Here is a 72,089-nt window from a genome sequence, read left to right on the forward strand (position 1 = left end):
TGGAAGTATATGTCTATAGACGACATTATAATCATGAGACGATAGTGATCATGATACTATTTTGAACGTTGAGAAAATATTGGAAAAGTAAAAATAAAATTTTTGATGCAAAAGACGAGGGTCTAGACGATGTAATCTTACAGATTAAAATCACTAAGTAAAAATAAAATTTTTGATGCAAAAGACGAGGGTCTAGACGATGTAATCTTACAGATTAAAATCACTAAGTCAAAGATAGTCTTATTGAAAGTCTCATGTTGAGACACTACTAGAAAATTGATCTAGTTATCTAAAGACCAAGGGTTTACCTTGCCAAAAATAATGATGAACAATGGTTCAATTACAAATATTTTTGGATAGTTTGTCAGCATAATGAATTGCAAACTAGTAAATATATGTAATTCCAAAATAAATAATCATTCAATGATATTATAAGGATTCTTAGGTAATCTAAGTATCGCCTTTAAATGAATTACATTAAAGAAAATATCTTATTGTATTAGGAAAGTACATTGGATATATGAGTCCACTAAGATTATGTATCTTGGAAATCCTCAAACAAAATTGAATAGCTCGATTCATGGTCGAATTCGAATGTATAACTTGAGATAAGGTTAGAAAAGAAGTTGAATAAACTTCATAAAATTATTGGAGGATGTTCCGTGTTGGACTAAGTCGGTGTCTACAATTATGATAACCAATCGGTTACGTTAAGGGCACAAACGACATGTATAATGGCAAGTATCGATATACTCGTACACATAAGACCATTAGGCAATTGATCTCAAAAGAAATAATATAACATTGATTATAAAAATTAATGGTTAATAGCGGATCCGCGACTAAAAGTCAACTAAAGAGATCAAACATATTGCCTGTCTAGGGGAGTGAGATTAAAACCCATAAATTAAGGACAATCTTGGTGGTAACCCAACCATGCTGACTGGAGATCCCAAGAACTGGTTCAAAAGGGACAACTAAGCTAAGAAAGTTCAGTGATGCACTAAGGAGTATATATTCCTATGGAATAATATATTTCCAACTCATTCCCGTGATAGACATTAGTGCTGCCTGCAGAGAGGGTAAAGGATAAGCGAAAGCTTTTAATGATTCCAAAACCTTATAACAAAAGGTGAGGTATTGGCAGGATACCTTTAATAGGATATCACCTATGTAAGTGTATGAAGTGAGGGCCGCTTCAAAAACTTGACAAACACTTATGAATCCAAGATGTGTGTCCATGGCCAAAACGGACACAATCATGAGAACTAAGGAAATGTGAGAATAGTATTGTGTGGGTTGCATTGTCTTGGTTTACACGAACGGCTGACAGTTCAAGACATCGCGTTCACTACTCAGCCTAGTAAATCCGATGTAACTCCACTACGGAAGGTTCAAAGCTATATGCTACCTATCCCGATGCAGTACTATTCGCGGGAACTCTAGAGAGAATCGACGCCCTCGTTTTCATTCATGTGGGGGATTGTTGGGAAAATTGGTTAAAAATTGAGTCATGAACAATTTTTTATCAATGTTATTGTACGGTCTAATTGAGTATATAAATGAATTTTGGATTAGAACCAATTTTGTGGTGAATGAAAAAATTACTAGTCCAAAATATAAGGAAAGTGGGATTTGAGTTATCCCACATTGGAAAAGTAGAGAAGTACTGAGCTGTATATATATCAAAATATTGGGACGGGCCAAAAACATTAGGTCATGGGCTTTTAACCCATTGGGCCCTTATTACTCGAAGCCCATCTCGATTGGTCTGACTGGTCTGAATTGGTGCGGCCGAACCAATGCAAACCATTCGGCTCAACTCGAAATGGTGCAACCACTCCCAATTGGCTCAACTCGAAATGGTGCAACCATTCAAACAAAAGGTACCTTTTTGCTCCAAAGGACACTACTTTTCGAACCTTATAAATAGACCATAACTTTCCCAAAATTCCTCACTTCAATCCAAAAACAAGCCTACTACATATTAAGCCTACCCTTCACAGATTCTCTCGAAAAGTTCTACACAAAGTACAGTTCGTCGTACTTGGGATTTGGAGTGCTCCTATTCCATGTTTAGCCGTTGTATCTTGGGAGACGCTTTCCATTTAATCCGTTAGCACCGTTGCGGGGAAATTTCGTCTTAAGGACAGAGTCAACTCGCCTCGGCTAATCTTTCCGTATTTTCACTAATTAATTTGTTCAACCAATTTACTAAATTCACTACCCGTTTTATGTATCGGGAACAACATTATTGAATATTGGTGTTGTAAAAAAAAAAAAAAAAAACCTCGAACCCGACCCGAGATAACCGGACACCTGGTTATTTCGGGATGGGTTCAGGTAATGATTTCTATGTCAAAATCCCGAATAACCCGATCTGAATGCCCACCTCTACTTGTCTGATTGTTGCTTGTTTTTATATTTTTTCTCTGTTTCTTTAATTATAAAAATTGAAAAATAATTTAATTTGTAGTGTTAGGTCTATTTCGGGATGGGTTCAGGTAATCATTTCTATGTCAAAATCCCGAATAACCCGATCCGAATGCCCACCTCTACTTGTCTGATTGTTGCTTGTTTTTATATTTTTTCTCTGTTTCTTTAATTATAAAAACTGAAAAATAATTTAATTTGTAGTGTTAGGTCTGTTTGCACTTTATATTAATCTTATTGTCAAATCCAATGAATTTAATTGATTAGTCAAGGTAATATGATATAAATTGTATTTATTTATAACACTTTTAAGTTATTTATATTTCCGTACGGCATATCACTGACTGCATATGAACAATAAGAAGATTTAGAGGACCCCTACAACAACAACCACATATGACCAGTCCTCTGCCTAATAAAGGAAGAATGGGTGATGATGACCATATTGGAACCAGTGCTTCAGATTTTGCAAAGAAACAGAACAGTTCTCTGGCAACCAAAGATCCAGAAACAGACAAGGCAGTGCACATACCAACTCAAAACTACATTGAGAAGCTAGTCGAGGAAGATGATGACATAATACCTCCCTTTCCACATCCTCCAAATCCAGCAGAGACAGAGGAAGAACAGTCACTGATGGCACATAACAGGCAAGAAAGGCCTGTCAGAGATGGCAAGAATCATGCAGAATCAGACAGGGAGGAGGATCAAGAACCAAGTAGAGGAACCAGAGCCAAATCAAAAGAGGACACAGAAGAGGGATTCACACAAGTCACTCACATGAAGAAGGGACCTAGTCAACCACCTTGACCACACTTAAAGGATATATATATTGGTACATATTCTCCCCAAAAAAAACAGGCAGAAATGAAGAAGAAATGAAGGAAGACAAGAAGGTAGGAATGATGGAAGAACCTTGAAGAAACTGGAAGCCAGAAGGCTGCTCTACCCTTCATCTTCCAAATGATTATCAGCCATTGGAATGTCTGGGACTTCAATAGGCCTCTCAAACAGAATGTGGTAAGAAGATACATTCTGAAGCACAAAATAGATGTTATGGGAATTTTGAAAGTTAAAGTGAAGACACGGGATCATATCAACAACCTAATCAAGAATAGGTTTAATGGGATGGCAGCAACACACAACCTGGAAATGCATCTAGGATGAAGGATTCTTATCCTATGGAATACATAAATAGTGGATTTGGATGTTAAGAGTACTCATGCACAAGAAATGCATTGCCTGATTCAATGCATTGCTTGGTTGTTCTTCGTCGTGGTAAGAGCTCGAGACTTGAGAGCTTTTGAGTGCTTGATGTACGCCTTGCTTGATGCTTGTGTCCCTTGTATATGTGTGCATGTGGTGTTTGATAACTCCTTATATAGGCTCGATTTAGGGTTTCTTGACTTGAAACTTGGGCCTGTGAACTTGGACACTTGCAACTTATTTAATGTGGGTTATATTTTGTGAGCCCAAATAGCTAACCCAAGAATAAAAATTTAGTACTCATTATGGGTTAACCCAGGTGATATATTTGCGAAGCCCAAATTTAGTGTGTACTTCAATATAAAGCCTGTAGCACCCCCCTTCTAGACGGGCGATAAATCGAACCGGTTTATCGGAATATTTGTTAAACTAGCGGAAGCAGAGGATCTCTTTGTAATTTTTGAAACATTGGAATGGGGTGAAAATGCAATTATCAAACTTTGTTCTTTTGGGTATTGAAGGCTTTGCATTTTCGAAAACTTGGTTGAATACAAAGCTTGATTTGGAAATAAGTTTCGAAAGGAGGTTTCTCATTCGAGTGCTACATTCTCACTAAACATTTTTTCGGTTCGAGAATAAATCAGAGTTCGGAAAGGTTATTTTGGTGAATAATTCGAAGTTTTCCAACGAAGGCGTGAGAATAGCAAATTACGAAACTTACTATATTAAAGTAGGAATTAAGTACGATTCATAACGAAAAGGAGTTCAAAAGTACGAAAAGAGAAATGTTACGGTTTAGGGTTACACCACCAAAAGAAAATAACCAAAAGTCTAGCAGCGTTCATAGGTCCTCGTACGTCTTCCAAAATCCCGGGCAAGATCTCGATCCACTACCCGATCCATCCCGGTTGAGGATTACTACTACCTGTAATTAAAAGACATCTATATGAGCTATAAAGCTCAGTAAGAAATCCGAGTATTATCAAACTTTGGAAATACGTTATATATAATATATAATATTGTATACCCGTTCTTACCCACGTTTCGTACAACAACACAAGGCAATCGGTCAAAGCACATACCTCACGAAAATACATCATTCAACAAAATCACGTAATCATACAAAATGACTAAAATGCCCTTTTTGTGAAAATCATGAAAAAAAAAACATTTTTCGGTTTATCGGATCCGTGAAAGATTAATTTATGTACCGAATAATAAACCTGTTACGAGCCTGTTTTCACTAAGTGGAATCAAACCACTACACACATCATCCTAGTTGGATACCGGCCCACTATATCCGAGTTGTTTATTACCCGATATTCCATTAATCTTTCAAATAAAATCATTTAATGCAACTTTTCGAAATTATGCTTATGACCCACACATAACGTCACAAATGTCAATCAAGTGTCACAAACCACACAAATACCATAATTTACCACATTTTCACAATTTGGGCGAAAATCCCCAAATTCTCTCATACAAACACACCACCACACACGGCACACACCACATGCACATTCAGCACACACACTCACACATATTCAGCACACACACATGTACAATCAACACATTAAACATCATAATTACTCATCAAATAAACTTAGGAACGAATTCCCTTTTTCAATTCTCATTAAATGAACTTATTACCACTTCTAGGTAATAATCCATTTCAATCAGTTCCTCACAGCCATTAAACACATCCAGCAGCAAATCCAAGTATAAAAATACCAAAACTCATCATTCATAACCATTAAATCAAAACATGAACACTTAAGGCACAAAACATATGTAAATGACATGCATTTATCCTAATTTCGAAATATTAGCAAAACTAATTCCAAAAATTCTCAAATTAAATCCTAGAACTCCTAACTGACTCAAATTCCAGATTCTGAAATTATTTTAAAGTTTTACAAAGTTTCGAATTTTCTTGAAATTAAAACTAGGAAAATCCCTTTTTCACTTTAAAAAAATCCAAAACTCTAATATAACTCTAATTGATTTAAAAACTTGTTAAATAAAACTTTTTCCTATCTAATACTTGCTAAAAAAAAACAGATCCAAACTTTTAAAAAAAAAAAACATGAAAGATTTTTCGGAAATTGCAGTTTTGACCCAAAAGTTTCGAAATTTACACATGCAACCACACTAGAAGTTCAAAATTTACTTTTCCATGAAAACCCCTAACAAATCTGAAATTCCACTTTACTAGATGCAGAAAATGAAGTTGAAAAGTTACTTTATGCAGAAATTTCGGAAATTACATACTTTACAAAAATTACAGATTTGGCCCAAACTTTCGAAGATCTACACATGCAACCACAAAAAGTAAAAAAAAAAATTCTTTTTTTTTTTTTTTTTTGAAAATCCCTTTTTGAAATCTGAAATTTTTAAGGCTTTTGGCCAATAAATGCTGTATCTAACCACTATCAACATAGATGATGCATGCAAGAACAAGAATTTAACAAGAACACTCATTTTTTTCCATTTTTCTTCAAAAAGCCCTAAATTTTCGAAATCTTCCCCAATCTTTTAAAATTTCATGAAAATCCTTTCAATACTATTGATGTCCCTTAATTGCAGCAAGAAATCGAATTTCTTACCTTAAAATCGAAGAAAAAAAATAGCCGAAAGGGAGGGGGCTTTCAAGCACCGAAGTCCAACCAAGCCACCTTGATTGTGAAGGAAATGGTGTGAGCTTCAAGGAGGGAGGAGTTGTGATCTCCCGTAAGGAGGCAAGTGGTTTTGATGGTATTTTTGGAGTAGTCTATGGCAAGAGTTAAATAAGGAACTCTCATTTTTATGTTGGAAATTCTTTGAAATTATTAGATGAGGTGGAGAGAGGAGAGGCCGATGGTGGTGGTGATGGCTTCGGTGGAAGGAGGAGAGGAAGACAAGTGATGGTTGAGGTGTTGGAAGAAGAGAGATGAAGGTGTCTCTTCATCTTACGAATGAAGGTAGAGTGTAGGCTTAGCTAAAATGATTAGCATTTGCCAAGTGTAAGTGCATGCCTAATTACACATAATTTATTTATTTAATTTAAATCACAACTTGCATCTTAACACACACACACATCCGAACACACACACACAATTTCGGACATATATATATATATATATATATATATATATATATATATATATATATATATATATATTTATATATATATATTCAAATGTATAATGCAAGTATATATGTATGTATACGTATGCATGCATGTATGTACGTGTATATATATGTATACAATTCAAATAATTTACCAAGTAATTTATCAAACAAATAAAATACGTAATTATTCACAAAATTCACATAATTCACGAAATTCTTAGGATTTCAATTTACGAAAATTTAAATCATATAAATCACACATGTAATAACACATGTAATTATTCACGTAAGTAGTATAGTTAAATTCACGTAATGCATATAATCACATAATAATATTTCCTAAGGGTTCTCGAGTTAGGAATATTAATCTCGGGTTTTAGAATTTTCGGGTTTTGGAAAGGTGGGGTGTTACAATCTCCCCCCCCCTTAAAGAAATTTTGTCCCCAAAATTGTTACCTGAACAACTCGGGGTAATGTTCGCGCATTTCTTCTTCTCGTTCCCACGTGGCTTCTTCGGGTGTATGGTTTTGCCAAAGGATCTTAACAAATTTAAGGTCTCGGTTTCGAAGGGTTTTGGTTTTGAAATCAAGTATTTGGGAAGGTTTCTCTTCGTAGGATAGGTTGGGGTTTAGTTCGACCGGTTCGGTTTTCAATATGTGGTCGGGGCTGCGAATGTATTTTCGAAGCATCGAAACGTGAAAGACATTGTGAAAGTTGGATAAGTTGGGCGGTAAGGCGAGTCGGTAGGCGCGAGTACCAACTCTGTCGAGAATTTCGAATGGGCCAATAAATCGTGGTGCTAATTTTCCCTTTTTCCCAAAACGCATAATCCCTTTGAAAGGCGCCACTTTTAAGAATACGGAGTCTCCGACTTCGAATTCGAGATTTCTCCTTCGAGTGTTGGCATAGCTTTGATGCCGATCTTGGGTAATTCGCATTTTCTCTCGGATGCTTTTGATGATATCGACGGTTTGTTGGACCAGGTCGGGACCAAGGAATTTTCTTTCGCCTATTTCGTCCCAATGGAGCGGGGACCTACACTTGCGGCCGTAAAGGGCTTCGTAAGGTGCCATTCCAATTGACGAGTGAAAGCTATTGTTGTACGCAAATTCGATTAGTGGGAGGCGGGATTCCCAATTTCCTCCAAAGTCGAGAATACAAGCGCGGAGAAGGTCTTCTAGGGTTTTGATAGTTCGTTCGGATTGACCGTCGGTTTGGGGGTGATAGGCGGTGCTGAATTTTAATCGCGTTCCAAGGGTTTCGTGTAAGCTTTTCCAGAATTTTGACGTATATCGAGGGTCTCGGTCGGAGATAATGGAGACGGGAACACCGTGGAGTCGGACTATCTCGCGGACGTATAGTTCGATTAGCTTTTCTAAAGGGTTTTTTGCAAAAACCACCCCTGTGTAATCTTGAATAGCTGAAAAACCCCTCGTGTTAAAAATATTAGCAAAAACCCCCCTGTGAAAAATAGTCAAAGCCAAAAAAGACCCTACGAGCTTGATGTGTTATACACTCGCGTCTCTTGCGACTGGCCGTCTGATTTTGGAACTTGAAATTAATTTTTTTGAAGTTTTTCAAAATGAAGTTTTCAGAATTTTCAATTCAATCCCTAATAATTTCAGAAAAGCCCTCTCTCCAAATTGCATAGGACCAAATTGCAATTTTCATAATTTCTCAAACCTCATCTTCTTTCTCCGTCTCTTTCTCAGATCTGTTCCTCGCCACGAAAAAATAAAAAGAAGCAAAACAATATCAAGCAATTCATCTTCATAAACAACCCATTTGCAAAAGAAAAAAAACCAACAATCATCCAGCCCGGATGATGCCGCCTCCAAACCCACCGCCGACGAAGAGATGAGAAGAATAGGGTCGCGACCAAAAATCTTGATTCAAAAGAAATCTGGAAAAACCCATCAAACATAAAGCATAATTTCTTTTTGGGGTGGGAAGGCAGGTGGTGCGGTCGTGGTGGTGAGGTGGTGGTGATGCGGATGGAAGAATTTTGGGTTGGGGGAGGAGATGATGGCCGTGGGTTTTCTTCCTTTTCATTCTGGTTTTTTTTTTCTTTTTTTTTTTTTCTAATTATATTCATTTTGCATTTTTATTTATTTATAATTGAAACATAAATTATTATAATATGAGGGTTAATTTAGTCATTTCCTATAGGTCAACTGCTAATTTCGAAATAAGGGGCAGTGTGCTTTGTCAAAAATAATATAGGGGGGTCTATGCTAATATTTTTAACATGAGGGGTTTTTTACCCATTCCAGATTACACAGGGGGGTCTATGCAATTAGCTCCTTTTCTAAACTAAACGTCATTCAGATCGGAAGAAAGTGAGCTGTTTTGGTCAGTCGGTCAACGATCACCCAAATGGCGTCGGATCCTCTTTGGGTCTTCGGAAATCCTTGCACGAAGTCCATTGTGATAGCTTCCCATTTCCATTCCGGAATTAGGTTCGATTGAAGTAGACCTCCGGGCCTTTGATGTTCCGCTTTGACTTGTTGGCACACTAAGCACTCCGCTACGAATCGGGCCACGTCTTTCTTCATTCCAGGCCACCAGTAGAGCTTTTTGAGGTCTTGGTACATTTTGGTTTCTCCGGGATGGCAAGTGTACGTGGTTTGGTGAGCTTCGGTTAAGATGAGTCGGCGAACATTTGGATCATCGGGGATGTAAATGCGATTTTGGAATCGGACGAGACCATCTTGGTGATTTGAAAGTTGGGATTGGATTCGAGGTTGTCGCGAATTTTGAGAATTTGCGGATCGTTTTGTTGGGCTGATTTGATCGATTCTCCCAAGTTAGGTTGGACTATGAGCGCGTTGATCGATTTGCGGCTAAGTGCGTCTGCGACCACATTTGCTTTGCCGGGGTGGTAGAGTATCTCGCAGTCGTAATCTTTGACTAGTTCGAGCCATCTTCGTTGCCTCATGTTCAAGTATTTTTGGGTGAAGAAATATTTCAGACTCTTGTGATCGGTGTAGATGGTACACTTTTCACCATAGAGGTAGTGTCGCCAGATTTTGAGTGCAAAAACGACGGCGGCTAATTCGAGATCGTGCGTTGGATAATTGCGTTCGTACTCTTTGAGTTGACGTGAGGCGTAGGCAATGACCTTGCCATTTTGCATGAGTACGGCGCCTAGACCTAATTTCGAAGCGTCGCTGTAGACTACGAATTCTCCGACTTTCTCCGGTAGTGCGAGAATTGGTGCCGAGGTGAGTCGAGCCTTTAATTCGGTGAAGCTGGCGTCGCATTCGGGAGTCCACTGATACTTGACGTCCTTTCGAGTCAATCGGGTGAGTGGAGAGGCAAGCTTCGAGAAATCCTTCACGAATTTGCGGTAGTAGCCGGCTAGTCCAAGGAAACTTCGGATTTCCTTTGCGTTCTTCGGAATTGACCAATTTGACACGGCTTCTATTTTGCTGGGATCGACGGAGATTCCTTGTTCTGAAACAATGTGACCAAGGAAAGCCACACTCGAAAGCCAGAACTCGCATTTGCTGAACTTGGCGTAAAGTTGATGTGATCGGAGGGTTTGGAGTACGGTACGAAGGTGAGACATATGATCTTCTTGGGTTTTGGAGTAGATGAGAATGTCGTCGATGAAGACAATCACGAACTGGTCCAAGTATCGATGAAAGACTCGGTTCATAAGGTCCATGAAAGCTGCGGGGGCGTTGGTTAGACCGAAGGGCATGACAACGAATTCATAGTGGCCATATCGGGTTTTGAAAGCGGTTTTGGGGATATCGGATTCTTTGATTTTGAGTTGGTGATAACCGGATCGGAGATCGATTTTTGAGAAGACCGATGAGCCTTGAAGTTGGTCGAAGAGATCATCGATTCGAGGAAGAGGGTATTTATTCTTGATTGTGACTTTGTTGAGTTCACGGTAATCGATGCAAAGGCGGAGGGATCCGTCTTTCTTTTTGACAAAGAGAACCGGTGCACCCCACGGGGAATGGCTGGGTCGAACATAGCCTTTGTCGAGCAATTCTTGCACTTGATCTTTCAGTTCCTTCAATTCCATTGGGGCCATACGGTACGGTGCTTTGGAAATTGGCGTAGCGCCGGGAATCAGATTGATTTCGAACTCGATTTCTCGATCGGGCGGAAGTCCGGGAATGTCATCGGGAAATACGTCGGGGAATTCTTGGATAGCTCGAATGTCGGAAATTTGGGCTTTGGGATCGGACTCGGATTTTAGAATATCCACTAAGTAACCGGAATGACCCTTGTGAATGAGTTTGACTGCTTTGATCGCGGATATGATTGGAATCGAGGGTTTGGGTTGACTTTGGAATTTTAGGGTTTCACCGTTCGGAAGAGGAAAAATGACCGTTTTCGAGGCACAGTCGATTTGGGCTTTGAATTTGGTTAACCAATCCATGCCTAGTATAACTTTGAAGTTTTGGATCGGTAGGAGGATTAGGTCGAAATTCATGGTTTGAGTATGAACTCGGATTGGGCAATTGATTATGACTAGGTTAGAGCACATTTCTTCGCCAGAGGGAATGAGGATTCGGTATTCGTAATTTAATCGGTTCGGTTCGAGATTTAAGTGCGCAATGATGTCTTTCGATATAAAGGAATGAGTAGAGCCGGAATCGATAAGAGCGTAAATGGGTTCTTCGAGGATAAATATAGTACCTGCGATCATAGAAGGATCTTGCTCGATTTGTTCTTGAGTCATGGCGAACACTCGACCGGGGACGTTCGGTGGAGGTTTTGGGCAATCTTTCACCATGTATCCGGGCTGATGGCATCGAAAGCAACTCCTTGTTCCGTGTATGCATTCTCCGGAGTGACTCTTTCCACATTTTGGGCAGGTTGGCCTTGGCGGCGGTGGCGGTGGTCCGGTTGTTTGGCGAATGGGTTGCGTTCCTTTTCCTCGGAATGGGCGGTTGCCAAAATTGTTCTTTTTCCACGGTCGTTGAGTAATTCCTTGTGGTCGGCGGCTGTTTTGAATGTCTCGTTCGTCTTGGGCAGCCATGAGTGCTTTGTCTACGAGTTGGCGGAAAGTTGAGGCGTCGGACATACGAATGTCTCTACGGATTTCTGGTTGGAGGCCACGAATGAAATGGTTCTTCTTCTCTTCGGCGTCTCGAGCGATAAATGGGGCGTAGAGGCAGCCATGTTCGAAACGACGGATGTACTCGATCATTGGTAAGTCGCCTTGTCGGAGTTCGAGAAATTCTTTAAGTTTGTGGGCTCGCACGTCTTTCGAGAAATATTTTTCGAAGAATTGAACTTTGAATTCGGTCCATGGCAAAGTTTCGAGGTTCGTTCCTTCTTTGATTCCTTCCCACCAGTGAAGAGCTTCGTTTCGGAGTAGGAATATGGCGCAGTGCACGCGGTCGCGGTCGGTCATTTGCATGTAGTCGTAGATGACTTCGAGAGATTTGATCCATTCTTCGGCTATGGTGGGGTCGGTTCCACCGTGAAATTCGGATGGGTTCATTCGGAGGAATCGTTCGTATATGGCTTGATGCGCATTATTTTGAGGCGGGGTTTGGTTACGTTGGAGAAGTTGTTCGATTTGACGTTGGTGGTTTTGGGCTTGTTCTCGGATTAAGTTGGAGAGATTATTAATGGTTTGATTGGGGTCTTGTGGTTCATCGGCGGGATTGCTCGGGTTTGCTCGGGTTATACGCCTCGCCATTACTTCTATATTAATTATCATTAATAAGTAAAGCAAATAAAACACATAAAGAAAATAATACACATACTTTACCGGATGGTCCGAGCTTTGTGTCTCGAGTAGTCTTTAAGCCCGTGAAGTTCGTACGAGTATCTATGAACAATGCTCTGATACCACTCTCTGTAGCACCCCCCTTCTAGACGGGCGATAAATCGAACCGGTTTACCGGAATATTTGTTAAACTAGCGGAAGCAAAGGATCTCTTTGTAATTTTTGAAACATTGGAATGGGGTGAAAATGCAATTATCAAACTTTGTTCTTTTGGGTATTGAAGGCTTTGCATTTTCGAAAACTTGGTTGAATACAAAGCTTGATTTGGAAATAAGTTTCGAAAGGAGGTTTCTCATTCGAGTGCTACATTCTCACTAAACATTTTTTCGGTTCGAGAATAAATCAGAGTTCGGAAAGGTTATTTTGGTGAATAATTCGAAGTTTTCCAACGAAGGCATGAGAATAGCAAATTACGAAACTTACTATATTAAAGTAGGAATTAAGTACGATTCATAACGAAAAGGAGTTCAAAAGTACGAAAAGAGAAATGTTACGGTTTAGGGTTACACCACCAAAAGAAAATAACCAAAAGTCTAGCAGCGTTCATAGGTCCTCGTACGTCTTCCAAAATCCCGGGCAAGATCTCGATCCACTACCCGATCCATCCCGGTTGAGGATTACTACTACCTGCAATTAAAAGACATCTATATGAGCTATAAAGCTCAATAAGAAATCCGAGTATTATCAAACTTTGAAAATACGTTATATATAATATATAATATTGTATACCCGTTCTTACCCACGTTTCGTACAACAACACAAGGCAATCGGTCAAAGCACATACCTCACGAAAATACATCATTCAACAAAATCACGTAATCATACAAAATGACTAAAATGCCCTTTTTGTGAAAATCATGAAAAAAAAAACATTTTTCGGTTTATCGGATCCGTGAAAGATTAATTTCTGTACCGAATAATAAACCTGTTACGAGCCCGTTTTCACTAAGTGGAATCAAACCACTACACACATCATCCTAGTTGGATACCGGCCCACTATATCCGAGTTGTTTATTACCCGATATTCCATTAATCTTTCAAATAAAATCATTTAATGCAACTTTTCGAAATTATGCTTATGACCCACACATAACGTCACAAATGTCAATCAAGTGTCACAAACCACACAAATACCATAATTTACCACATTTTCACAATTTGGGCGAAAATCCCCAAATTTTCTCATACAAACACACCACCACACACGGCACACACCACATGCACATTCAGCACACACACTCACACATATTCAGCACACACACATGTACAATCAACACATTAAACATCACTAATTACTCATCAAATAAACTTAGGAACGAATTCCCTTTTTCAATTCTCATTAAATGAACTTATTACCACTTCTAGGTAATAATCCATTTCAATCAGTTCCTCACAGCCATTAAACACATCCAGCAGCAAATCCAAGTATAAAAATACCAAAACTCATCATTCATAACCATTAAATCAAAACATGAACACTTAAGGCACAAAACATATGTAAATGACATGCATTTATCCTAATTTCGAAATATTAGCAAAACTAATTCCAAAAATTCTCAAATTAAATCCTAGAACTCCTAACTGACTCAATTTCCAGATTCTGAAATTATTTTAAAGTTTTACAAAGTTTCGAATTTTCTTGAAATTAAAACTAGGAAAATCCCTTTTTCACTTTAAAAAAATCCAAAACTCTAATATAACTCTAATTGATTTAAAAACTTGTTAAATAAAACTTTTTCCTATCTAATACTTGCTAAAAAAAAACAGATCCAAACTTTTAAAAAAAAAAACATGAAAGATTTTTCAGAAATTGCAGTTTTGACCCAAAAGTTTCGAAATTTACACATGCAACCACACTAGAAGTTCAAAATTTACTTTTCCATGAAAACCCCTAACAAATCTGAAATTCCACTTTACTAGATGCAGAAAATGAAGTTGAAAAGTTACTTTATGCAGAAATTTCGGAAATTACATATTTTACCCCAAAATCTCTAGATCTACACATGCAAGCCTACTAGAATTTCCAAATCAACTTTTTCTTACAAAAATTCTTTAAATCCCAAATTTTAGTTCAATAAATGCTGGAAAACAGTTTTGAAAACATTTTTCGGACAGACTTTACAAAAATTACAGATTTGGCCCAAACTTTCGAAGATCTACACATGCAACCACAAAAAAGTAAAAAAAAAAATTCATTTTTTTTTTTTTTTTTAAAATCCCTTTTTGAAATCTGAAAATTTTAAGGCTTATGGCCAATAAATGCGGTATCTAACCACTATCAACATAGATGATGCATGCAAGAACAAGAATTTAACAAGAACACTCATTTTTTTCCATTTTTCTTCAAAAAGCCCTAAATTTTCGAAATCTTCCCCAATCTTTTAAAATTTCATGAAAATCCTTTCAATACTATTGATGTCCCTTAATTGCAGCAAGAAATCGAATTTCTTACCTTAAAATCGAAGAAAGAAAATAGCCGAAAGGGAGGGGGCTTTCAAGCACCGAAGTCCAACCAAGCCACCTTGATTGTTTAGGAAATGGTGTGAGCTTCAAGGAGGGAGGAGTTGTGATCTCCCGTAAGGAGGCAAGTGGTTTTGATGGTATTTTTGGAGTAGTCTATGGCAAGAGTTAAATAAGGAACTCTCATTTTTATGTTGGAAATTCTTTGAAATTATTAGATGAGGTGGAGAGAGGAGAGGCCGATGGTGGTGGTGATGGCTTCGGTGGAAGGAGGAGAGGAAGACAAGTGATGGTTGAGGTGTTGGAAGAAGAGAGATGAAGGTGTCTCTTCATCTTACTAATGAAGGTAGAGTGTAGGCTTAGCTAAAATGATTAGCATTTGCCGAGTGTAAGTGCATGCCTAATTACACATAATTTATTTATTTAATTTAAATCACAACTTGCATCTTAACACACACACACATCCGAACACACACACACACACAATTTCGGACATATATATATATATATATATATATATATATATATATATATATATATATATATATATATATATATATATATATATATTTATATATATTCAAATGTATAATGCAAGTATATATGTATGTATACGTATGCATGCATGTATGTACGTGTATATATATATGTATACAATTCAAATAATTTACCAAGTAATTTATCAAACAAATAAAATACGTAATTATTCACAAAATTCACATAATTCACGAAATTCTTAGGATTTCAATTTACGAAAATTTAAATCATATAAATCACACATGTAATAACACATGTAATTATTCACGTAAGTAGTATAGTTAAATTCACGTAATGCATATAATCACATAATAATATTTCCTAAGGGTTCTCGAGTTAGGAATATTAATCTCGGGTTTTAGGATTTTCGGGTTTTGGAAAGGTGGGGTGTTACAAAGCCCAAATTTATTATGGACTGTTAATCGAGATCCAAATTAATTACCAAATTATTTAGGCAGTTAATTTTTAATTTAATCCCAATTTTGGCTTCAACAAATGCTCCCACTTCTAGACTCGGTGGAGAACATGTCGATTGCTTGTAGAAGACGAGACTTGAAGTATTTGATTTTTTTTTTGAACTCGGTACTCTGTTTATGCCATCATTGGAGAATCGAAAATCGAGCAGTGCCAAAGAAATGGAAGCCCGTAAAATTTGCATGGATCATTCCACTTATAGGTTTGGGCATAGGTCCCCACATGTTTTTTAACCACTAAATTATTAAATAGGCCTTTGCGAATTTGCAGCAGCCACCTACGCATCAAATTCTTTTTTTTTTTTAAATTGTTGTGGGCCCCACAAATTATGGTCTTTGTAGACCGAGATCTCTCACAAATCTTTTCTCTTTTACTTCTTGATTGACAAATAAGAAAATTCTTTGTGAAGGCAATATCTTCCTATGTAGTAAACTTAGTGGATTCTTTAATCTTTAATGCGCACCAAAAAAACAAAAACAAATATTTTCTTTAATAATAATTGCAGGAGATTTCGGTAATCCACAGCCTTCTATAGCAAAGTTTCCTTCTCAACATATTCTGTCCTTCTCAAAAAATTAAAACATGAAAAATTTTAATCTCTCACGGGCCATCAATTATTATAAGAGTAGGGATTTTATGGTTCTGCCAACATGTGAATTTTCACTTTTCTGGTAGTGTTTCCACTCGATGATAGGTCGACACTTGAAATCATATCTCACGCCATTAACCACGAAGCTATACCCTCAACATGTTCGACGAGTCAACCAAATCAGATTTCTTTTTTTTTTCTTTTTTTTTTTGCTTTTATTGATCACCACATATTTTTTTCAGGCAAGAGTCGCCAAAAGGATGTCACATATCCGCAACCACACAATCGGCGGTGGCAATGAAAAATGCGATTTGGCTTTGCCACGGCGTCTTTGAACTTGCCGGAAAGTGCAGCATGACGCCTAGACGACGCCAAGCATGGATTGCATCTTTTGCTCCCTTTACACAAACCTATACGATGGCACAAACAACGCCGCAATAGAGACGCAAAGGCTCGACCTCGAGTTTGTGTACGATTAAGATGTAAAGACATTTTGCAAAGTTGGAGCAGTACTTCTGATGTCGCCGTCTTTGTAGCCCTCATGCTTGACTGTAATAGACGACCCTAAGAAGGGGTGAAAATGGAGTGAAGCATGGCTTGAAGGCAACACTTTGGGATCTCCGTGACAATAGGCTGCTCTAGACAACATAGGAGCTTGGGGCGTTAAATCCATATTCTCAGACACTGGTAGTGGTGATTAGAGACGTGCAACCTCAATAGGAAGAGAAGTCTCAACGATGGCAGAGTGTGTGTGTTTTTTTTTCTCGCCTATCAAGTGGCAGCTGACGGTGACATTTGGAAGTGGGACAATCTTGAAGACGAAGGTGCACGAAGACTTGGAGAAGGGCTTATGTGGAACAACCTCGAAGACGGTAGCACACGAGGACGCGGAGAAGGGCATATGTGGAACAATCTCGAAGACGGTAGCACACGAGGACGCGGAGAAAGGCATATGTGGAACAATCTTGAAGACGATAGCACACGAGGATGCGGAGAAGGACATATGTGGAACAATTCCCTGATCTTGAGTCTCTGGTAGATTCACAAAGGACTCAACGTTGTCGTCGTTAGGAATTGCTTCAGCTTGGTGCGGGCTAAATTGGGATCTCTTGAAAAGATTTACTTCTATTAAATCGCGTAAAGTTGTCAAATTACCTCGGAATTCATTGCATAGATCTTTTCTGGTTTTGCTGCAGAAATCCATAGTCTGGCATAAAATATCAGATCTGTACTTTTTTTTTGGTTTGACTGAACTTAGAATATGGGTCTAAGCTGGCTACATACCCTCCTCAAAGGGATCAAGTCATAACGTAGTTCAAGCGAACAACTTAGAACAATATTTTTTTTGTGGTTTGACTGAACTTAGAATATGGGTCTAAGCTGCCTACGTACTCTCCTGAAAGGGATCAAGTCATAACATAGTTCGAGTGAACAACTTAGAACAATTTTTTTATTTTTTTGGTTTGACTGAACTTAGAATATGGGTCTAAGCTGCTACGTACCCTCCTGAAAGGGATCAAGTCATAACGTAGTTCGAACGAACAACTTATAATTATTTTTTTACTGAACTTAAAATATGGGTCTAAGCTGCCTATGTACCATCCTCAACGGGATCAAGTCATAACCTAGTTCGAACGAACATTTCACTTTAATTTATCATGTTCTGTTCTCCAACATGCGATGTTTCTTCAAGGATAATTTGAACTTTGGATTCAGATCATCAACAACGCTTGCATACCGTGTGTTAGAGTAGGTGACCAACAAGCCAACATGTGGCTGTGGTCTTTCGTATTTATTATTGTAATAAACGAACCTTTATTCGTATTAATGATAAAACACCTTGGCATTCTATATCTTTGTCCCTTTGTCACAAGCATAGATATAGTCCTTACAGTTATTACAAGTACTAGTAATTGATCGTTAGGATCGTGAGATATTTACTCAAGTATTATAACTGTTAAACGTGTTCCTAGTCGAAGGGTTACGCCACCAATGAGGATATCGGCCTTTCCCATTAGAAGACTAGCACTTAGTGTATGTGTACTGCATCTCATCAGTAAACGGTATTGTGATATCGGCATGCATAAGTGGGTGCTCGTAAGTTGACGAGTTCACTGAACTCCCTCACCCTAGAAATCTCTAAGTGGTTCCCAATAATCGAGTAGAGATATCTATGGTATAGTTGTACACCATTAGTCCTTATGACCTAGACATCACCGTGACTTCACTAGAGGACCAGCTGTATCGTGACCTGTCCCTGAATTCCACCGAGGACCATCCCAAGGGCCAGTGTTCGTGCAGTCCGAAATCTAGTGGGAGGTCTGTGCATTGTAGTCGGGGATTCGATCGCTAGAATAGTCTTGGATGTCCTGTGTGTTCTGATAGTTTGTAATCATTCTAAGTCTCTGGCCAGAGCTGACTAAGTGATGATTAGAGAATTCGATTCTCTAAGTCATGCACGTGACGATTACAACACTTGGAACGATCGCACCGTCATCGAACATATAAAGAGGTCTCGATGAACCAATGCCTCTAGTTCGATCGGGACATATGAATCGAAGGGACCGTACTGTACGTTAACTATATCTGAAGGTTCTTGCAGGCACTTCATTTGTATCTAGGGAATCATGACGCGTAGTTGCTAGACGCCAATCTTGATTCGTTGGGTGATTAAGGTCAAACGAGCTTCATCTTAATCGTAACTCTAAGGGACGAGTTTTGACCACAAAGGGTTGTGGGCCCACGGCTAGCTTACACCTGAACCATCGAGGGTCACACTGCTCGTGCACATGAGATCTTTGAATAAACGGTCAGAGATAAAGTAAGTTTATCTTTGCATGATTGGAAGTCAATATGATTGGATCCAACATTCATAATTTGGAATTATGAATGAGAATAAGAAAAGGAAAAGAATAGGCGAACATGTTAGTGAACTTTCTAAATCGGGAAGTTTCCAAATTTAGAAAGTGCACTGAACTAGGGTTTCCACTTTTGGAAAGTTGGAAAATGAAAGATGGCACTCGTAATGACGAGGATATTATAATGATTCCGAAAATGTAATTGTTGCAATTATCCGATCATTGAATTGAGAGAGACGAGCAAGTAAAGAAACTAACGAGCTTAAGCTGTTGGGCCCGGTCCAACTTAAGCCCGTTAGGGTTTTATGCAAGGGACTATTAATACTTGATTTATAGGCCTTGCACAAACACACAAGACCTAACCCTAACCCTAGCCGTCCACCTCTCTCTCCCGCGGCCACCACCGCCGTCAACGCCGCCGTTTCGCCGGAATCGGCCGTTCATCGGCCGATTACTTTGGTAGCTTCTTTCCTTCTCTTTTTCTTCCGTTTTTCTAACTATTACGTGTCTAGTGCCACGTGTTTAGTAGATCGAAGTATACGAGGTGAAATCCGAGAGGAGGAAGATCGAAGATCGAAGAAACGAGGAGCAGCGCACGAGCCGAAGCCGCACGCAACCCCACGCGCCGCCACGGCCCGTCTCGCCGCTGCTGCCGCTGCACCGCTGCTGCCCCGATTGTACGGATTGGTTTCCGTAGCAATCTCGACTTGCTTAGCACTCCAACCTCACGCTTCAAGAGGTAAACGCACGAATCCCTTGTTTCGATTCGTATACGTTTAAACTATATATTCATGTTTGCTTTCGTATGATTTTATGTGATTATGTGTAATCGTTTTAATTGTTGCAAGCATGTTAGTTGGTTTAAACGCGAGCATGTTAATTGGTTTAAATTCAGTTAAACATTTTAGCATGTATGTTGTTTTTAATTTCGCTGGAAGCGCAAAGGTACGCAATTAATTGATTTTAATTTGTCGGGCATGTGCTTATGTGCTTTAAAGTCGTTTAAATCGCATTAAATTTTCGTTTTCCGCTGCGTACACGTGCCCGAAACCCAACACCGTGAGCTAACGTTGACCTCCACTTCATCTTCATTTTGAGCATCTTCGCATACATGGACATGATGTTTGATGACGTGATGCTTCACCTTCACCGCTCCATTTATGGCAAGAAGCAGGATCGATGAATCTTTTCTATTTGGTCGAAGTGACAGAGGACTTTGAGCTTCACTTCTCAATTCCAATTCATCTACTTTCTCATCACAGTCTCTTTTCCTTTGTTGTTGCCCTTTACGACCTCCAAGACGTATGAAAACAGATCTACCACTCGTTGACTGCTTATTATGGGCACTGGAGACATAATTAGAAGGTCTAAGTCTCTCAAAGACAGAAGCTCGAGCAACAGGAGCACCAAGTCGATCGAAAACGGGAACACGATCGGTTCTTTTCTTTTGTTTTCCACCACCCTTTACGGTGATATGTTGGACATTGACGCACTCTTCTTTCCTTGACACGCGTATCCTAACTGGTTCAATTGGAGTGAATCCCAAACTAACTCTAGGTTGATCAACATGGAAACCTTGTCTTCTCAATGTCCTTTGTGCGTCATTTAGTCCGTGGATCTTTTCTCCAGTTAACTCGGGTTTTAGTTTACCTAATCGTGTCGAGCTGAAGAAGTTGTATCCACACTTGGCTTGGAGACTATATGCTTTTGTATTGAACTCTCGTTGAACTCTTGGATGTTGAACCAATGCGGAGGGTGTTTTCTCACGGGCTGACGGGCTCAAGCAGATGATGGGCATAATCAACTCCATCTTGATGACTCGACAATGACTTGATTTCACTTTATGTGGTTGTACATTAGATGGCAATGAAATGCAATCATTCAACAAAACTTGTCCTTCTTTTTGGCATGACGGAGGAACGTATGGGAATACCGGCGAATAAAATTTCTCTATGGGCTTGTTGATTTTGCACGTCGGGGCTTCAATTATAGTGGTTACTTCTCGAACTTCGTGCCACTATCATCCATAGGTGTTTCCTCTACTACCAAATTTTCTTGCGCCGAGTCTAAGTCCACATAAAGTTTAGCATCGGCAAAATGTGATTCGGCCTCAGTGAATGGTTTTGTATTAGCATCGACTTTCATTAACTCTCCATTCCTCAAGTATTTGAAGCATTGATGAAGGGTAGATGGAAAAACTCCATTTTCGTGCAGCCATGGCCTTCCCAATAACAATTGATAAGAGGTCCTTGCATCGATCACATAGAATAGTGTACTAGCGGTTAGTTCTCCAATCGTGAGATCTAATCGAACCATTCCAATTGCTCGTTGACCTTCTTGATTAAAGCCTTGAATAGTCAAACGACTACGAGTCAAGTCTTCAACTGCAATCTCCACTTGTTCCAATGTAGACTTTGGCATGATATTGACTGTTGACCCTCCATCAATAAGCATACGGTCGACCTTTTTCTCATGCAATAACCCCGAGACAAAAAGCGGACGATTATGAGGCTTTGACCCTAGCAACAAATCCTCGTCCGTGAACGTCATAGTTGTGCAACATGTAGCAAGTTTTTGACTCTTTTCTTCACGTGAAATGGCTGGTAACCTTTCGGCTTTTGCTTGAAGAAAGTATTGCGGAAAGAATTCTTCTAAAGTTACTTGACTATAACGGGAACCTTTGAATGAACTTCTAGGTAAGGTTCCATGTGCTTTCGCATTCCCAATCCCACTTTCATAGCGAGTGGGTTTATCTAGCTTTATTGGCTTCAACGAGTTAAGCTTCTCGACACGTTGCCTTTGTCTTTATCGATGCGTCACGAGGGTCCATTCACCATCATCATCAACTAAAGGTGTGGAATCTTCTTTGCATATAATTTCTCTCTCAAGAAGCATAGCAACATTTGTGTTGACCACATCTTCGACATCTTCGACATCTAAGATTATTTTTCCTTCTCGGGCCAATCTAAGGATCTTTTTCTTCACCACAAAGAATTTTTCTATAGGATGACCGATAACTCTATGATACTTGCAGTATTTAGGGTCATTTACCATTTCGGCCTCCTCGGGGCGTTTTGGTTCAGGCAACTCTATCAATTTCTTTTCCAACAACGTATCAAAGCTTTGCGAGACGTCAGAGTATAGAATAGGTATTCTTTTTCTTGCATTTCTTTTACGTAGGTTGATGTCTATCATTAAACATACGTTGATTTTCCTCTTTTTCGTCTCTCTTCTTCACATTACTTGCCTTGATGGCCGTAGACTCCTCAACAATCCTAGTGAATTTATCGCTTCTCCTTGAGTCTTTATTTTCCATCCTTTGATTGTCCATGGTAAAAATGCTTTTATGGTTAGCGATGCTCAATTCCATATCGTGGGCACGAGTAGCTAATTCTTCAAAATTTTGGGGCTTAATCCCTTGAAAAATATAGAGAAGTCCCCAATGCATCCCTTGGATACACATCTCAATTGCTGACACTTTGGATAACTTATCCTTGCAATTTAGAATTAGCGTATGCCAACGGTACGTTGATGTAATCCACAACCGGTTCATCTTTCCACTGTTTCGCATTGGTAAGCTCGATCATACTCACAGTACGACGCGTGTTGTAGAAGTGATTCAAGAATTCATGTTCCATCTTTTCCCAACTGCTGATGGACTCGGGTTCCAAATCGACGTACCAGTCGAAAGCATTTCCCTTGAGTGATCTTACAAATGTTTTTACCAAGATATCGTCGTTAGCCCCGTATTGTTGCAAGTTTCGATGAAATGAGCAATATGCTGCTTGGGGTTCCCCTTTCCGGCAACCATCATCAATGCATCGATCCGCTTAGTGTACGGCTTTGAGTACATGGGTGAGACTTGAGACGGTCCGCCATATTGCGCTTTGATGGTATTGGCAATCATCTCTTGCAATTGTTGAACAAATAGCGTGGCAACAGACATTGAAGAATGAGTGTCGCCTTGCACAAAGTCCGGTTTGGGCTGTGTTTTTTCCACTTGCTTTGCTTTCTCGTTGCGAAGCACGTAAGATTCGTGGTTTGGGCTAAAATCCCCAACCTCTGATTGTTCCAACTTATCCATTAATTGAGCGATTTTCATGTCTTTGTCTTCGAATATTTTTTGAAGATTAGCCACTGTTTGGGCCAAGTGCACCAATTGCTCATCCACGGAAGTCGCATCAACCACCATAATCGGCAACGTGGTGAGGGCTTGAGATTTGGAGTCGATCTCTTCCGAGCCTGAGGAACTTGAGCCATTTGGCGTAGTTTTGTCATCGATCTTGCCCCCGGTGGATGATAAACCAACAACGGTGGCAATCTCGGTACCCTTTTGGATCAAAGTGTTTTGGTTCATCTTTGGAGCCATTGGATCGTTGAATAAAAGAATATGCACTTCAGTACGAGAGGAGATGAGAGGCAGAGTGGTCCCACCGGGCGTGCCAATTTGTTAACCTCAAATTTAAATGTCAGCAAAATAAATTACAAGACAAGAAAAAATAGGAACAAATAAATATATTTTAATCAAAACGAAATGGGTTACAATCTTTGTTGATTCCTCCGATTCTTCTCCTAGATTTAATCTAAGGGCCGAAGCTTGTTCTTGAATTGAGAGCTTGATTCCTCCGTTGATTTGCGGAAGTAGAAATGAATATCTAGAAATTGATTTGGGGATTTCTAGGTCTTGTGGATATGGTGCCTTGATGAAGATGTAGAACCTCCGCAGTTGTTGTTCTTCGTCGTGGCAAGAGCTCGAGACTTGAGAGCTTTTGCGTGCTTGATGTACCCCTTGCTTGATGCTTGTGTCCCTTGTATATGTGTGCATGTGGTGTTTGATAACTCCTAATATAGGCTCGATTTTATGGTTTCTTGACTTGAAACTTGGCATGTGAACTTGGACGCTTTCAACTTATTTAATGTGGGTTTTATTTAGTCAGCCCAAATAACTAACCCAAGAATACAAATTTAGTACTCATTCTGGGTTAACCAATGTGATATATTTGCGAAGCCCAAATTTAGTGTGGACTTCAATATAAAGCCCAAATTTATTATGGACTGTTAATCGAGATCCAAATTAATTACCAACAACAACAACAATAATAATAATAATAATAATAATAATAATAATAATAATAATAATAATAATAATAATAATAATAATAATAATAATAATAATAATAATAATAATAATAATAATAATAATAATAATAATAATAATAATAATAATAATAATAATAATAATAATAATAATAATAATAATAATAATAATAATAATAATAATAATAATAATAATAATAATAATAATAATAATAATAATAATAATAATAATAATAATAATAATAATAATAATAATAATAATAATAATAATAATAATAATAATAATAATAATAATAATAATAATAATAATAATAATAATAATAATAATAATAATAATAATAATAATAATAATAATAATAATAATAATAATAATAATAATAATAATAATAATAATAATAATAATAATAATAATAATAATAATAATAATAATAATAATAATAATAATAATAATAATAATAATAATAATAATAATAATCTATATATAATATAAAAAGAGGATCTATGCCCTCAATGATTGACATGTGGCAAATGATGATGTCATTTGTCAAAATTGCTTAGTTGGAGTTCAATTGATTAGGTGGATTTTTCAATTGATTAGGTGGCATTTTTATTTATGGATGTTTTTAAGTTTTTTCATATTTTACATTTACACAGTCATTTAATAATTACCACATGTATATATATTATTTCCAAAGTTAATATTTTATAAATTCGAAATAAAAAAATCTTATTTATATTTTCAGTATTTCAAAATATATTTATTCAAATAAATTCATGAAACTCAATTGTTTTACGAATATTCAAATAATTTTCATAAAAAAATATTATTTTAAATACTAAAATATTAAAATAAAGGATGTGTTGTTTTTTTTTTTTTAATTTTCAATATTTTAGAATATTCGAATATCCATTCCATTAAAAATAATAATAAAAAAAATGTTTTAGTTTTTAATTGAAGTATTTAATAAATATACACTAATTTTTTATATAATTTTTATTATACCATATTTCAAATTAAAAATAATTATATTATTTAATAAATATGCAATGCACGCTGGATTAATCTAAATGCAGTAGTTGGTTGTATATTTGGAAAACACTATTTAATATATAATATGGCCCGAACTATAAAACGAATTATGCATTATATTTATTAATTATTATTTCAAATAAAATATCAAATCACTAATATAAAGGAATCTTCAATATTCCAAGATTCATATCATCTTTGATTGATTTAATTTATACTTTAATTCAAAACTGATTGGTAAAAAATAAAAATCGTATCTTCATATTTAATGTTTTTATATTGCAAGATTTTTTTCCACAAGTTATTATTTTTTTTTTGGGTTGTTTCCTTTATTTGTTTGATTTGATTTCATTTACTAATATATAAATCTTTTGAATTTTTGATTTTTCCATAGAATTAAGTTCATTTTCAATACTATATAAACCCCTCAATGTTCATTTCATTTTTTTCTACCACCATTCGATTACAAAGTGCACAATGTTCGTATTATACAGTTTCATAATACATTTTTTTTTTATCATTTCTTATAAATAATTATAAGTATATATGCATAGTTTTATATTCATAATTAATTTTATATATGCATATTAGTACTATTTGTATTTCTTTCTCTTGGGTTTTAATTTTAATATACTTTTTTTTATTGTTTTCATGCAGTTTATTAAATAAAGTCGTGTGTACTTTATGAAGATCAAAAAAATTGTTTGTGCTCAGTCCAAACAATGTGTTCTTTGCAACGGGTATTTTGATCCTAATTTCGATCCATGTATGTGCGTCTCATGTAGGGAATCAATCAAAGTCGTTCCACGCTCTGGATCTTGCATAATCTTTAACAAATTGGAATTCAATGTATTATGTTCTTCTTGATGTTTTTGTTTCATTGATATTCGTTGTTACACTTAATAAAACAAATAAGTGTATACAATGTATCAACAAATTTTTGTTTTTAAATTATTTGTTTAATTAATATTGTTTCATTTTTTATTATCCTGTCTTTATGTTATTGTTAACATTATTTTTTTTCTTTTTTTTTTTTGCAACATTATTTGTATTCTTTAATATCCGTTGTTTCGGTAAAATTCTTTTATTTCTCCTTACTTCTTTATTTTTTTTATGTTTGGCAACTTCCATTAATTTTTCCTGTCCCAATTTTCTTATATTTTCATTTTTATTCAAAGTTCTTTTTTTTTGTCCCAATGTGATTCTTACCAATTTTTCTTTTGCTTTCATTTTTTCTTATATTTTTATTTTTCTTATAGTTTCATTTTTATTAACTATATTATTATTATTGTATATTGTTATTTTATTTTTTCGTTGTTCATTGTTTCATTGATTTTTTTTTCCTTTTCTTATTTCCTTTTGCAGAACCTTACCAATTTGTGCAAATTATGTAACAATAATGGTTACGTACTGAAGAATATGGAGTATGATGTAATCAACAATAATTTTTTTGTATGAGTACTGTAACAGTCAAAATGTTGAATATAAATTATTATGTCTTATATCAAGTTGTTATGACCGAAATATTAATTTTCGTTAGGTGCAATTTGTATTCATATTTGTGTTTTATAAACAAATTGTAAATATAAATTGCCTGATTGATTCGATTGAATTCATGTGTTGTGCAACTTTGTTCCATTTGTTAAGCACAATCAAATTTTGTTAGATTCTTAATTTTTATCTAACAAACAAGTTCTAATTAAATCCAACAATGTTCTATAGATTAATTTACAGTAATACTACATTTTTAATGCATTTTTTATTTTATTGCATTAAATAATATTATAAGAATATAGGACCGTATAATATCATGTAAATATTTATTTTATTAAAAAATAATATTTATGAGATGAGAATATTAATAGATTTTAATTTAACACAGTGATGTGGAAACTACAAGTTTAATACAATTATTTGAACGTGAGAAATTATATATAAAAAAAAGTCAATTTCAAATATACTATATTAATACTATTAATGTTTAAATTAGGTTGTGCTAAAAAATGTTCAAAATTAATCACATTTGGTAGGAATCGATTTTGAAGAAAAATGTTTGTTCGTTCTAATTGACATCATAATCCAGTAAAACTAATCTTATGTAAATGCGGAACCACAATCAGCTTTTCTTCTTCTTCTTCTTCTTCTTCTCCTTATCTTTTTATTTTTCTCTTAAATATATTTATATTACAAATCATTTGGTAGTAATAATGAAGTGTTGAAATTTGGCTCAATTACCGGTGTTGATTTCTTAAAATTTTGGATCAATATTTTTGTGATGAATATCCTCAATTGATTTGTTTATTAATTGTATACACTTTCCATTTTATAACATTTATTTAATTTCCTATACGACCCCTTGAACACGTTAATTTTTGTGCCAGGAGTATTGCTCAAGATATTTTTTTAATAATATTTCGACTCTAATTTCTGAAAGGTGATTATATAATTTCAATAATCATATCTAATTACAATTAAATATTTTCCCAAATTTACACCATATATTTTCTAACATTAATACATTTTCCTAATATATATTACATTTTTTTTTTCACCACATCTACCTAACTATAAAATACGATCGACATCCACCACATTCACCAAATCCATCCGACTTCATCTAAACAAACAATACACTTGAAATCATTACATATTGTAGATATGACAATATATACATAATATAAAAATATGTCAAGTCAAATTTGTAGTCTCTAAAAAAATAGTGGAATAATTCATAATTTTTTTTTTGCATAAGTTTCTAAAGAAAATAGTATTAATCCTAGAAACACACTATCTTTAAATATTAAACCGAAACACACGCCAACTGTACTAAATAAAATTTTGGAAATACATAAAAAGTAGAAATATTGACCTACTACGCCTGTACACTTATTACAATAATAATAATAATAATAATAATAATAATAATAATAATAATAATAATAATAATAATAATAATAATAATAATAATAATAATAATAATAATAATAATAATAATAATAATAATAATAATAATAATAATAATAATAATAATAATAATAATAATAATAAAAATAATAATAATAATAATAATAATAATAATAATAATAATAATAATAATAATAATAAAAATAATAATAATAATAATAATAATAATAATTATTATTATTATTATTATTATTATTTTTATTATTATTATTATTATTATTATTATTATTATTATTTTTATTATTATTATTATTATTATTATTATTATTATTATTATTATTATTATTATTATTATTATTATTATTATTATTATTATTATTATTATTATTATTATTATTATTATTATTATTATTATTATTATTATTATTATTATTATTATTATTATTAATATTAGGATTATAATTAATATTAGGATATAAGTAACATTAGGATTAGATTTCAGATTAGGATTAACATTAAAATCAGAATTAAGATTAGAATTCGCATCAACATTAGAATTAGAAGTAATATTAGTATTAGTATTAGGATTAACATCAGCATTAGCATGTTAATATTACTATTAGCATTGGCATTAATATTTGTATATTAGTAAAAGTATTAGTATTGGAATAAATATTAGTATTAGTATTAGTAATAGTATTAATATTAATATTAGTATTATAATATTAGTATTTGTCTTAGTATTAGTATTATCATTCGCCACATGTCAATCAATTTTTTAATATAAGAAGTTGACGCTCAATTGATGAGGATCTATGCCCTCAATGATTGACATGTGGCAAATGATGATGTCATTTATCAAAATTGCTTAGTTGGAGTTCAATTGATGAGGTGGATTATTCAATTGCTGAGTTGTCAATTTTATTTTGGTATATATTTAAGTTATTTCCTATTTAACATTTATACACTCATTTAAACAATTACCGTATGTATATATATTATTTCCAAAGTTAATATTTTATAAATTCGAAATGAAAAAAATCTTATTTATTTTTCAGTATTCAAAAAAACATATATTGAAAAAATTCATGATACTCAATTTTTTTACGAATATTCAAATAAGTTTCAGGAAAAATTAAACATTATTTTAATATTAAAATATTAAAATAAAGGAATACAATTGTTTTTTTTTTTTTTTGAATTTTCAATATTTTGGAATATTCGAATATTCATTCCATTAAAAATAGTTATAAAAAAAATTTATTTTTAATTATACTATTTAATAAATATACAATTTGTTTTGTATATAACTTCTATTATACCGTATTTCAAATTATTCTATTATGCCTTATTTCAAATTAAAAATAATTGTACTATTTAATAAATATACAATATTTTGAAATTTTAAATTTTATTTTTTATTTTGAAATATTAGCAAAAATATTTCATTTTTACATTGTACTGTTTAATAAATATACAATATTTTTTGTTAATAATTTGAAATTGCATATTTCTATTATACGTTCAAACAATTATACTGGATTGTCAAATATTTGAAAATTTAAATTTTTAGCAATTTTTATTATGCCGTATTTCAATTTATAAATACGGTATATTATAAATACGATAAATACGGTATAAATACGATCTATATATTATATAAAATAGTATCTATGCCCTCTTTGAATGACATGTGACAAATTCGTATGTCATTTTCTCAAATCGCTTAGTTCGCATTAAGTTGATGATATGTAATACTCAATTGCGTATTAGGCATTTTAATCTTCATATATTTTTAAGTTCCTTCCTATTTAACATTTGCACATTTATTTAATAATTACCACATATATATAATATTTCATGCATTAAATATCCTATAAATTTGAAAAATATTATCTTTTTAATATTTTAAATTTTTTGAAATATATTTACCGCCTATATTTTTTTTTAAAATTCAGAAAACTCGATTTTTAATGTATGAATATTTTTTTTATATTATGTATATATTTTCGATTTTTTTTATAGTATGAATATATTTTCGAATTTTGTAATATTATGTATATATTTCCGAATTTTTTTATATTATGCTTATATTTTCGTATTTCTATGTATTTTTTAGTATTAAATATTAATTCCTTGGAAATATGTTATATTTTTAGAATTTCACAAAACTAATTTGGAATATCATGTTTTTAGATAATGATTTGATTTTTTTTGATAGTATAATACTTCCAACAAATCTGCATTTTTCGTTTTTTTATGTAATCATAATTTTATGTTATTTTTTATGATTTTGTTTTAGTAAATTTGGACCATATTTAGGAAATCCGTGGATTTTGTTTCATTTTGGTTACATATTGTCTTTTAATTACAATGTATTCCTTATTCTATCATTGCTTTCCTTTAATATATATTTATAGTATTTTTTTCGAATTTATATATTTATATATATTACATTTTTTCTACTTTATTATTTACCTTATTTAAGCAAATGGTTTGCCATTGCACCAAATTAATATGTTACCAAATCCGCCAAATCCGTCTTACTAATAACTTAATTAGGTATTTTGTACTTCATTTCAAAATTTCAATGTACGATTCACAAAATCTTTGCAATGTATATTCTATGTTGATTATTTTTTTCCATGTTTAAATAATCTTTACTTTTCTATGATGCAAATTCAAGTATAAAATCCTCATACCACACCTCATTTTCTCCACCATCCAACTTTACAACAACAAGAGGATATAAAAATGTTTATTTGTTTTCCTCATCTTTTTTTTCGATTTTTTTTACTCCAGTAAACTAAATCATTTTTTTTTGTTTTATTTGGTTGTATTCACACAGTTATTTTTTGATTATATCGAATTTGGAATTGTTATTTTATTATTTGCATGTATTGGAATTTGCAACTTGCAATTTGTATAGGGAATTCACATATATTTATTTGTTTATATTTCTTTAAGTCCCCTGTACAAATTGCAAGTTGCGAATTCCAATACATGTAAGAATTGTAAATTCATTCTTTTATTTTATGGTTTTGCTTTCATGTTAAAAACCATTCCCAGGTTTATGTTATTTATTTTTATATAGATTTTATTTTAATAATTTCAGATTTTATTTTATGGTATTGCTTTCATTTCTGCATTGTTTTCTAAATAGAATTCGATTTACCATTCGTTACTATTTGATTTTATTTTTTTAATAACTCTATTGAATTTTGTATAAAAGTTTTTAATGAGGTTTAATCACTTTGTATATATTTAGTTTTTACATTTAAAAAATTGTTTTAAATGAGAGTGTAAACCTTTTTTTTTCTTCATTTTTTTCCATATATACAATATGACCAATGCCATAGATGATTACTACAAATTTTACGTTGGTTTTTACATATCTTTATTTAATTTCATTCCATGTTTATATTATTATATAATTCAAATACCACATATATATATTGTCCTTATTTACAATTACTTTAAAATTTTCAGTTCGTAGTTCACACCACACTAACTTAAATACTAAATCCATTTCGTCATCAATATTGAAACGATATTCTTAAGTATTTTTTTATACAAAGAGACGCTTTTTATTTGTCCTTAAAAACTCCATCTCAATCCAATTGTTTTATTCATTAAGTTTATTTGGATATATTTATTTATTTTTTGCAATTCATTCAAAAGAAAACTCGATTTACCATTACTTTTTATTTGATCGCATTTTTATTTTTTAATGAATCCATTCAATTATTATAAATATTAAATAATGTGTTTGAATTAATATATATATATATATATATATATATATATATATATATATATATATATATATATATATATATATATATATATATATATATATATATATATATATATATATATATATATATATATATATATATATATATATATATATATATATATACACATTCCATTTATTTAAATGAAAAATGATTTATATGAAATAATTCATACAATGACTTACATGAAATGAAATGATTTACATGATTTACTTCAAAATGATTTTTATTTTTGGTTTAATTTAGAAATAAACCACACAACGACGCATACACATACTCAAAGATTTTAATTGCAATAACCTCATTAAAATATCATATCATTCACATATAAGTACTAATTATTTATATATTTAAATGTGTTTATTATAGTATTGTATGTATGGTGAAATTTTTTGATATATTTTTAGTATTGTATGAATGGTAAAATAAAATAAATTATTTTTGTTGATGGAAAAGTTTTGGGAAGTAGTTAACTAAGTTAGAATTACTAATAATTCTACCATGTTCATATTCTTCAAATTCATATTCTTTAAAATATTTTTATAATTTTTTTTTTCTTTTTGAGGAGCAAAACAAAGGATTTATTAAGCAAGATGAGCAAGATGAGCAATGGAATTTATTGGTCACTATTTTTTTCTTATCGTGTTCTTTTAAATACTGTTATAATTATTTACTGTTCATTAATTTTAGTTACTTTTATAATTATTTGAATATTTATATAATGTATCAGGACTTTTAGTATATGTTCAATCGTTTATTAATTATCTTCAGTTAACTAAAGTTTATGATTTTTTTGGTTAGAATGTATTATCTATATTTATTAATTAGGATATTAATTAAAAAAAGCAATCTAAGAATGATATGAAAAAATTTACTCACAAAAAAAAATGATATGGAATTATTTAACTTTGATTTTGCATTTCAAAGAATTATATTAGGAAAATATGTTTATATTTATGAAATAAATTGTACTGAAAAATAACAACACTACTCTACTTTTTCTCGCAATTTTGGTTTTATTTTTTATTTTGTATTTTATTTTCCTCAATAATCTGTTTTATTTTATATTCTTACTATAAATCCCTTTTTTAGTTAATGCATTTGACAATTTCAAGATTTCATCCATAAAACCCAATTTTTAATTATCATTTCCATATATTTTAATGCCTAGTATATTACACCTTTTTTAATATACAGAATGTAGTTCCACCAAATCTGCATGTTTCATTTTTTAAAAATTTCCGGTAATTATTTAATGTTAACTAATATATAAGTAAATTATTTCAATATTATTATAGGTAATATATAAGTAGTTCATTTTTTAACTTATTTTGCATATCAATTCATGATTTAAGAAAATTATTTTACCAGCATATTAATTAGTACATACATATTATTTTGCTTAAATATTGTATAAATTAAAAAAAAACATTGTATTTTTAATTTGAATAATAACATTAATGGTGGTACAGTATAACACGAATTTGAGTGTGAGTATGAATATGAGTATTAGAATTAGTATTAAAATTAATATGATTATTATTAGTAGCATTAACATCATTATTAGCATTGCCATTAGTATGAGTATCAACTATCAATATAGTAGTATCAGTATTATTATCTGTATTATTACCATTATCAATATTAATATGAGTATGAATATGAGTATCTGTATGAGTATCGGTATGAATATAAGTATTAGTATCAATATAAATATCCATATTAGTATCAATATTAGTATACGTAGTAATGAGTATGAGTATTACTATATGTATGAGTATGAGTATAAGTACGGGAATGAGTATGATAACGTGTATGAGTATGTGTATGAATATGAGTACAAGTATGAGTATGAGCATAAGCATGAGCATGAGTATGAGTATGAATATTAGTATTAGTATCGTTATTAATATCAACTAGCATTTTTTTCCCCGTGCGATGCACGGGATCTTATTTTAAAAGTGAAAATAATAATCAAATTAATAGATTATAAGAAAATATAGTGCACTAAAATAGTAAAATTTAATAATGTAATATTATTCATATTTTATATAATATTATTTTTTTCAAATCTTACATATTAAGATTTATAATCCAAATTAGAGAAAACAAATTTGAAAATAAATAACTACTGAAGTACCATTAGAGTAGGATTCTTCACGGTTTAGTTTTGATTTTGATAATTGTTAAAAATTATAGTTAGAAATTAGTAGAGAAAAAATATTAAAATAATTACAGAAATATCTTTAGGGTTTTTTTAGGGCCCATCGTTTCTTTCTTTTATATATAAGATATCAATATTAGTATCGATATAGCTATGAGTATCAATATAAGCATCAATATCAGTATAAGTAGCAATATGGGTATCAATACTAATATCAATATCTATATTAGTATGAGTATGAATATCAGTATTAGTATAGTGTGTATGTATAAGTATGAATATCAATATGGGTATAAATATGAGTATCAATATCAGTATGATTGAGTATAAGTATTAGTATACATATTAGTATCGGTATCAATATGAGTATGAGTATTAGCATACATATTAGTATGGGTTCAAGTTGGAACGGAATTTCCAATTTTCACCGGTTCCGATCCGAAAAGTTCCGATTTCGGAACAATTTTTTTCATTTTGACTACCGAAATTCCGATTTCCGAATATTTCCGTTTTTTTAGATTGGAATTAGAACTATTTGAAATTTTCAATTTCCGATCCAATTTAATTCCGGAATTAATTCCGAAATAATCCAATTTTTTTTCGAAAAATACACCTATAAAAAATATATATTATATAATACTTATTTTTCCGAAAAATACAAATGTAAGTTTTGTTTTAGGATTTTGACATAATGAATTGTTGTTAGAAGTTTTATTGGGTATTATGTTGTGTTTATTTTTATTTATTTTTCTAACTGAATTTAGTAGTTATTAGTTTTACTTTTATCGATGTGGGATGTTCTTATTTTGAAATATTATGAACATTTTAGAAAATCTCGGCTAAGTATGAAATTTTAAAGCTTATGTGATTTCCGATGTTTTTCCGAAATTTTGAAATTTCCGAGCCTTTTGGAATTGGAATGAATTTTTAGATTCCGAAAATTTTGGAATTGGAATTGAAATTGATTTTGTACTTCCGATTTTTTTTGGAAATTTTCCGCAAAGGTTTATTCCGATCCGATCCATCCGACTTTCACTCCTAAATATTAGTATTCATATGAGTATGAGTATGAGTACGAGTATGAGTATATGATGAGCGTGAGTATAAGCACGAGTATGAGTAAGAGTTCGAGTATGAATATGAGTATGATTATTAGTATGATTATTAATATGAGTAAGAGTTTAGCATGCACAATTATACAAATTTAGTATTACTATTAGTATTAGTATTAGTAATAGATAATTATAATTAAAATTAATATTAGTATTAGTATTCGTATTTGTTTTAAAATTAGTATTATTAGTATTAGTATTTGATTTAGAATTAGTATTAATTCTTAGTATAGTATTAATGTTAATATCAGAGGTCACATGGGTAAATATACATCGCAATGTCGAGAGTTATGAATAGATGTGGTATAAAAATATTTTTCAATTTATAGATAACCGGAATGATTGGCCTTCACGCCTATCCCATCGATCGGAACTGGCAACAGATCTTTCAGCGGATCCAACAACGAATATGTCTATATTTACTAATGTTACGTGCAATAATCTCTACAGAGAAGCCGATGATACATGAATTTTGTTTTAAAGCACCGGATAGGATAATGAGATCAATATTGAATTCTTACAAACTTTTTGTTACTTAAACATGTGCATTTTTTGTATGTTCACATTTATTTGCAATGAGTATAATTTTCTATGAATAATCGAGTACGTTGTTTTTTGTGCAAGGTTAGTCTATGCATACATCTTCATTTGTTATTTATATATATTTATTTTTCTGTAAGTAATGGGTTGAACTTATATATTGAAATTGATGAATAAGAACATGTTATTCTTCCTCTAATGGTAAATTTGACTGTAGTTTTGTGTTATAATGCATTAATGCCCCAACATTTAGATTAATGCGAAATAGTGGTTCATTGATTCGATTGTTCTCTTGAAGTTCTTGAATTTAGTTGTGAGATTTCGACGTGGATGATATTTATAACATTATTATTTTTATATTTATCTAGATTTTTGCTGATAAAATGAAACACATTTTTTTGTTGATCGTCGATTTTTTAATTTATTGTTCTTTTACATTAATGCACTTTGATACGAGAATTGATTCTCGTGCATCGCACGGGTGAGATACTAGTAATAATAATAATAATAATAATAATAATAATAATAATAATAATAATAATAATAATAATAATAATAATAATAATAATAATAATAATAATAATAATAATAACAATAATAATAATAATAATAATAATAATAATAATAATAATAATAATAATAATATTAATAATAATAATAATAATAATAATAATAACAATAATAATAATAATAACAATAATAATAATAATAACAATAATAATAATAATAACAATAATAATAATAATAATAATAATAATAATAATAATAATAATAATTATAATAATAATTATAATAATAATTATAATAATAATATAATAATAATAATAATAATAATAATAATAATAATAATAATAATAATAATAATAATAATAATAATAATAATAATAATAATAATAATAATAATAATAATAATAATAATAATAATAATAATAATAATAATAATAATAATAATAATTATAATAATAATAATTATAATAATAATAATAATAATAATAATAATAATAATAATAATAATAATAATAATAATAATAATAATAATAATAATTATAATAATAATAATAATAATAATAATAATAATAATAATAATAATAATAATAATAATAATAATAATAATAATAATAATAATAATAATAATAATAATAATAATAATAATAATAATAATAATAATAATAATAATAATAATAATAATAATAATAATAATAATAATAATAATAATAATAATAATAATAATAATAATAATAATAATAATAATAATAATAATAATAATAATAATAATAATAATAATAATAATAATAATAATAATAATAATAATAATAATAATAATAATAATAATAATAATAATAATAATAATAATAATAATAATAATAATAATAATAATAATAATAATAATAATAACAATAATAATAATAATAATAATAATAATAATAATAATAATAATAATAATAATAATAATAATAATAATAATAATAATAATAATAATAATAATAATAATAATAATAATAATAATAATAATAATAATAATAATAATAATATTAATAATAATAATAATAATAATAATAATAATAATAATAATAATAATAATAATAATAATAATAATAATAATAATAATAATAATAATAATAATAATAATACTTTTTGGGAAAGTAATATTATTGTTGGGGACAATAATATTAGTAATATTACTGTGTTAATATTACTATTAATATTATTGTCTTGGTCTGCAATACTAATGTGTTAATATTAATACTTTCGCCCGCGCGACACACTTTTATGCCAACAGGGAATGTTTTGGCCTTCAATATTACTGAGATTGTTAACACAGTAGTTGGGCGGGGGTGGGGGGTCAACATCGGGGACTGGGCGGTCAACGCCGGCTACCGGCTTGGAAAAAAATTTCAGAAAAAAAAAAATCCAATGCCGGAATCTTGAAGGAAAAAAAATATTTTGTGATGAAAAATAAAATCGAAATCGAAAAGTTGTGAAAATTGGGGAAAATATCATATTTTTGTTCAAATCCGGGGTCAATGTGCAATATTGATGAAGTTAGTATAATGAATGAAATTGATGAAAATTATATTATGAGAGGTATTCTGAACAAAAGACAAGTGGATGAGTTTATCTGCGGATCATTTTTTTGTCTTAATATATGTGCATTTAAGTCTCTTCCCGTGGGCATATATGCAATTCGCCCCACTAAATCATTGGCATAAACAAAATGGGGCGTTTGTGAAATGTCATTCATTATATCGTTAGATGGTTGGAGGGTTCAACTCGGGTGTTTTCATTATTTATTTTATTTTATAATTAGGGTCCATTACAAATAAGTCCATCATCTCATACTTATTCATAAAGGGGTTTAGACAAAAAAACTATTTTACAAAAAAGTCCATCATCCCATACTTATTCATAAAGGGGTCCAAACAAAAAACTCTTCACAAAAAAGTTCACACATTAGCGAGAGATGTGTAAATGACTAAAATATCCATCACGTTTAATATGCTGTAATTTCATCCTTTAATTTTATTTAACCTCAAATTGACCCCAAATTTCACAAAGTATTCAATTTTCACCATCCAAAACTTTGAGTACAATTTCTTCAATCGCCACCGTTGACCGCCGGTCTCCCGTCGGTCTGTGGCGTTGAATCTTTTTTTTTTCTTTTTTTTTTCTCCTGATTTTTTCCGCCGGTTTCCGGCATTGACTTTTTCATTTTTTCCTTTCTCCTGATTTTTCTGCCGGTCTCTAGCGTTGATTTTTTTTTTCTCTCCTAATTTTTTTCCTCCATTATCTGGCGTTGACTTTTTCAAATTTTTTTTAGAATTATTTTTTACTTTAACACCTTTGCCCCGTTTAAACATCAATATTGTTGGGCTATACAATCATAGTAATTATATTACTGTTGAACACAATAATATTAACTATCGTACAATTTAACACAATAATATTGCTATATTACTCTCTATCACAATAATATTAAAATGTTGCCCTTTCAATAAAGGCAAACATAATAAAAAAATTCCAAAAAAAGTAATATTGATATGGTTGATAGTAATATTACTGCCATCCAAAGTAATATTACTAGAACAATAATATTACTATAAAAACAATAATATTACTGCAGCCACAGTAATAGTTTTGTGTTTACAGTAATATTACAATAGTATATAGTAATATTATTATGTTAATCAGTCAACAAAGCAAACAAAACAACAAAGCAAAAAAAAAATATTGATGTGGTTGACAGTAATATTAGTATGTTTACAATAATTTTACTGTCAACAACAGTAATATAATTACGTTGACTTATCAACAAATCAAACAAAATAAAAAAATACCAACAAATAATAATATTGTTGTGGTTGACAGTAATTGTACTGTCGGTGACAGTGCAATTACGTAAATGTACTGCAACGACATTACAATTACGTGAATGTACTGCAACGACATTACAATTACGTAAATGTACTATCAACCAGACAACCACAGTATAATTATTATGAATGACAGTAATATTACGATCAACATTCAGCAGCAGCGATCGTAAAAAAACCGATAAAAAAACCACTAAAAAAAGTCAACGCCGGAGACCGGTGGTCAATGCCAGAAACCGGCGGCGGAAGAAAACAGACAAAGAAAAAAAGGAAAAAAAAAAAGTCAATGCTGCAAACCGGCGGCAAAAAAAATATTTCAAAAAAAATAAGGTTAAAATAGAAAAAAGTCAAATTGAATTTTTGCGGTCAAAATTGATTGAATTGAAGTTACAATTATGATTTTTTTGTCGTAAAATCGATTAATCGTAGCATCGACGATCCGCCATCGAAGAAAAAATAAATGTCGAATGACAACTAATGATGAAGTTAACTAATGCTGAGTGATGTAATTAAACGGAGATCCGACAACCTGCCGTTGAAAAATGAAAAAAAAAAAAAAGATATCAAGCAATGTTAAAGTTAACTATTGTTAATGTTAACTAATGTTGAGTCAGCTAATCAGAGTTTCGATAACCCACCACCGGAAAAAAAAATTAAAAGAAGAAAAAATGGAATATCAAATGTTAACTAATGTTGAAGTTAATTGATATTGAGTTAGACAATCGAAGCACCGACGACCTAGGCAACTGCCGCCAAAAAAAAAATCAGGCCGGGCCAGACAGGACCGACCTGGTAGGCGACTGGGAGGAGATGGGGATGGGTTGGGCTTAAGAATCTACTATGAGATATAAGCATAGTCGATTAAGAATCTGACTACTAAAATTCAAAATAAAATAAAATTAGAGTTGATTAACCTTAATCGACAACCAGAGCATAGTCGATTTACTGAATCGACTATTGAACACGTACATAGTCGATTAAGGTTCCAACCTACACGAATTTCTCTACCCGCGCCGTTATCCGCTTGATCCACCAAAAAACCCTAAGTCTACCTCCTTATCGTCACCACACCGCCGCCACACCAGACTTTGTCAACCATAGTGGGAGTTCGATCTCCCAGTCGCTCAGTTTCAAGAACAAGAATCCTCCATTAACAACATTACTGAAGAACTCCATTAAAATATAACAAGTTGAATACATAATATTATTAGTCGAAATCCATGTCATCCAAATCGTCGTGACAAAACTGCTCTCTTCCTGGTAGAGCTCCCTCTTGTTGGGTTGGAGTTTTTTTCTCCTGTTTCTTGAGTTTCATTCTCTGCTTTCCTCTTCTCCCTTTTTCCCTCTTTCTCCATTTCTCCCTATTCCTCTGCCATTTTGGTTCTTCCGATATGGACAAACAACCACTTATTGATGACCTCATCCACAAAACCATTGGTCTTGAATGCAATGATGACACCACTGCTACCAACCCTCCATTTGAGAAAGAATACACATTTATTGCGAAGATTCTATCGGAGAAACCTATAAATATGAATGCTTTCAAAGCTACTATGCTTAAAGTCTGGCATCCGAAAAAACGTGTTCTTGCAAACCATCTTGATCCCAATCTTATGGCATTCATCTTTGAAGATGAAACTGATTTTTCAAGAATTTTCAATCTCTCTTGGACATTTCGTGATATCCAAATTGTTATTCAAATTTGGCCCCCGGATAAAGCCTTACCTGAAATTGATCTTAGCAAAACTCATTTCTGGATCCAAGTTTCAAATTTGCCCATTTGCTTCATCAACCTTCCCAATGCCTCTTCCATTGGAAACCTTGTCGGCAGATTCATTAGAGCAGACCTGTCCTCCTCATCTCAGAAATGGAAGAAATTCCTTCGTATCAAAGTGGAGATTGATACCACTAAACCGTTGGCCAACCTCATCACAATGTCTTCCCAAGGAAGATCTCCTCTCCAGATCGAAATCATACCGTATGAACGTCTTGCTGATTTCTGTTTTTACTGTGGATTAATGGGGCACAAGATTCAAAATTGCAAATAAAAAAATAGTGATGATCCGATGGTGAGTTCAACCTTTAGTTATGGTCCATGGCTTAAGGCAGATAATGCCCATATCCTTATGACAAGTGAATTTTCAAGGGATGTGATAGGTATTTGTCCTATTGGTGCACTGACCTCAATCCAAGTGCATGCCAGACACTTTTGCAGTCAACTCCAAGTATCAGACCCTCTTTTAATACACTTTTGCAAGTCATTTCCTGTGTCTGCGAGTTTTTTAGATGAAGTTACATTTTGCGTACCATTGCTTCAATCAGACAATTTGCAGTAGATTTGTATATGTACATGTACGTACAATAATAGAATATTTATATGTTGACATTTACATTCCTTCAATAATATTTTATGTCAGGTTTGCCTAATGAAATGTGGAATACAAGTTCCTTCAATAATATTTTATGTCATTTTGTTCCTTCAATACAATAACAACTTCATACGAAGCAGTTCATGCTTCAAAACATGTTGATGTTAATTCTATAAATTTGTTACTTAAGTTGTTTGTGTATAGAATTTTGCATTTTTTATTGTTTTGTTGCTTCATTATTTGCTAGAATTAGTAACCAACGTTTATACAGGTGATGATTGTTCTCAGGGGCAGATTTAGGGGTGGCCAAGTATGCTATGGACCACTCCAAATAATGAAAATAAATTTGCCTTAATGACAACGATCTCCAAGTTGTTAGATGAGGTCATGAGTTTGACTCCATTATTACGGTACAGAAAAAATATTGTTTAATTTTTTTGTCTAAATTTCTTTTGAGCCCCTCTCCCATAAACACATTATATTATATCTATATTACTATTTAGTACCCAAAATTCAAAATATACAAAAAAAATCCTAACTTTTTTTTAGCCCATCTCCCCAAAAACACATTATTATATCTATATTATTATTTAGTCCACCCAAAATTCAAAATATACAAAAAAAAATCCTAAATGTTTTCTTGTTTTTTTAGCCCCTCTCCCCAAAAACACATTATATTATATCTATATTATTATTTAGTCCACCCAAAATTCAAAATATACAAAAAAAGTCCCAAATTTTTTCTTCTCCTAATTTGTCCAAAAAAAAAAAGTTTCAATTTTTTTTCCCCTTCTCCTAATTTATCTAACAAAAAAAGGTTCAATTTTTTTTTCCGGGGGCGCTGCCCCCGAACCCCCGAAAATTTAACTCACTGTACAGTAAATTCTTGGACTCGGCATAGCCGGCATACCCTGAATTTTCGTCCTGGATCCGCCACTGCCACTAATTGTTCTTACGTCCGATCTGACAAAATCTTCAAAACAAAATAGTTTTTGTACCAATATAGTATTATGTCGGAACCTTTGAGTTTTTTCTTATCAACTTTATTCTTTTAACTTGAATTAAAATTAGAAAATGAATTATAAATATTAGTTACGATCATTTTTATAAATTGTGGAAAAATAACCTATTTGTTCATTTCATCATTTTCATAACTTAATCTTTTATTCCAGCATGTCCCTTAATCCATCACTGCCGTATTTTTTGGTGTTTTGTGTATTTGTTTGTGTACATGTGCAGTATCTTCATTAGTTTATGCTTTTCATTTAGTGCTTTATTTTCTTAGTTGACCAATTTCAACAACTATTAATTTTTTTGATGATATTTTTCACACAGCTATGTTTTCAAATCAGTTTACAACTATTGACATCTCTATTTACAATAAATTGAATCATCCCAAAATTTGTGAAGGTGGAAAAATTCGACAATTTGTGTAAATATTGGTGCCAAAATTTGGAAAACAATGACAAAAAAAAAAGCCTACCATAGCGAGATTTCATGTTAGTATTTTTTCGTGGATCAAGTGAAATACAGTGATAACACTATAATTTAATTTAAAATTTCATAATGTTTAATAGATTTTTCAATATAATTTTTATCTGTCATGTATCTAAATAATTACTTTATTCAATTTTCTAATGCGGCCACGTGCAACGAGTCACAGTTCCTAGTAAAGATAAATATAATATATATGGGTAAATTACAAATACCCCCTGAGGTATGGTTAAATTACAAAAACCCCCCTCTTGTTTGGATAATTACATCTACCCCCCTCAACTATGATTTTTTCTTACCTTTATGGTGCCAAATTCACATTGTCATCTAGATTCCGTGAAATGTGCTCTAGTTTGTACTCTTTGTGTAAAAAATACAGTTTTCGATGCACCACAAACTGATATATACAAGCTAAAAATCACATATTATGGTCATCTTGCTTAATAATGTAGAGTTTTAATGGGATAAAACGGGTACAAAGGTGATAATATTCCATATAATCTCGAAGATTCCACTAAATTTGATGAGTTGAGGGGGTGGTTGTAATTATCCAAACAAGAGGGGTGTTTTTGTAATTTGGTCATACCTCAGGGGGGTGTTTGTAATTTACCCAATATATATTACAAATTCCCCATCATTTGAACTCAATTCTTAATTTCAAACCGTAATTAATTCTAATTTCACCGGTTTTGACCACACAAAATCCCCAATTTCGGCCTTTATTTTTGAATTTTTTTTCTAACTCTTATTTGTCGTCATTGGCTGGGGGTCAACGTCGCTCTTCTGTGTTGACATTTTCTTTTCTTTTCTTTTCTTTAATTTTTGTTACGGCTGCCACATGGACGTCATGCAATGTACGTGACAATTATTATGTCCATGTTAACAAGTAAAGTTGTGTCAAAATGTGACAATTTGAGGACTATTCATTTTAGGTGTTATCCATGTGTCTATATATTCTTTTGTTAATGATGACGTTGCCAAAAAAATCCCCATTAAGAATTTTTAAAACTAGAACAAAAAAAAAGATAATTTTTTCTCATTCCGAATTTTTAGATTTGTAAGAGAATTAATTTATTTATATAAAATATAAAGTTGAATCCCCCTAAGTGCTTGACATTTGGCTATCTCAGTTGACGACATGTATTTAATTTCATCCCATGTGGCAAATTGATTGGTGAAAATAAATCATCAAAAAACATGTCATCATTTCCAAAATTAAAGGTAATTAAATATATTTTATTATTTTATTAATATATTTATGTCCTACCATTTATAAAATCTCTAAGTATATCAACTTTCTTAGAAACTATAAATATATTTATTTTTTAATGGCGACGGTTATATGCAAGCCCATTTTTTTATTAGTTCCAGACCTCCAACATAAAAATATTAATTTACCCTTAATGAAATTTAAAATTAAATAAAAAACACAAAACATTAAAAATTAAAAAAATCATTTCCTTTGTGCAAGACCAAATAAAAAAATATAAATCCAGAAACCCACATCCTTATTTCACGACATTAAAATCTCCCCCTTCTCCTTCTTCTTCACAAACCCACTAAGAAATCCTACACACCAAAATCATCAAATACATACCAACCATTCAAGATGAAACCAGAAAACAATGATATGGTAGTTTACGAGCGTAGAAAACACAATGAAGTATGTTTTAACCGTTTATTTTTGCCTTTGGGTCGTTTTATTATTTTTGGAAAAAAACTTCGACTATACCAAAAATCGGTCTGCAAATACCGATTTTTGTTACTAAAGTCGGTAACCACATTCCGATTATTTTATTAAAAATCGGTAGTTAAAAACCGATTTTTGTAGTACAAATCGGTATGACAACACCGATTTGTTTTTGTATTATCGGTATTGTCATGCCGACTTGTACTACAAAAATCGGTTTTTAAGTACCGATTTTATTATGTGTGTTTTTTAAGACCATTTTCTCATACTTTCGTGCAGCAACCTATCGGTATCCGAAAATCGATTTTGTACTCAATAATCGACATTAGAACGCCGATTTTGACTTGTAAAGTCGACGTTGTGTCGCCGATTTGGTTAACAAAAATCGGCATTATAACGCCGATTTTCGTATACAAAATCGGTGTATGTAAACCGATTTGGGAAACCAACGAAAAAAAAAAACAATTTCAATCTCAATTTTTTTTTTTCAAAATCGGCCAAAGCATTGCAACCCAACAAGAATTATGTATAGATTAATGTTCATTCATACGTATTTATCAAGAATCGATGCTCGATTAATGTTTTTGAATTTACAAATAAAAGTTTAGTAAAAAGGACATCGATGCTCGATTAATGTTTTCGAATTTACAAACAAAAGTTTATAAAAAAAAGACTTACTTGTTGTTGGTGGTGCAATTTGGTAATGGTGCGGTGGGTGGGTCGTTGATCATTGCCGGTGCGGTGGAAGTCTCGCCGGTCGGCGGCGACAATCGATATTTTCTTTTTGTTTTGTTTTGTTTTTTTTTTTTGATTTTTGGTCTTGAACAAATTGAAAATATGATTTATTTGTATTTGAGTATTATTTGTGGGTAAGGGTATATTTGTCATCTTTGGTCTTGATGTAATAAAATTAAATTAATTTACGGGCTTGAACTAATAAACTCTTTTATGTGGGTTTGAACTAATAAAAAAATGGGCTTGCATATAACCGCCGCCTTTTTTAATTTATTTTTAATATTAATGAAATTAAATTTAAATTTGGTTAAATTCAATTTAGAGTCTCCACTTACTATAGTTACGGAAATTTTGTATTTGAGTTAATAAATTTGGATTTATATTAAAAAAAATATGCAGAATAAATTATTTGATATTAATATATTATACATTTTACATGAACATAACGAAAGAATTTTTTTTTACTAATTTAATATTATATATTAACATTATATGTATAAAAGAAAGATACATGTTCGAATTTACTTTATTGCGGAAATTAGCACTATTTTTTTCATCTATGTGTGTAGTAATATTATCCCAATTAATTACCATATTGAAAATTATACTACAGGAATTTCATGCTATTGTTTTAACTTTTATTTTTTCTTCACAAAATCCAGTGACAATAAATTTTATGATTGATTTATATTTTTTTTAATTATATACTAATTAAAATACAAACTTTCTCGTGATTATACTAATAAATTGAAAAACATAAGTTAAGTTTAATCAATTGATAACAAAATATTGTGTAACACCCCACATTTTCGAAACCCTAGTCCCTCATCAAATTTCCATAACTCGAAAATTCTCACGTAGAAACCATTAGGAATTTATTTACTTTACTAATTTAATTTCTCTAAGTGCCTTATTTGCTTAGACTAATAATCCTTATATGCCGATTTGATTATATGCCTTGTGTGGAAGGAATTTATTGAATAATTATTTGCCAACTTTATTTCGATAATTATGTGCTTAAGTAGATTAATTATTGATAATTATGTGTTAGATTAAATAATGTGAATACATGTGCTATAGTTAATTAATTTTGTGGCATTTTAATTTAATTCCCTAAAGTGCCTTATAATGTCTAGTGAAATATAGGCATGCATACATGTATATATACGTATATACATATATAGTCATATGCCTATGCATGATATACATACATAGGTGAAATACATATTTAAATATATATATATATGTGTGTGTTTTCGGATGTGTGTGTGTAGGAATTAATTTGTGATTTTATTAATTAGAAAAATAAAAAGATGCATGACACTTGGCAAAGAGTGAGGATTTACACTAATCCTACACTCAAGCATGCTAAGTAATCTCAAGAGACACTCCCATGTCTTCTTATCTCTCCACCTATACCCCCACTTGTCTTCTCTTCACCATCACCACCGAAGCACCACCTCCTCTATCGGCCAACACCTCAAAATTCTTCAAGAAAAAAATAGAGAAATCAAAATGCAAATCCCCTATATAAGCTTCACCCCTGAATATGCTAAGAACACCATCAAAAATACTTGCCCTCTTACAAGAGATTTAAACTCCTCCCAACTTGATATCAAAGCTCTCACCTTCTCCATTCAACTAGCTTGGTTCAATCTTGGAGCCACTTCTTGAAGGAGGTAACATTGTATCTTTGTGTTCTTCATCTTCTTCATCCTCCTTTTCTTTCTTTCTCTAAAAAACCCTCTTTTCTTTTGAAGGTTTTTCTTTCTTCGGCCAACACTCTTTGATAGGTAAGAAATCTCGAATTTCTTGCTGCAATCGAAGGGTATCATAGTATGGAAAAGGATTTTCAAAACTACCTAAAAGATTTCCTCACTTTTCAAAAGATTAGGGCTTTTTGTGTAAAATCCGAAATCTTGTGCTAATCTTGATATTTGTGTTCTTGCATGTCTAATCCATGTTATAATCTGTCAATCTAAGTATGTTGTGTTTAAAGGTTTAATGTTTCGAATTTTTGAGAATTTTTGAAAAAGAAAATGAGGTTTTCAAGATTTTTGGGTTGCATGTGTAGATCTATGAATCTTTAGGACTAATCTGCAATTTCTTAAAATTTCGGCATGAAAAATGTTTTCATCTTTAAAATCTCAGTAGGAGTAAGTGGAATTTTGTTATTTTCTATTTAGCCACAGTTTGGGATTAATATTTGTTGGAAAACTCATTTTGGCTTCAACATTTCCTGCCAAGTAATTTAATTTTTTTAAATCCGATTTTTGAGAAAACTACAAAATTCTTTTTGCATCTGTTCATTTAGTCAGTTAGGCAGTCTATAATTAAATTTGAAATCTTTTAGATACCATTTGTTATTATTTCGAAATATTGGTTGTGCATGTGTCATAAATGGAACTTTTGTTTTTTAATCATTGTGCCTTGTGTATTAATTGTGAGAATATGAATTTATGGTTAAAAATCTGCACCTGAACTATGTTAAGGGGCTGTAAGAATTTTTAATCCATTAAATGAGCAAAAGTGGGAGAAAATCCTATTAATAAAAAGCTAAAAATGTTGGTGCTTTAAGGGCATGTTTGATAATTGAATGCTAATTAAAATGTGTTTTGGGGCTGCATGTTATGTGTATGTGTGTGCTGCCGTGTGTGTGTGTGCTGCTGTGTGTGTGTGTGTGTGAAATATATAAATATATAATATGATGCTATAATAATTACGTGAATTATGTGCTCTACTTAACTGGATCTATATATATATGTGTATGATATGTGTGTGATTGTCGTGTGTATTATGTGGATAATTGAATTTTGTTTGTATGTTCGTTGATTGATATTTGTGATGTCGTAATGTGGTCATTTTGTATTAGAGTCTCATTCGTCTCATGGTCTTGCATAAAAAGAGAGATTTCATTTTTACGAAAGGAAAGGTTAATGGAATGCTTGGGTTGGATAAGTCGGGATACGGGGGGCCGGTATCCCAAGCATAGTTACTATAGATAAAGGGGTGGTTTGATTCCACCAAAACAACGGGCTCAGAATAATATGCTTATCATCCAAGTAAAGAAGTTAATTTTTCACGGATCCGAACAACAGAAAATGTTTTCATTCATGCAATTGCACGAAAAGGGTAAATTAGTAATTTTCAGCATTTGAGTCGAAAAAGGGGTAAATTTGTAATTTTCAGTAATTGGGTCGATTTACGTGCTTAGATGAAATTTCGTGTTTGTGTGTGTGTGTGTTCGTTTGCCGACGAATGGTAAGGTGTGATGCTTATGTGTATGTACTAATATAAGTACGTAAAACCATATTTTAAAACCTCGTTATCCATTCGGATTTCTTACTGGGCTTAATAGCTCATATAGATAGTTCTTTGATTGCAGGTAGTAGTAGTAATCCCGCATCGGAATGGACCGAGTAGTGGATTGGAGTCTTGACCGGAGGCTTTTGGAGGGTCGTACGAGGGGTCTCTAAACTATGCTTATTTTATTTTGGTGATGTAACTTATAAACGATTTCCGTATTTTTCCTTTCTCTAAAACTCTAGTATTTCCTCACTAGGGGAATTAAACTCTTATTTTAATATGGGCCTTACTTTGATATTAATATAGTTGGTCCGCTTATTTTGGTAATTGTACTTCTTGCCCGAAAATCCCTATTCACCAAATACCTTAAACTCTGATTTCTTCTCGAACCCAAATTAGAACCTATAGTTAGATAAACGTAGCACTCGAATAATAATCTCCCTTTTTGAAGTGATTCCAAAACGAAAGATTTGAAACGACCAAAATCACCCTAAGAAGTTTTCGAAATTTTCAAGGTTTCCAAAAGTTTTCAAATGACCCAAAAAGATATTTTTAGAAATTACATTTTGGTCTTACTCGAAAGTTTTAAAAATTTCAAAGAGATCCCTTTTGCTTCCGCTACCTAAATAAAGTTTTCCGATAAACTAGTTCGATTTATCGCCCGACCCGAGGGGGGTGCTACAGCGGTGGTATTAGAGCATTGTTTATAGAAAACTCGTACGAACCAAAAGCCGGGCTTGAAGACTTACGAGACACGATAAACTCGTCCATCCGGTAACATTATGTGTATTATATGTCTTATTTATTTATGTGCTTTAATTATAAATTGCATAATAGGTTATAGAAATTATGGCAAGACGACTAACCCGGAGTTCCCAAGGCACTCCCACTAATGAACCAACCGACCTTAACCAAACCATCCATAACCTCTCGAACCTTATTCGAGAACAAGCCCAAAACCACCAAAGACAAATTGACCAACTTCTTCGACGAAACCATCCTCCTCCGCCTCCTCCTCAAGCAGCACCTCACGCCATTTACCAACGATTTCTCAAGATGAACCCCTCCGAATTTCATGGTGGAACCGATCCGACAATAGCCGAAGAATGGGTCAAATCCCTAGAAGTGATCTACGACTACATGCAAATGACCGATCGTGATCGTGTGCATTGCGCTCTTTTCTTACTCCGAAACGAAGCTCGTCACTGGTGGGAATGAGTCAAAGAAGAAGTCGACCTCGACACTATACAATGGACCGACTTCAAACTACAATTCTTCGAAAAATATTTCGCCAAAGACGTACCTGCCCACAAACTGAAGGAATTTCTAGAACTTCGTCAAGGTGAATTGCCAATGCTCGAATACATCTGTCACTTCAAACGTGGCTGTCTCTATGCCCCATTCATCGCTCCAAACCCCGAAGAGAAAAAAAATCACTTCATCCGTGGCCTACAACCTGAGATCCGACATGATATCCGCATGTCCGACGCCTCGACTTTCCGACAACTAGTGGACAAAGCCCTGATGGCAGCTCAAGACGAAAAGGAGATCCAACAGAATCGTCGATCCCAAGGCACGAGTCAACTTCCACGGAAAAAGGCTAACTTCGGCAACCACAAATTCAAGGGCAACCGAAGCCAACCATCGAATCAATTTGGACTTCCACAGCCGCCCAAACCAACTTGCTCACAATGCGGGAAATCACACTTTGGAGTTTGTGTACATGGGACGAACACGTGCTTCAGATGTAGAAAGACCGGACACATAGCAAGGGATTGTCCGAATGCTCCGAATCGTGCCCAAGGGCGTGTGGTTGCTATGACAAAGGAGCAGATTGAGCAAGATCCCTCAATGATAGCAGGTACTATATACATCTTCGACGAACCTGTCTATGCCTTAATTGGTTCCGGTTCTACTCACTCTTTCATATCGGAGAATATGATTAGAAGCCTTAAGATCAAACCTAGTCACTTGAATCACGACTATAGCATACTCACCCCCTCTGGCGAAGAAATGATCTCGAACCTAGTGGTGACCAACTGTTCGATCCGAGTTCATTCGCAACCTTTGAATTTCGACCTCATTGTCCTACCGATCCGCAATTTTAATATCATTCTAGGAATGGATTGGTTAACCGAATATAAAGCCTAAATTGACTGTGCCCCGAAAACAGTTATTTTTCCTCTACCAAGCGGCCAAATCCTAAAATTCCAAAGCCAAGCCAAAACTTCGATTCCAATTATCTCAGCCATAAAAGCCGTCAAACTCATTCATAAAGGGCATTTCGGCTATCTAGTAGATGTCGTGAATCCCGAACCCGACACCAAACCTCAACTGTCCGAAGTCCGAACAGTACAAGAATTTCCCGACGTATTTCCCGACGTATTTCCCGACGATATTCCCGGACTTCCACCCGATCGAGAAATTGAGTTCGAAATCGATCTAATTCCCGGAGCCGCATCAATTTCGAAAGCCCCATATCGCATGGCCCCACTTGAATTGAAAGAATTGAAAGATCAGATCCAAGAGCTGCTCGACAAAGGTTACGTTCGACCTAGTCACTCACCATGGGGAGCCCCAGTGCTGTTTGTCAAAAAGAAAGACGGATCCCTTCGTCTTTGTATCGATTATCGAGAGCTCAACAAAATTACTATCAAGAAGAAGTACCCTCTTCCCCGAATTGATGATCTGTTCGACCAACTCCAAGGTTCTTCTGTCTTTTCCAAGATTGATCTTCGATCCGGATATCACCAACTCAAAATCAAAGAGTCCGACTTTCCGAAAACCGCCTTCCGGACGAGATATGGCCACTACGAATTCATCGTCATGCCTTTCGGTCTAACTAATGCCCCCGCCGCATTTATGGATCTCATGAATCGAGTTTTTCACCCGTATCTAGACCAATTCGTAATCGTCTTCATCGACGATATTCTCATTTACTCCAAGAACGAAGAAGATCATTTTTCTCACCTCCGCACCGTTCTCCAAACTCTTCGATCTCATCAGCTGTACGCCAAATTCAGCAAGTGTGAGTTCTGGCTATCCAGTGTCTCTTTTCTTGGCCACATCGTCTCAGCAAGTGGAATCTCCATCGACCCCAGCAAGATAGAAGCAGTTTCCAACTGGTCAATTCCGAAGAATGCAAAGGAGATAAGGAGTTTCCTCGGTCTAGTCGGTTACTACCGCAAATTCGTACAAGATTTCTCGAAACTCGCCTCGCCACTCACTCGACTCACTCGAAAGGATGTCAAATACCAATGGACCCCAGAATGCAACGCTAGCTTCACCGAACTCAAGAATAGACTCACCTCTGCCCCAATTCTAGCACTACCAGAAAGAACTAAATAATTCATAGTCTACAGCGACGCCTCGAAGCTAGGGTTAGGAGCCGTACTCATGCAGAATGGAAAACTTATAGCCTACGCCTCTCGGCAACTCAAGGAGTACGAACGGAACTACCCCACCCATGATCTCGAATTAGCCGCCGTTGTCTTCGCACTCAAAATCTGGCGACACTACCTTTATGGCGAAAAGTGCACCATCTACACCGATCACAAGAGTCTTAAGTACTTTTTCACTCAAAAGAAACTAAATATGAGGCAAAGAAGATGGCTCGAACTAGTCAAAGACTACGACTGCGAAATACTCTATCACCCTGGTAAAGCAAATGTCGTGGCAGACGCTCTTAGCCGCAAATCAATCAATGCCCTCATCGTTCAGCCAAATCTGACAGAAACAATCAAGACTGCTCAACACGCCGATCCCCAAGTTCTCAAAGTTCGCGACAACCTCGAATCCAATCCAAATTTTCGAGTCTCTGACGAAGGAATTGTCCGATTCCAAAACCGCATTTATGTACCTAACGACTCCAAGATTCGCCGATTAATCCTAACCGAAGCCCATCAGACGGTGTATACTTGCCATCCCGGAGCAACCAAGATGTACCAAGATCTGAAGAAACTCTACTGGTGGCCCGGAATGAAAAGAGAAACTGCCCAATTCGTCGCCGAATGTCTAGTTTGCCAAAGAGTCAAAGCAGAACACCAAAGACCCGGAGGTCTACTGCAGTCCAATCTGATTCCAGAATGGAAATGGGAAGCTGTCACAATGGATTTCGTTCAAGGGTTTCCAAAGACCCAAAGAGGATTCGACGCCATTTGGGTGATTGTCGAGCGATTAACCAAGTCCGCCCATTTTCTTCCCGTTCGAATGACCTTTAGCCTAGAGAAACTAGCAGAGCTGTATGTCCAAGAAATTGTCCGACTCCACGGTGTTCCAGTCTCTATCATCTCCGACCGAGACCCTCGATTCACGTCTAAATTCTGGAAAAGCTTACATGAAACTCTCGGAACTCGCCTTAATTTTAGTACCGCCTTTCAACAGCAAACCGACGGTCAATCCGAACGAACCATCAAAACCCTAGAAGATCTACTTCGCGCCTGTATTCTCGATTTCGGAGGAAATTGGGAATCGCGACTTCCACTAATCGAATTCGCCTACAACAATAGCTTCCAATCATCTATCGGAATGGCACCATATGAAGCTCTCTACGGTCGCAAGTGCCGATCTCCACTCCATTGGGATGAAATGGGAGAAAGAAAATTCCTCGGCCTAGAACTAGTTCAGCAAACCGTCGAAATAATTCAGAACATTCGAGAAAGAATGCGTACCGCCCAAAGTCGGCAGCAAAGTTACGCCAATTCTCGAATAAGTGATTTAGAATTCGGAGTTGGAGACTCCGTATGTCTTAAAGTGTCACCTTTCAAGGGAATCATGCGATTTGGAAAAAGGGGAAAGTTAGCGCCTCATTTTATCGGACCATTTGAGATTCTCGAGAAAATCGGCACCCGAGCCTATCGTCTAGCCCTGCCACCTAACCTATCCAATTTTCACAACGTGTTCCACGTGTCCATGCTTCGTAAATATATCCGTAGCCCAGACCATGTTCTAAAACCCGAACCTATCGAATTAACCCCCAACCTAACCTACGAAGAAAAACCCTCCCAAATCCTCGAATACAAAACCAAAACCTTATGTAACCGAAACATTCGCTTAGTTAAAGTCTTGTGGCATAATCATACTTTAGAAGAAGCCACGTGGGAAAGCGAAGAGGAAATGCGTAAACTCTTTCCGGAATTATTCGGGTCAGGTAACAATTTTGGGGACAAAATTATTACCCGAAAATTCTCACAGAGAAACCATTAGGAATTTATTTACTTTACTAACTTAATTTCTCTAAGTGCCTTATTTGCTTAGACTAATAATCATTATATGCCGATTTGATTATATGCCTTGTGTGGTAGGAATTTATTGAATAGTTATGTGCCAACTTTATTTCGATAATTATGTGCTTAAGTAGATTAATTATTGATAATTATGTGTGTGTATGAATTAATTTGTGATTTTATTAATTAGAAAAAATAAAAAGATTCATGACACTTGGCAAAGAGTGAGGATTTACACTAATCCTACACTCAAGCATGCTAAGTAATCTCAAGAGACACTCTCATGTCTTCTTCTCTCTCCACCTATACCCCCACTTGTCTTCTCTTCACCATCACCACCGAAGCACCACCTCCTCCATCGGACAACACCTCAAAATTCTTCAAGAAAAAAATAGAGAAATGAAAATGCAAATCCCCTATATAAGCTTCACCCTTGAATATGCTAAGAACACCATCAAAAATACTTGCCCTCTTACGGGAGATTTAAACTCCTCCCAACTTGATATCAAAGCTCTCACATTCTCCATTCAACTAGCTTGGTTCAATCTTGGAGCCACTTCTTGAAGGAGGTAACATTGTATCTTCGTGTTCTTCATCTTCTTCATCCTCCTTTTCTTTCTTTCTCTAAAAAACCCTCTTTTCTTTTGAAGGTTTTTCTTTCTTCGGCCAACACTCTTTGATAGGTAAGAAATCTCAAATTTCTTGCTGCAATCAAAGGGTATCATAGTATGGAAAAGGATTTTCAAAACTACCTAAAAGATTTCCTCACTTTTCAAAAGATTAGGGCTTTTTGTGTAAAATCCGAAATCTTGTGCTAATCTTGATAATTGTGTTCTTGCATGTCTAATCCATGTTATAATCTGTCAATCTAAGTATTTTGTGTTTAAAGGTTTAATGTTTCGAATTTTTGAGAATTTTTGAAAAATAAAATGAGTTTTTCAAGATTTTTGGGTTGCATGTGTAGATCTATGAATCTTTAGGACTAATCTGCAATTTCTTAAAATTTCGGCATGAAAAATGTTTTCATCTTTAAAATCTCAGTAGGAGTAAGTGGAATTTTGTTATTTTCTATTTAGCCATAGTTTGGGATTTAATATTTGTTGGAAAAATCATTTTGGCTTCAACATTTCTTGCCGAGTAATTTAATTTTTATAAATTCGATTTTTGAGAAAACTGCAAAATTCTTTTTGCATCTGTTCATTTAGTCAGTTAGGCAGTCTATAATTAAATTTGAAAATTTGTAGATACCATTTGCTATTATTTCGAAATATTGGTTGTGCATGTGTCATAAATGGAACTTTTGGGTTTTCATCATTGTGCCATGTGTATTAATTGTGAGAATATGAATTTATGGTTAAAAATCTACAGCTGAACTATGTAAGGGGCTGTAAGAATTTTTAATGCATTAAATGAGCAAAAGTGGGAGGAATCCCATTAATGAAAAGCTCAAAATGTTGGTGCTTTAAGGGCATGGTTTGATAATTGAATGCTAATTAAAATGTGTTTTGGGGCTGCATGTTATGTGCATGTGTGTGCTGCCGTGCGTGTGTGTGTGTGCTGCTGTGTGTGTGTGAAATATATAAATATATAATATGATGCTATAATAATTATGTGAATTATGTGCTATACTTAAATGGTTCTATATATATATGTGTATGATATGTGTGTGATTGCCGTGTGTATTATGTTGATAATTGAATTTTGTTTGTATGTTCGTTGATTGATATTTTTGATGTCGTAATGTGGTCATTTTGTATTAGAGTCTCATTCGTCTCATGGTCTTGCATAAAAAGAGAGATTTCATTTTTACGAAAGGAAATGTTAATGGAATGCTTGGGTTGGATAAGTCGGGATACGGGGGGCCGGTATCCCACCCATAGTTACTATAGATAAAGGGGTGGTTTGATTCCACCAAAAAACGGGCTCAGAATAATATGCTTATCATCCAAGTAAAGAAGTTAATTTTTCACGGATCCGAACAACAGAAAATGTTTTCATTCATGCATTTGCACGAAAAGGGTAAATTAGTAATTTTCAGCATTTGAGTCGAAAAAGGGGTAAATTGGTAATTTTCAGTATTTGCGTCGATTTACGTGCTTAGATGAAATTTTGTGTTTGTGTGTGTGTGTGTGTTCGTTTGCCGACTAATGGTAAGGTGTGATGCTTATGTGTATGTACTAATATAAGTACGTAAAACCATATTTTAAAACCTCCTTATCCATTCGGATTTCTTACTGTGCTTAATAGCTCATATAGATACTTCTTTGATTGCAGGTAGTAGTAGGAATCCCGCATCGGAATGGACCGAGTAGTGGATCGGAGTCTTGGCCGGAGGCTTTTGGAGGGTCGTACGAGGGGTCTATAAACTATGCTTATTTTATTTTGGCGATGTAACTTACGATTTCCGTATTTTCCGTTTCTCTAAAACTCTAGTATTTCCTCACTAGGGAATTAAACTCTTATTTTGATATGGGCCTTACTTTGATATTAATATAGTTGGTCCGCTTATTTTGGTAATTGTACTTCTTACCCGAAAATCCCTATTCACCAAATACCTTAAACTCTGATTTCTTCTCGAACCCAAATTAGAACCTATAGTTAGATAAACGTAGCACTTTAATAATAATCTCCCTTTTTGAAGTTATTCCAAAATGAAGGATTTGAAACGACCAAAATCACCCTAAGAAGTTTTCGAAATTTTCAAGGTTTCCAAACGTTTTCAAATGACCCAAAAAGAGATTTTTAGAAATTACATTTTGGTCCTACTCGAAAGTTTTAAAAATTTCAAAGAGATCCCTTTTGCTTCCGCTACCTAAATAAAGTTTTCCGATAAACTGGTTCGATTTATCGCCCGACCCGAGGGGGGTGCTACATATTGATTTTATATATTTCAAAATATAACAATGCTATTCTAAATCTTTACTATTAAATTCGTTTACTCACTTTATTTAATACCAAAAATTAAGAATATCAAATATTTTGTTTAAAAGGTATAATGATCCTATGTACTATATATCGTATTCACTAATAAATATTTCTCTATAACTTTGATGAATATAATTAAATATATGTCTAGAGCAACTCCAACTAAAAAATATCTAAATAATTTTGCAAATATTTATGTGATATTTAATATGCTCCAACCATAGGTATTAAATGGTTGTTAATTAAAAATAATTAAATTGATACATATATCTAATTGCCATATGTCATTTTCTAAATGGACATTGAGGTGGTTAAATTCATAACTCATGTTTGATATTTTATTCCGCATGAAGTATTTTTACATTCTGAAAGATGAAAATAAAAATACAACCCTTATTTCATAACTGTATTGGAATTAAAATTACTATTTTTTAGTATGTAAATAGTGGTTAAAGGTGTTTTTTTTATTTATTTTTTGAGTAAATAGTGGTTAAAGGTTTTGATAGCCCATTTAATAACCCCACTCGAGGTATTGTACAATATTAATCGGCAAATCAGTAGTTTATGCGATCCATTTTTAGTTACAAACTCAATAAGACATTTATATATTCTGTAAAAGACTACAATTATATAACAAGTAATTGCATAATTATGTGTGTGTCTTTCCAAATTGAGAAAGTTTGATGCAATATTGTTGCTATGGATGGAAACAGTTATCAAATTTCAAGTATCATAGTATATCAATAAAACATTATCTAACAAATATCAAATTAGTGGTTATCATTTCATTTGGTAAGAAAAACACCCCCACATATTCATAATTACCAAAATTCCCCTGATGTTTGTTTTCGTCTTACATCGACCCCCTTACAGTATGACTTTTCACGCAATATTTTTAGTACATGGAATATCCCCAAAAAATGTTATTTCTACTCTGCACACGCGACATTTCATTATGGTACTTTTTAAAGAAAAAAATTACCCTAAGGGGCACTTTACACAGAATCTTAATTTATTCTTATTTAAGAACACCTTCACAACTTTTTAATATTACCTTTACTTCCCCTAAGGAATTTTTTTGTATTTAAAAAGTAGGAAAAAGGAAAAGTCACATCTACAAGGATAGAATCCACATTTTTTTGGGATATTACGTGGAATAAAAAATATTCCGTAAAAAATCACACTTTAAGGGGGGTCGTGTAAGATAGAAACAAACATCAGGGAAATTTGGGTAATTACCGATAAATGGGGGTGTTTTCCATAATTTAGCCAAAGTTCATGAGGATTTTCATAATTTATCCTATTAACAACGATTATTGTTCGTTTTACGTCCTAACGTTCTTATACCCTTATAATATTTTAAATAATTTTAATGTTAGTTTGATAATTTAATTAAATATTAATTTCAAATATATTTAATATGTGTTTTTGGATGCTTCAACTACCTCATATAAGGAAGTTGATATAAAGGTCGCAAGATTGAATATATAATTGTTTTTTTATAAAAAAATAATAGATCATTGCAAAAAAGATTGATACAAAATCAGAATTAGGATTGTGATTAATCAGCATTAGAATTAGGATTATAATTAATGTTCTTTGAATTAGTATTAGTATAAAAACTAGGATTAGGATTCAGATTATTATAGTATTAGAATTAATATTAGGATTAGGTTTAGAATTATGATTAATATTAGTATTAGAATTAAAATTAAGATTATGATTATGATTAGTACTACAATTAGTGATATGTATTAGTATTAGGATTATAATTAGCATTAGGATTAGGATTATGATTAGAATTATAATTAGCATTAACATTAGCATTAGCATTAGCATTATTAGTATTAACATTATTAGGGTTAGGATTAGAATTATGATTAGTGTTAGGAATAGGAATAGAATTAGGATTATGATTATGATTGGGATTAGAATCATGATTAGTGTTATGAATAGGATTAGGAATATGATAAGGATTTGGATAATATTAGGATTACAATTATAATTAGCATTAGCACATCCATGTAAATTACCATTAACATTAACAATATTAACATATTAGTATCAGTAATATAATTAATATTAGTATTAGTATTAGTATTAGTATTAATTTTCATATTAGTATTAGTATTAGTATTGTCATTAACATCAATATTAGTATTAGTAGTAGTATTAGTATTAGTATTAGTATTAGTATTAGTATTAGTATTAGTATTAGTATTAGTATTAGTATTATTATTAGTATTAGTATTAGTATTAATATCAGTATTACTATTAATATATGTATTACTATTAATATCAGTATTAATATTACAATTAGTATTAATATCAGTATAGTATCAGTATAAGTATCATTATCATTACCATTATCAGTATCAGTATTAGTATCAGTATCAGTATCTTTATCGGTATCGGTATCAGTTTCAATATCAGTATCATTATTAGTATCACTATCACTATCACTATCACTATCAATAACAATATCAATATCAGTACCAGTATCAATGTCAGTATCACTATCAGTATTTTTATTAGTATTATTATCAATATCAACATTAGTATGAATATCGGTATGAGTATGAGTATCAGTTTCTGTATTACTTGCAGTAACGATATTGGTATGAGTATCAGTATCCGTAAGAGTATCAGTATGACTATCAGTATCCGTATCAGTATCGGTATTAGTTGTAGTATCGGTATCAGTATCAGTAAGTATTAGTATTAGTATTAATATTATTATAGTCTTAGTCTTAGTATTCGTATCAGTATGGGTATTAGTATTAATATTAATATCAGTATCAGTTTCGGTATCAGTTACAATATCGGTATCAATATCAGTATCAGTGTCAGTATCACTATTAGTATTAGTATTAATATCAATATAAGTATTAGTACGAGTATCAGTATTCGTATTAGTATCAGTATTAGTATCGATATTCGTATTAATATTGGTATCATTATTGGTATTCCATATTGGTATCGGTATTGGTATCATCATTTGTATCAATAATGGTGTATACATCTTATTTATTTTGCAATATGTATAAGTTGTATTGTTGTTTAAGTAATGTGCATCAATAATTGAACGTCGTTAGTGATTAACTTGCAGGTTATTTGAATATCTATTGTGTTACTTCTCTGCAACCGTGTTTGTTGTTAAGTTAGTTATTTTGCAGAAGATTGACATGGTGTAGTAGATTGCATTCCACGAAATAGAGTTATACCATATGAAACACGTTGATTTTCATAATGTGTTTTTAACTCTCTTATTTTTCAAACTAAATTTTAGTTATGGTTAAGTGCTTAGTGGGCTAAGTAGTGCTTAGTGGGCTAAGTATAATACTTAGTGGGCTAAGTAGTGCTTAGTGGGTTAAATTGTGGATATTATCTTAACTACTAAACTAACCCACTAACCCATGTTCTTGAGTGCTCTTCTAGTTGGTTTTCTTGCAGATCATGGGATGAGGAGTGGAAGTTTGGAATGTCTATAAATACCGACATCCAGACTCAAGGAAGGTTAAGGATTCTAAGAAATAAAAACCGAGAGCTGAAAAGAATACATGAAATTTTTAGTGTGTTTTTAGAATCTGTTTTATGTACTCCTCATGAGTACATTCTTTACGTACTACTCATGAGTACATTCTTTGTGGTCTAGATTGTTTAGTATATAGTTTTTATGTTTCTAGACTTGGTTGTAAGAATGATCAAGATAGTGCTTCATTCATAAAAAAAAAAAGTTCTTTACGTACTTCTCACGAGTACATTCTTTGAAATCTAAAATTTAGTATTTATCTTTTTGTTTCTAGATTTGGTTGTAAGAATGATCAAGCTAGTGATTCATTCATAAGGAATAAGTTTTTGATTTTCTTCTCTTTGTATTCTTATAATACTGTTTTAATATAATTCTTACGTCCTTTAAAGGGCAAGTTCACAAGTTTTACTTGTGAATATTTTTAGATCTGAGTATTGTTTTTATATTTCCGCTGCATGTTTATGCAAGTGTCATAACACTTAATATAACACCTCTGTATTAAACGAATTCAGGACCATAATTTTTTTCACCATACATTTTAAATGATTTCACTTAATCTTCATATCGTATTTTGCGCGCTTCGCGTTTTCTTCTTTGTAATATTTAATTGAATTTCATATGTTATAACTCTGAATTAAGCAATAAAGCTTATGTTTTTGTTTTATTTCTTTCCATTTTGTTTTACTTAACTTGGTGTTGTTATAATGAGATAGTCGTTTTCATATTTTTTTTTTCATTTCAAAAATGATCTCCGTGCAACGCACATGTGAAACACTAGTAGATTATAATAATATTATAACTAATATGTAGAAATATCCTAATTTTAATTTGTCCATTCCAATTTTTATCCTAAATATAATTTAAAATATATATTTTTTTTGAACTTATTGATTTGTGGGGAAATAGTTACTTTTAAAAAAATAAATTAATGAAAGCAACATCTTGTTGGGTTTGGTTTCCATTTGCCAAGTGTCATAATATTGGGGAAGTGGATGGCAAAATCAATTAATGTGTGGTGTGATTGTCAAAGATCATAATTCAGAGGAGGTAAATGGTAATGTTTTTTTTATATATTTGGGATGTGTTTGCCAAATAACTACAGTCTGCTGTAAATTTAGGGAGATAAATGCAAATCACTCAACTTAGTATATATACTTGTTAAATTGAAAAAATATATACCCTGACCCATTTTTTTTTCTAAAGGGTATTTTTTTATATATATCCCTCAATACTTATTTTAATTGGGAGAGACCCAAACTATTTTGCACTATTTGAGAAAAACTCACTCCGAATTTCAGCCACCCATTTTTCCAATTATGTCACTGCCACCTTAAAACACTATCCGCCCATGACCCATCAAACGTGTTTTTTTTTAACTATTATTATTTTATTATTTTTTTCATTTTTATTTATTTATTTAGTTTCTCAAATTTTTAACTTTTTTTCTCTATCATTTATATTAATCGACTATGAAGCATATTAATCGACTATGAAGCATATAAATCGACTATGATGAATCATAGTCCATTAAAGAACCGACTACTAAAAATAATAAATCACAACTACAAAAATGCAAACTCAACTATATTTTACAAAAGCAAAAAATACACAAATATTATAATTGATTTATACTTTTGGAATTAATAAGCAAAAGAGTAAAAAATAAAAAAAAAAATTGGAGTCAATGAAGCATATTAATCGACTATGATGAAACATAGTCGATTAAGGAACTGAGTACTAAAAATAACAAACCACAACTACAAAAAAATGCAAATTTAACTATATTTTACAACTATACACACACACACACACACACACACACACACACACACACACACACACACACACACACACACATTATATTGATTTATACAATTGGAATCAATAAACAAAAAATTCAAAAAAATAATTAAAATTGGAGTTGATGAACCTTAATCGACGATCAGAGCATAGTCGATTAGCTTAATAGACTATTGAACATGTACGTAGTCGATTAAGGTTTCAGCCTGCGCGAATTTCTCTACCCGCGCCGTCCTCTGCCTAATCTACCAAAAAACCCTAGATCTGCTCTCTATCGTCACCACACCAACGCCACAACACACCATCACCACCTTACTTTGATATTATATATGAAGGTTTTTTTCTTACAAATAAATAAATAAAATCACTACTCGCACCAACAACCAAAGCGGAACCACCTCCCATCGAAATTCTATTCCAGCGGCAAATCGACAATTTTACCTCTTTTTGCCGCCGATGTAGCAATTGTCACATTCGAATTTAGAATAGCTATCAAAATCATCATCATCTTTATGGCTTCTGTTCAGATCTGCAAAAGTTCTAATTCCATGTAGGGGTAGAGAGCGGGAGGAGTAGGAGGAGATGTCTCAATAGGGGAATTGAAAACCAGAGAAGATGGATTACCCCCGACGGCCACGACGACGAAGACGGCAACGATGACGATTGATTCAACGGGATTGGCGTCATTGTTCTGGCGGTGATGTCAGTGGGTGGTTCTTCATCTTCCGATAAAGAGAGAATAAGCTACATAATTGAGAGAGAGAGAGAGAGAGAGAGAGAGAGAGAGAGAGAGAGAGAGAGAGAGAGAGAGAGAGAGAGAGAGAGAGAGAGAGAGAGAAGTAAGATTAGGGTTGTGGAATGATATAGTGATATAGCAGATAATTTAAGGTAGTTTTGGGATGATAAAAATAACAACTGGGTGATATATTACCTAAGGGGGTTTTCTCTAACTATTTTTTGGAGAGGGTGTTTCCTTAACTAAATTTCCTAGATGAGGGGCTTGCTAATTTTCCCTATTTATAATGGTTTTGATGTAATTTATGATAAGGGTTAAATACACTTTAAACTTCTGAAGTATAGCATATGTAACACTTACCCGGTTAAAATATCATTTTGTAACACAGAAGTTCCTCAATATCAATTATTTTATATTTTAAAATTTAAAACATAATAAACAGAATAAAGGTAAATTACAACCCCTATTTTTTGGATAACTACATCTACTCCACCAACTATGATTTTTTGTTACACATCCACCCTTATAGTGTCAAATTCAACATAATCATCTAGATTTCGTGGAATGTGCTCTAGTTTGTACCCAATTTGTGTAAAAATACAGTTTCTGATGCTCCACAATCTGATATATACAAGCCAAAAAACACATATTATGCTCATCTTGCTTCAAAATGTGGAGTTCGAATGGGATAAAGTGGGTACAAAAGTGATAATATTCCATATAATCTCGAAGATTCCACTACATTTGAAACCGCAAGGGTGGACGTGTAAAAAAAATTATAGTTGAGGAGGGTGGTTGAACCCAAACAGGAGGGTTTTTTTTTTGTAATTTGACCATACCTCATGGGCGGTTGTAACCATCTAATAATTGTTGGTCATAAAAATTGAAAAATAACTAGATTTAAATTATTGAAAAAATAAATAAAAAGTAATATATATATATATATATATATATATATATATATATATATATATATATATATATATATATATATATATATATATATATATATATATATATATATATATATATATATATATATATATATATATATATATATATATTGCACTTAACCCTCATGTGGTATTAATATAGGCGGAGGATAACCCCTTGTGGTTTATGATAAGTAGCTTTCGTAAGATCTTCAATAGTGAGTGTATTTCACTCGCCCACTACAACAAAAAGTGTCTATTACGACACTTGTTTGGAGACATTTTTCCAGAAATGCCTCAAATATTGTTTATTGGGACATTTAATATTTTTCCCAATATAAAAGTGTTATAGGGACACTTAAATCTAAGAGACATTTTTTTATAAATGCCTCTACAATCCACTCATCAGTGAGTTGATAAAAAATTCCTTTTTTTTAATTAAATAAAAAATAAAAAATTAAGTGTGGAAGTTTTGATTAAACGGTAGTACTCTTACATTTTCTCTTGCCCCCAATTTTATTCCTCTTTTTATCTGTTCTTCATAAAACGAAACAAAGCCCTAGTTTTTTACCTTCCATCTGCAAAGAAGAAGAACGCCGCGAAGAAGAAACATGCGTCGATCTGTTTCCTTCGAATCACGACAGCGAACAAAACCGAAGGTATTTCCATCTTTGCTTTCACTATTTATGATGATCGATTTCAAATCATCAAATCTCTAGCCCTTCATCAGTGGGTTTTTTTTTTTTTTTTTTTTTTTTTTTTTGAGAAACTGATTAATAGTTTCAAATAACTCATTATGTATGTGTTTGCGTTATTTGTAATTGCAAATAAGAATATGATTGCTATTAATTCCTTTAACAACCCATTTGATTGTTTGATACCGGAAGTGGGAAATTGCGGAAGATAAAAAGAGAACGGTATATATGATAAATCATAATTTGTTAAATGCCGAAAGAAATTGAAATTCTGCGATGTTAATGACTCTTAAACTCATATCTCACGAATTAATTCCAACATTTGTTATCCTTTGCTGTCTCGATAGAAAAATGAGACTGCTTTTGATTTGATTATTATGTTCTTCTTATTTCTTTAGTGTGTGAGTTACTTTGTAAAATTATTCTTTATCGACGATTAATGTAATAGGTATAAAAAAGTCACAAGAAAGTTGCTGGAACCATGATTTCCAATAGACGCTTTTAATCGGACTGAGATTTTAAGGGTGATTCTTCAGACTGCTCATTTGGCCGATTTCGACGCTCACCTTGTTGATGGGAAATTTTCTAAAATTGGCTCCAAAAGTAAGTTTTGCTTTTCTAATCACTATCTGTCTTGGTGTTACTTTTAATTTCACTATTATTATACTGTCAATAATGGCTATAGATGGTGGTTGAGTGCGGATGGAACGTGAAACCAAAGGTTGTGAAATGGTTGTAGTAGGTTTGCCATTGTAATGAACTTAGGTTAATTTTTTTTAATATTCATGTAACAAGCCAAGTCTCTATTTTGATTTGTTGGATAGGATTTCTTAATTATTCAATATCCAATAGGGAGAACATATCTTTCCTTCCTCTATCGTTTCATAACTCTTAACTCTGTTTCTTGATTATTTCTTGTTACATTTGATTTGATGAGAACTACATGAAGAATGAAGATAAATATTTTTTTGATGCTATGAGTGGCCCCCAAAAAACAGAAATCCAAGAATTCCACTTTTGAAAGAGAATTAGAAGTTATCTGATAAAGACCGTGAAGATAATATCGGGTATTAATTCTTGACAATTTCCCTTGTTTGCTTGGTTAATCTTTCATGTTTACTGTTGCTTATTGTCTGTTTAATTTTCTCATATTTTACGTTATATTCATTATTTGTGCAAGCACACAGTTTTGAGGATTTTCACTAAGAGGCAATATACACCTTCATGTTCTATTATTTGTATTTATTCATAGATCATCAATTTTTGTTGGTTGATTGTCTTAATTGGGTCTCTCTTGTTAATATAGTGATATCACTTGTTTCTCCTGATACATAAATGTAAGTTATTTATATATTGGGGGATATTTGAGAATATATGCCTTCAGTTGTATTGTTAACGTTAATATTATTTTGGAACTTGTTTCATATTTATAATTGATGTATGTCTTGTACATGCAGATGCATGTTATCTTAGATGATAAACTCAAATATCTTTTTATTGGTATGTTCTATTTACTCTAGTTTTCTTTAACTTGGTTTCCTTTATAGATCACCATTTCTATTCGTTGACTTTCATATTTGGTTATCACTTGATAATACATGAAGAAAAACTGATTTTTGAGGTAAAACTACTTTCATATTTGTTGATTTTTCTTGTTACTAACTTTTGTGCATGCAGGTTATTTTGGATGACGAGTTTGATTATTGGTTTCATCACGTATAATTCGGTGTGAGCTGAAGTTAGGCCATTTTTTTTTGTTTGTTCAAGATACACTTTCAGTTTTTTGGTTAGAAACTAACGAAGTTCGGGATATTGTAATCTTATGTTGTAAGACTTGTGATTTGTAGTAGTATTTATTGACTATATATAATGTTCAATTACAGTTGATTATTTCATGAATGATAGTTGAGAATGTTACGATGTTTGATTATCTTTTTAGAATTTTAGTATGTATGTATTTATCTATTAAATTATAACTTTTATAAAAATATATTAATGCATAAAATTGATATTTATTAATAGCATAATATTAATTTTAGGGACATAAATAAATGTCTTCTGACTAAACTAACTGTCGCGAAAAAGTTTTAGGCACTAATACGGATATCTTTATAGGTCGTATATTTGTGCCTCAAAAATACTTTATTGGGACATATATAAGTGTCTTGATAATAAATTTCTATCGGGACATTTAATAAATGCCCCGTGAGCTATTGCGACACACAACTACGCGACATATATTTTATTTGCCTCTAGAAGTATAAATGTCCCGAAATGGTACATTTAAGGACATTTTTTCAGTGTCTCTAAAAGACATTTTTGTTGTAGTGGCCCAATTCGCAAGTGGTGGAGTTTTTCGTAGCTATAAATTTCTAAAATTGCCCATGTTGCCCTTCTTGTATGAACCCATGCTCATTTCTAATTTCTTTAAACTACTAGTTAAACAAATTTTAGTAAGCCAATTTAAAAAATATGTGATTTAGTAAAATAAGAAAAATACATAAATTACTAAAATATGTTAACGCACGCACAAGTATTGGGCTTGCTTTCAGTAATTAGAAATTATTGTTTTCTTTCATTTTTAAAATTAGTTCCAAACAAAATCTTTTTATTTTAGCGCCAAAATATAATGATAAAAGTAAAAATGAAAATTTCACCTTTACAATAAATCTTTGGGACATTCAAATGAACAATGACAATAAATAAATAAAAAGGTAAAATATGTATAACAAAAAGATTCAACAAACGTATATTAAAATTAAAAACTTATGTTGGAATTGTCATCACCAGGTTTTGCTCGGATATAATCCTCCGCAATCACACATGAAATTTTGTTCATTATGTTATTTTCATATAATAAAATAGCCCTAATTGTTTATCAAGTGAAGTAAACCTAAACAATACAAATATGAGATAAATAAAAGGGCAGAAGAGACATTTACCTCTTTTGGTTACTGAAATTACCAAAAGCTACTCATCATAAACCACAAGGGGTTATCCGCCTATATTGATACCACATGGGGGTTAAGTGCAAAATAGTGAAACCACATAGGGGTCAAGTGCTATTTACCCTTTAAAATATTGCATTTTCAACAGATATTTTTAGTTGTATTATTTAATTATTCGTTTAGATATCCCTTTAAATAAAATAGAATTCCTTACGGTATTAGGATTAGAATTTAAAATACAAATTATATTGAGCTTGAGGGGATAAGTGTTACATAGGATACTTTAGGGTGGTAAGTGTTACAGATGGTATACTTAAGAGTGTAAACTGTATTTTACCCTTATGATTAGGGATGGCAACGGGTCGGTTATGGGGATGGTTAACTTAAACCCGAGACCCGACCCGTGAAAAATATATAAAACCCCGATCCGCACCAACCCATTTTAGCTTAGACCCGGACCCGTCCTAACCCATACCCGAATTAAACGGTTCCCCGCCAAACCCGCTAGACCCGTTAATATTAAAAAAAATTAACTTTCATAATATTTTGCTTGTATATTTTAATATGAAAATTTCAAATTAAATATAATATTTTAAAAAAATTGTACAAGTGATATAAAGTGAATAATAAAATTATTTAATTAATTACATTTAACTTTTACAATAACAAAAGTTCAAAAGACAAGACGCCTAGCGGTGGTCGATAAGTTTGATAGATATTACTTATGAGAAACAAGATTCAAAAAAATGATACGGTGAAAAATTGGCAAATGAGAACAGACACGAAGTCGGAAGTTTAATGAATGAAATCCTAAATTAATTTGTATATATAGATTAACTATTATTAATAATATATTTATACGGGTTAGTTTTGGGTCGGTTCCAATAAGAACTGTAACCCGACCCAAAACTATCCGATTTTAAAAACTTGAACTCATTATCCAACCCAGAACAATTTAGTTTACCCAGACCCGCCCCAAACGGGTCGGTTCCGGATCTGAGACCCGGCAAACCCTTGCCCATTCGCCATTGTCATCCCTACTTATGATAATTTAACCCTAAATTGAATTATAATAAAATATTAATATTTGGTAAACATATTTTCCGGCCCCACTGCTGTTAATTAGACATCGGTAATTGGGTGCATAATTCAATTATCTATAATTAAAAAACTCTTAATGTCCTCAAATATAATTAATTAATGGAATCCGAATTTTCTGAATGCTCACCCAAATCTTTCACGTATCAAAAGATGACTATGAAGCATATATCCCGTTCATTTTCTTCCATATATCACCAGAACATAATATATATATATATATATATATATATATATATATATATATATATATATATATATATATATATATATATATATCAACAGAATCTTTTTTTAGGGATGATAACTTTTTCCTTTTATAATTGAAACTACCTACGTTTTGCCGGCTAATCAAAAATAAAAAAAGATTTGGTGTTTCAAATTCCCTCCAAATTCAGATTTATTTATAGTCGAGTTGTTGTTACAATGATAAACACAAACAAAAACACAAACACAAAGCAATATTCGGTCAAGAAAATGATGCCCCAAAAACAGGCTTCGAGTCAACAAAATCAGATGGTGATACCTAATGAAAAAAGTGTTCCCACGAATGTTGAACCACAAGAAAATCAGATGGTGATATCTGATGAAAAAAACATTCTCACGAATGTTGAACCAGAAGAACATCAGATGGTGATATCTGATGAAAAAAACATTCTCACGAATGTTGAACCAGAAGAAAATCAGATGGCGATATCTGATGAAAAAAGTGTTGCCACGAATGTTGAACCAGAAGAGGTAGCAAAAGAGATAGAAAAGCTCGAACCCAATGGAGAAGGTGAGTCTTCCAAAACTAACGAGAAGAAGAAGAAAATGGGTGACCTCTTTTCAAAACAAGAAGAACTCATTCTCCTTACTGGTCTTGATCATTTTTGGATCCGCAAAAGAATCCATGATTGGGTTGCCTTTCACATCTTCATGAATGGTCATCTTCCCCACTTCAGTAAGAATCAAATAACTGAAAAGTTGCGTCGAATGAAACTGAAATTCGGAAGAATTAGGGAGAAAGGAGGTTTCCGTCATTTTGCATCAAATAGCCACGAAGCCAATGTTTATGAGTTGTCCAAAAAACTATGGGACCATGAAGTAATTATCACTGTCCGTAAGAAGAAAACAAACGGAGGGAACTCAAAGTAATTTTTGTGGAGGTTGTATGGTTTTAGTTTTCTGTTATTATGTTATGACTTTTTATTTATTCTAGGCCCTAGACTTTTAAATCTGCTTTTAGTTTTTGGAAAAATTGGCGAACTTATTTATGTTGGAATTTTGTTTATTTATTAAGTCTTAAGTTGGAATTAAACTATGTTTTTATTGTTTGAATTCGTAGGATTTTGTTAGCACGCATGTGACCAACACGCATACACACACATGTATTTAATTTGTATTAATAATATAATGATGCACCCAAAACATTTGATTGCATTCACAACTCTTCAATATAATACATTAGATTACCCTGGTAATTGATATAATAAAAAAAAATGAGAAACAACCCAATCGAGTTTATTACATAATAGCCCCAAAATGGGGTAGAAAGTGAATAAACAAAACTGCCTAGACAACCAAACCCAGATGTACGAGAATAGTCCCTGGCGTGGGTGGAATTGAAAAATCTCAGAATTGCAAAAATGACCCCAGACATGGGTGAAAATGCAAAGCGCCCCGAATTTCCACTATAAAACTCCATATTCAGCAGCGGCGTCATAATTTCGAACGAAAATTAAACAAACCCAATTTACCACTAATATATGCTGCTCGAACCTCATTAGGTAATGCTTCTACTGTAAAGTTTTACTCCTGATGAGATTATGCCCATGAGCCCAATTCGCTAGCCGATCCGCCACATTATTCTTTTGCCTAACGATATGCATGAATGAAAACGAAGGATCAATCTCTCGGAAACATAGTCGAAGACAATATTCGAGCTCCCAATTAATCTTATTACTCCGAATCGCATTAATCACTATCATTGAATCACTCTCCACCATCACATTGGGTACTCCCAACAATTTACACAAACGCAAATCATACATCATTGATAAAAACTCCGCAACATTATTTGATCCCTTCCCAAGATAAACCGAAAAGGAAGCATTTAATACCCCTTTATGATCTCGAAACAACCCCCCTCCTGTACAAGCATCATCCCTTGCCGAACCATCAATATTTAACTTGAACCAACCTCCATTTTTTACGGGGACCTGTACAACATGAAAACCTGCTGCCTCCAGTTGATGATTTTGAAGTTTTATACTTGGCTGGCTAAGGGTATAGATATGGTGCACTTGCTGAGCTTGAGAAATTACCAAAGCCGGAATTTTTGAACAAGCTAGAGAATAAATAGGGATGCTAGAAATGACAGCCCTAAGCATCGTAATTTTGGCCGCGGAATTCAAGAATTTTCCTTTCCAACCTTGTATCTTTCCTCTAATTTGATTGACAGTATATTCGTAATACTCCATCTTACTTCGACCGGTATAAATGGGAACGCCAAGATACTTGAAAGGAAAAGTTCTTCGCCGAATCCTCGTCAATTGTTCTATATTAGACCACCCAGATTCTGCCCACTAACCTACATAAAGAGCACTTTTTGAAGTATTTACCAATTGCCCAGAAGAGTTTTCATAAGCATGGACGACCTCCATGAGCTTTTGAATTGACGAAGTTGTTCCATTAGTGAAGATCAATATATCGTCCGCATACAATAAATCATGAGACACCGCCAATTCGTTCTTGCCTACTTTGTAAGGTTGCACCTCCGAGTTACGGATTTTACGATTGATATTAAACGATAAAATTTGCTGAGCCAAGATAAACAAAAGAGGATATAGCGTATCTCCTTGCCGCACTCCACGAGAGGACTTGAAATGACCCACCAACTCTCCATTAATTCGGAAAGAATACCACACACTGCATATGTTACGGTAAATTAAGTCGCATGTTGTATGTGAGAACCCGAAACTTCGCATAGCCCTGAGTAGAAATCGCGACTCTAATCTGTCATACGCTTTCGCCATATCAAGTTTGAAAATAACTATAGGAGAAATAGAATTGGAGAAAGAGAGAATCATGTCTCTCACATATATTAATCATATATATATGTACATGTAGGAAACCCTAACCTAATACACAAGGTAACCTATTACACAAGGTAACT

At 32.7% G+C, this 72,089-nt stretch overlaps 2 protein-coding genes and 3 long non-coding RNA genes across 5 annotated transcripts; all 5 read left to right on the plus strand.

Annotated features, from left to right (window-relative positions):
* The first annotated feature begins 40,838 nt into the window (after positions 1–40,838).
* Positions 40,839–41,495, plus strand: LOC148772853 (uncharacterized). The gene has a single exon (XM_088821079.1). The coding sequence runs from the start codon at positions 40,839–40,841 to the stop codon at positions 41,493–41,495; it is 657 nt and encodes a 218-aa protein (XP_088677205.1).
* Positions 41,496–47,155: 5,660 nt separating this feature from the next.
* Positions 47,156–49,673, plus strand: LOC148772854 (uncharacterized). The gene is made up of 3 exons (XR_016032959.1): positions 47,156–47,414; positions 47,496–47,528; positions 49,121–49,673. It is a non-coding gene; the product is annotated as an uncharacterized LOC148772854 (long non-coding RNA).
* Positions 49,674–50,394: 721 nt separating this feature from the next.
* LOC105971271 (uncharacterized) lies at positions 50,395–52,389 on the plus strand. The gene is made up of 2 exons (XM_088821084.1): positions 50,395–51,082; positions 51,215–52,389. Exons 1-2 carry the CDS (start codon positions 50,395–50,397, stop codon positions 52,387–52,389), a joined length of 1,863 nt encoding a protein of 620 aa, XP_088677210.1.
* A 2,151-nt stretch (positions 52,390–54,540) lies between these two features.
* LOC105967758 (uncharacterized) lies at positions 54,541–56,659 on the plus strand. Its single transcript, XR_016032960.1, has 3 exons — positions 54,541–54,835; positions 54,917–54,949; positions 56,541–56,659. It is a non-coding gene; the product is annotated as an uncharacterized LOC105967758 (long non-coding RNA).
* Positions 56,660–65,490: 8,831 nt separating this feature from the next.
* On the plus strand, positions 65,491–66,816 carry LOC148772855 (uncharacterized). The gene is made up of 2 exons (XR_016032961.1): positions 65,491–65,953; positions 66,564–66,816. It is a non-coding gene; the product is annotated as an uncharacterized LOC148772855 (long non-coding RNA).
* Positions 66,817–72,089: the final 5,273 nt, after the last annotated feature.

Source organism: Erythranthe guttata, chromosome 1 (genome assembly GCF_056151865.1).
Source record: "Erythranthe guttata isolate IM_541 chromosome 1, IM_541, whole genome shotgun sequence".
NCBI lineage: Eukaryota > Viridiplantae > Streptophyta > Magnoliopsida > Lamiales > Phrymaceae > Erythranthe > Erythranthe guttata.

What these genes read in the sequence shown, in the direction of transcription:
- LOC148772853 (XM_088821079.1), top strand. Translation starts at nt 40,839, where the DNA reads ATGGACAAACAACCACTTATTGATGACCTCATCCACAAAACCATTGGT.
- LOC105971271 (XM_088821084.1), top strand. Translation starts at nt 50,395, where the DNA reads ATGCTCGAATACATCTGTCACTTCAAACGTGGCTGTCTCTATGCCCCA. An exon ending in GAACCTAGTGGTGACCAACT is followed by an intron (nt 51,083 to 51,214) that starts GTTCGATCCGAG and finishes CCCCGAAAACAG; the next exon opens with TTATTTTTCCTCTACCAAGC.